Raw genomic sequence first — 72,089 nt, 5'->3', positions numbered from 1 at the left:
CATATACGTAATCATATCGAACACACTACACAATATTTTAAAACGCTAACCGTTACCGCATGTATTACGTGACTTAATGAATGCTTGTTTGTTATGTTTACACATGGAATGCTGTCTACCTGCCTTAACGACGATAGTACTATAGTTTGGACTCAGCACCCGCTTATGCGGGGGTTGTTAAGGACAATTATTCGCATGGATTACAGTGGTGATCATGTATTACGAACTGCCTCGGGCAGTCAACCCGCAGTCATTGGTATTGATAGACCCGTGTCGATAATTAACATGCTTCGTTTTCCGCTGTGTACGTGCTGGTTATGCGTAAACTATTTCGAACTCTATATGCTATTATCAAACTTGTATACTCGCCTTTACACTATGTGTATTGACTTTTATTTTAACGTATGTGACAGGTAATTAGGATGCTTATCTGCTAGGGAAGCGAGGCTAGAATAAAGCTCTAGAGTCCAACAAATAGTTGTCTGTAGTAATTAAATCAAGGGTCTCTAGAAGCAGACAAACAATTGCTCTATTTAAATCTGAGTTGTTGGAATAGAACTATTTGCCTAGATTTTGTCTTTAATAATTTGATTACTGTTTGAGACATGGTATGGGACATGTTATTATAAATTGAATAGTAATGATAATTGTTAAGGAAACTTCTGGACAATCTGTTTCGCTCAGTGCCGCGCCCCGATGATTCCGCCATCGGTTGGGGTGTGACACATTTCCACCGTAAAACAGTAGTGTTTCACCGTAACAAATTAAAGTCTACCATAACTTACGGTAGCTACCGTAAGTTACGTAGAGGTGACGAGGAAAAGACGTAACTGCTCCATTAAAACCGTTTTCAAGTATCTTTTTATATCATTCATCATTGGGACGTTTTCTTAGTAGTTGGGGAGTGATTTTGGCTGATTCTACTTGGTTCTAAACAATTCTAAACATTTGGTTTGTGTTTTCGATTCATATGAACATTAATCTTTGATGATGATGTACCAAGTCATGAGTGGCTAAACTTGTGGGGATCATCCTAGATGTAAGGTTTGCTTTTGAAACACTATGTTTGTGCTTGAATTTCTAGAATAATAACTTTGAATGTTTGTTTGAGTTATTATGGTGTTTGAATGTTTGTTTGTAAAGTGTTGATTTTTGTTTGATGTTAATCTAAACCATACGTTCTTTGTGCCGTTCGCAATCGAGATATCATGGGAGGGATTAGGGTTGGATAATTGTCAATTGATCATCGGGTAACAACCTCGCATTTTATAATCCGAGTACTTAGTTCCCTTTCATCACAAACAGATAATCAAACACGAGCTATGTTGATGAAACAATGGTTAACCGGGCAGGGTTAACTCACAGGTCTCGTCAAGAAGGGTTAATCCCTTCCTCTTGAGGATCGCTGGCTGGATCGTCCGCCGGTTGATCTCCTGCACAAGGAAACAAGCCGTGACTCGTAACAAGGAGGATGGGGTGGGGGTGCTCCTTGTTACCACTCTCCGGCGTAAGAATCAGTAGTTTGCTGAGGAAGCAAAGTGTGATAGTAGTAGTTGTGAGAGAGTTGTGAAGAGATACCTCAAACCTGGTTTGGGGTTGGTATTTATTGCCGAGGAGTGAAGGAGGAGGTGGACGGATAGACTGACGACATGCTGCACCTTTGCAGGTGTGTCAGGCTTGTCGGTTGTGGAGGTGAAGCCACGTCAGCCTGTCGCTTACGTAGACCTGACAGGCGGCTGTCATTGGTGCTACTTGCTCTGTGGTGTCAGTCCCACTTGTTGAGTGCAGAGGATGCGGTACGGGCCGCATCGCTGCTTACGGTAACTCTTGATGTTCCCGCGTCTCATGCTTTGATCAAGAAATACGCGAGATGTGGTGCCAAGCCGCATCGTCGTCTGTGGTGACTGTTGCTGTTGCCTACATCCCTTGTCGTGACAAAAATGTTCATAAGATGCGGTGCCAGCCACATCGTTATGTACATCCGTTTTCATACACCAGGTAAGGCTTCTTCTCATCCTTTGGCTGATTGGATTCGAAGGATGCGTCTGCATGGACGCAATTCATTGCTGGTAGGGGTTGTTTGATAAGGGTAATGGTCACTCGCGGTTTAGCTGGCGCGAGGTTTAGGACCATACCCCTTCAAGTCCCCCCCAGTCTGGTGTTGCTGCCTCGTGCAGGTTGCATGTGGGAGGAGCACTGGACTATGGTGTCTAGAAGGTAGTTTACAGCCTGGAGAAAATTCTAGGCCATGTAGATGGCGTTCGCTTTTCGTAAATCAAGCTGGAGATCTCGTAGAGTCATGTGACGTCTCTTCCGTACCGGTGAGCAAGTTTTGTCGGATGCGAAATTCTCAGTCGTTTGGGTAGCGGGCTACCTTTTTCTGATATCATCAGGTTGGTTGCCACCTGTTGGTGTGTCGAACCAACCTCTAAGATCGTGTCTCTATCTTCGAACCAACCTCTGAGGTGGTGAATGAAGAAGAGAGGAGGCTTCGAACCAACCTTTGAGACGGTGATCGAAGATCTCTATGCTGCAAGTGCTTTGCTCAAGCTCTATGTTCAGAAATTGGACATGTAATGATGATCCCTTTTTGTGGGGTGTTCGTGTTCATCAGTTTAGCTCTCAAGTAACCGCACGTCCTTTGCGGTTACCTCGTTGCGTCATTGTTGGCCATGTTTGGTCGAACAATGTGAATCTGTACTATGGGCCAATAAACATGGTTATGGGCAGGGTTGTGCCCACCATTGTTTATTCTATGCAGCGCATAGGCGGGCAAACAAAGTCATAAGCAGACTTGTTACCGCTGTCCGGTCGCTTGTTGTTCAACGAGATCTCTTTGGATGATTGGAAATCTCGTCCGCGTTTGTTCTGTAGCCATCTTCCTTCACGCTCCAATACCGGGGAGCTTTCCTTGAAGTAACTTCGTTCATCTGTGTGATGACTTAGTTGTGGCTTTTCCGTAGCAACCATTTGCGGAGCTATGGGTGTATCCGCAGCGACTCATGAGTGTCTGCGGTTTTGTAACCCAAGGCTCGCTTAAAAAGAGTGTGTTGCTCGGATGTGGCTCTTGAAGGATCAGGAGTCAGGGTTGCTGATGTGCGTTCGCGTACATTCCCATCCTTCCTCCCTTTGGAGAAGCTGTTTGCGCACCCTCTGTGGTTGTGAACCGGACAGGAGGGATTTGAAGCTTGAAAAGAATGAAGGCAATGCGGTTTACCTGTTCCTAAGATGCGGTTCAGTCCAAAGAACAACGCTGGTTCTGAGCATCTGACACACCTGTACGGGCTCGTGTGTGTCATCTACGCATATTCCACGTGTGCTCGTGGGTATGTGCGGATATATTTTATACCCCCTTATATTATGTAGAGATATATATTTTTTGGCTATTTTGAGGGGTATGTAAAAAAACCCGACATGCGGTATGGGTTATGGTGCGGAATACCAGAGAAACCGCATGCCGCTTGTGTTTGGATAATGTTGTCGCTTTTTGTTGCATACGTGGTTGAGCGCACGTGTGAGTTGGTGGAAGTTGGTGAGATTTCCTAGCATGTGCTGAAATGAAAGGACATTTGCACTGTCCGAGGTCATAAATGCACTGTAGTAGGAGTGTAAACGTCTCTAATGTCAGGCGCGTGTGCGGCCACACGCGCGTGGTAACCATCAGCGGAACCGTCGCTGAACATGTGGCACCGCATAATTCGTTCTTTTTGGACGTGATGATTCAGTTTCCCTTCCGCATTTATTGCGATGAGTATATAAGGGGAAACCGTTCGTTGTTTCACTTCACTTGTTCAAAATTTCAAAATTTCTCGGCGAGAGAGAAAAGATTCCTTCGTCTTCTCCGATAAGTTTTCTGAAATTCTGGTGAGATTGTTTGAGTTTTGTACTCATTTTCTTTTCTTCTACATCTCAATGGCTGAACCATCAAATCCACACAATGTGGGGGTGAAAACCCTGAACAACAGTCGCCGGTGGCGGCTGAGGAAGATGAAGATGATGGTAGTGCACCCGGTGGTGGTCTACCGGTACTGAAGTGGTCAAAGGGTCAATTTAATACCCTGATGACCAGTATACAAATGGCCCAGGAGTTTGGGGCCACCTACCCACAAGAGGGTGACACCGGTGCCGATGCTCCGGTGGGATTTATCACCTTGTGGGCTGAGTTCTTTAACGATGGCAACCTCCGACTGCCTGTGACGATGTTTGTTGCCAAGGTATTAGAATATTATCACCTTCATATTTTCCAATTGAGTCCATTTGGGATGTTTCAGATCAGGAACTTCGAGTACACTTTCCGTGCTCTTGGTTTGGACGAAACTGTTGAGAATTTCCGGCGGTTCTACCAGTTAACAGTAAACACCGGATTTTTCTCTTTTAACCAACGGTATGGGAGTCCCAAGCTGATGACCCCTCCGAAAGGTCTTACCAAGTGGAAGAAGAGGTTTTTCTACGTTAAAGCCTGTGCGGTGCATGCCAACATGACCTTTCGGAACGTGAATGTGGGCGTTACCGCTGAAGATATTGCTCTCCCCACCGCAAAGACTGTGGATTGGTTCTCTAGGCTGGAGACCTATTGAACTTAAGAAACTGGGCAACAATGAACTTTGGGTGTTGCGGATGATGCTAACCAGGCCCGATAGAAGGGCAAGGCCTGTTGTGCGGGAAAAGAGTGGAGGTAAGTATTATCACCCATGTGCGGTTTCCTTGCTTCCTTTACTTATTTTACTGACTTTGCATGTGTTTTATCAAAGGATGCTCCCCTATGGAGGATGTTTGAGCCGGATTTCGAGGGCAAGGTTGAGTTGCTTTCGTGTGGGGAACGTGAAGGTTTTAACTTGGAGATTGTTGGCAATTTCCGCGTTCCCACACGTGATATGTTGAATGCACCCCTGCCGCAAGGCAAAGGTACATTCTAAAACTTCCTTTGTTGTTTAAGGTTCATCCCTTGATTTGCTTGCTTGCTTTTGTCGAACGCAGGTAATCTTGGGGACTTGGGGAAGTTTGAAGTAAAAACTGTCCCCAAGAAACATGTGGAGAGGAAGCAGGTGGAGAAACCGGCGCGGGGTCGCGGTAAGAAGAAACCTGAGGGTTCTGTGGCCCCTCCTTTGGTGTCGCAGGTGGCAGGTATCTCTCGTTCTTGATACCGCAGATATACCGATTACGTGGTAGTATCTGACACCCTTGAAGGTTTGGGTGTTCTAGGTGGTGGTGCGGCTGCAGGTGGGACCTCTGCGGGTTCGCAACCTGCTGGTGAGAAGAAGAGAAAACCAGAGGAGAAAACTGATGGTGCTGGTGAGGTAAAGCGTCGGAAGATACAGAACAAGCGGTCTGCAGGTGCGGCGCAAAAGAAACCTGCGGCCAGTTCTGGTAAGCGATTTATAACCTTTGTAAGTGTTTGCATTTGCAACTTTTTTTATGGTTATTGCTTTTTGTTTGCAGAACCGCAACAAGAGGACTTCTCCTTCTTGTTTGATGCTCCTCCTTCTCCCCCGCGTGCCACGGCTGCGGATGCGGGGGTTAGTAAGGACTTTTCAGTTCCTTTTGTCAAGGTGGTGCCTGACTCCTCCGTGCAGGCGGAGGAGACTGTGGAGAAGGCTGCGTCCCAGATTTTTTATACTGTTGATTCCTCTAACAACCTGATCACTCCAAATAATGCTGATGATTTGGACCTGAGGTTTTCTGATGTTGGAAAACAAAAATCTGGTGCGGAACGACCCAAGTCTCCTACTGCTGAGAAGGTTTCTGGTGGTGCAGGTTATGAAGGGCCTCCGATTCAGCCTGGAGAATCTGAATTAGAGTATTATTATCGCACCTATATGGATGACCGGGCCGTGGCCTATCATCGCCCTCCTTGGAGTGCCTTGCAGGGGGATGATGTTTCAAATAATCCTTCTTTTTGCAAGGAGATTTTGGGCGGTGTAGGCACCCCTTTTGAAGTTAACCGAACTCGCGCCTTGCCGCGTGAGCTCCGGGTCAATCAACTATCTTCCATGCTTATGGGGAGTTCCATAATGGCGAATGCCATTATGAAGGACTACCAAGCATTGGGCCGCAAGGAGGAGGAGGCTGCGCGCCTGCGGGCCGAGGCAGAAGAGTTGGTGAGAGCTGCTCGTGCGGGTGCGGAGCGGCTTGAAAATGATATGGCTGCTTTTGAGAAGCATAAGCAGACCGAGGAGTGGGCTGCAACCGCTGATCTGAAACAGGTTCGTACTCTTGCCAAGTTACTTTCTGATGAACGCAAGAGTTGGAACGAAAAACTTTCTGATGAGCGCAAGAGCTGGAAAGTATCTTGGGCCAAACAGAATGAAACGTTATTTCGTGTGCGTCAGGAGTTGATTAATGTCAAGGAAGCGAATGCTGCTTTGAGCAAGGAGAAAGTTGCGGCCGAAGCGGTTGCTGGTAAGGCCCGAGAGGCAGAGGCCCGGGCTGTAAAGGCGCTTGAAGAGGCCAAAGAGGCGGGGGCCCGTGCTGCAAAGGCTCTTGAAGAGGCCAAGGAGAAGGAGGGTCGTGCCTCAAAGGCTCTTGAAGAAGCGAATGCCGATCGCACCCGTTTGAACCCGATCGTTGGGAGCCTCCAGGTATGAGTTGCCTTTTCTGTTGAACTTTTCTTTTGCTTTCTGAGTATGTTTAATGACTTTTGTACATACTGTGTTTCTTGTTTTCGAAAGGCTGAGGTGCAGACTCGCGAGGCCAAGCTTGCGGAGGTTAATGCCCGTACGACTGAAGCTGAAAGGCGGGCTAGTGAGGCTGCTGAGGCCAGAGATAGCCTTACGTCTTCATTCAATCAGCTTGAGGCTGACCGTGAGTGGATGCGGTGTCACGGCATTGCACATGTAAGTATCTGGTGCCTTTGTTTTTGTTTGGATTTGCACGTGATAATCTTATTGCTTGTGTTGCAGATTGTTAGGGCAATCCTGGATGCCCCTGAGACTGCAACTGGTATAGACCTGATTAAGCAGCGTGCCCGGGAGGCTGGCTTTAAAGCTGGTTACAACCGGTGTATCAGTCATATGAACGTTTTGGGCCAAGGCAAATACACTGATGAACGGTCTGGGTTCCATGGCGTAGACACCGAAACACGTCTTGATGCGGCCTTTGCATCATTTTATGACATGTCTATTTCTGTGCTTGAGAAGCTTGACGAATGCCTGGATGCGCCTGACTATGTAGACCATTTACGGATGTTGTATGCTGATGCCGATGAATCGGAAGAGGAAAAGGCTGCTGGTGTCGGCAAAGATGGCGCGGGTACCAGCGGTACAAAGTAGGGTTAGGTTGGCCTGCGTGCCCTTTTTTGTTTTCCTCTTTTGTAAATGTTAGAACTTTACGTAAATCCTTTATACACCGCGTGGGTGCAAGAAATTTTTGAATATAAAGTTTAAGTGTTGTTGCTCAATTTGTACAAGTGGTTTTACTTCTTGCATGTTTGAACGTATGTATGCAGTACTCTACCCGTTGTAAACGCGGTTGAGTATACTCTATATGTTTGTCCCGTTAAGGTTTAGGAATTGTGTAGGTTTGTAAAAACCGTGTGTGTATCCGGCCGGATAGACACTTAATTTTTTGCCTTTGCTGGCTTATTACAATATTTGTGTGTGGTTACCGCTTTGTGTGGGTATCGCGAATGAACATTTTGCCAATCTGTTTTTGCAGATACCGCAAAGTGGAACACGCATTTGTAATAGTAGTAATAAACGATATTGAATTGAATTGCTCGTTTATTTATTTGCCAATGGCCTGCGGCCCAGTAGGTTACATGGAAAATGTAAAAACATGGCTTACATGTAACAGCATCGAAGCTGTTGTGCATTCCATGTGCGTACGATAGGTTCGCCTTCTAACGTTTGCAATTTATACGCACCTTTGCCCAAGACCTCTTTGATGAGGTAGGGTCCTTCCCACTTGGGGGCAAGTTTTCCTGGGCGTTCATCGTTAGATGCTTCGTTATCACGAAGGACGTAGTCTCCCGGGTTAAAGGTACAAACCCGCACGCGTGAATTATAGTATTTTTCAAGCTTGGTTTTGTACTTGGCCTCGTTGATGGCAGCGTTTTCGCGCCTTTCCTCTAGGAGGTCTAAGTCAAGCCTGCGTGCTTCATTGTTGGCTATTTTGTTGATAGCCAACATTCGAGGTGAAGGAAGACCTACTTCCGCGGGGATTACCGCTTCTGAGCCATAGACCAGGCTGAAGGGTGTCTCCCGTTGCTCGTTTTTGGGCTTGTTCGGTGAGCCCAAAAGATGCTTGGGAGTTCATCGACCCAGCCACGCCTGGCTGTTCCCAACCTTGCTTTGATGCCTTCGACTAGACTTTTATTGATACTCTCAACTTGGCCATTTCCTTGCGGGTGTGCCACGGAGGAGAATATGTGTTCAATATGTAGTTCTTCTAGCCATTTTTGAAATTCGTCAGCACAAAGTTGGTGTCGTTATCGGTAACGATGCACATTGGTAGACCGAAACGGCAGATGATGTGTTCCCAAATGAATTTCCTCGTTATCATAGCAGTGGTTGAGGCGAGTGGTTTTGCCTCTACCCATTTTGTGAAGTAATCGACAGCTACTATGATAAATTTGACCACAACTGGTGCGTCTGGGAAAGGTCCGACCACGTCTTGCCCATTTCTGAAAGGGCCATGCGGTGGTGACCGGGATCAAGTTGTTCTTGGGGCGCAAAGTCTTGGGATCATGTCGCTGACAATTAATACACTTACGCAATTCTTTGACTGCATCCAGGTGCATGCCGGGCCAGTAATACCCAGCATTCATAATTTTGGCCACTACCATGCGTGGCCCTGCGTGTATGCCACACATTCCCTCGTGTATCTCTCTGATGAGGTATGTGGCATCTTGGGAGTCGACGCAACGTAGGAGTGGGCCCAGGTATGATTTACGGTATAGGATATCGTCTCCCATTTGATAATGGCACGCTTTGTATTGCAACTTACGTGCCTCTGACTTGCTTTCGGGAATGACACCTGATTGTAAGTATGCAATGATTGGCATCATCCATGATGTTGTACCGTACTGGATGACGTTGGCTTAGCGCAGGGGTACTGAGGGATTCTGCAGAATCTTAATGCGTATCTCCTTTGCCAGGTGCTGGAAGCTGGTGGATGCGAGTTTTGACAGTGCATCCGCGGCTTTGTTTTCACTTCTATTGATATGACGGATATTGAAGGAAGTGAATTTTGATTTTAGTTGCAAGGCTTGCTCGAGGTAGAGGATCATGATATCCCCTTTTGCGGCATAGTCACCGCGCACCTGCCCTGCAACTAACAAGGAGTCGACGTGTGCTTCCAGATGTTGTACACCGAGCTTGACTGCTAGACGTAGCCCTGCCAATAGAGCCTCATACTCTGCCTCGTTATTTGTGCTTTTGAAATCGAGGCGGATTGCATAGGTAAGCTCTTGGCCATCGGGGCTGATGAGTCGCAGACCTACGCCTACACCTTCTTCGTTGGATGCACCATCGGTAAAAAGTGCCCATGTTTCTGAAGAAGGTGGTGGTGATGCAGGGTTTTGTTGTTCTTCGCATTCTTGGATGCGATTTGCTTTTACCTCGGCGACGAAATCTGCCAGGACCTGGCCCTTGATTGCGGGGTGCGGCTTGTAGTTCAGCGTGAGTGCGCCCAGCTCAATTGCCTATTTCGCTAATCTCCCAGAGATGTCAGGTTTTGATAGGATCGGGCCGATCCTGTAATTGGTTAGCACTATGATGACGTGGTTCGCAAAGTAATGTCGCAACCGTCGCGATGCATGCACCAATGCTAATACCAATTTCTCCATGATGGAGTACCTCGTTTCTGGGTCGTTGAGCATTTTGCTGATATAGTAGATGGGTGTTTGAACTCCCTGTCGTTCCACTATGAGTACCGCGCCTACCGCGTTGTCTGCGGCAGATAGGTATAAGATAAGTGGCTCATCTTTGTGTGGCGCGGTCAGAGTTGGGAGTTGGATCAAACACTCTTTCATCTCCCGGAAGGCGTCTTCGGCCTCTGCGGTCCATTGGAATTGTTCCTTTTTTAAACAGTTCCGCAGTATTCTGATGAAAGGATATGACTAGGCCGCATGATTGGCTAAGAATTTGTTTAGCGCAGCTAGCCTGCCGGCTAGTCGTTGCATTTCTTTCATCGTGGAGGGCGATGGCATGCGCTCTATCGCCTGAACTTTCTCTGGGTTTACCCTGAATCCATCTTTTGTTACAATGAATCCAAGGAATTTGCCTTCCTCCATTCCAAACGAGCATTTCCCTGGATTGAGCTTCATATTGACGCTTCGCAGAGTTTGGAATGTTCTTTCGATATCGGTGAGCATGGTGTCTTCTTCCATGCTCATGACGACTAGGTCGTCCATATAGATTTCGACACTTTTGCTTATCTGGCCGCGAAAAGTGTCGTTTATCAGCTTTTGATAGGTTGCGCCTGCATTGCGCAACCCGAACGGCATCTTTGTGTAGCAGTAATTTCCGGTTGGAGTACGGAATGCCGTTTTATCTTCGTCCTTGATTGCCATTTGTACCTGATGGTAGCCTTTGTAACAATTGAGGAAACACTTCCATCGAAATGGTGCGAGGTTATCGACTTTTTCGTCGATCTCTGGAAGCGCATAACAATCCTTGGGACAGGCTTTGTTGAGGTCTTTATAATCGACGCACATGCGCCAGCCCCCGGATGGTTTTTCTACCATGACTGGATTGGACAACCAAGTCTGGTACTTGACTTCTTGCAGGATGCCTGCGGAGAGCAGTTCTTTGACTTGCTCATGCATCGCCTGATTTTTCGCGGATCCGAGGTGGCGTTGGCCTTGGATCACGGGCTTGATACCTGGCAAGGTATTCAAGAAGTGTTGCGCAACTTCGCGTGGGACCCCAGTCATGTCTGCAGGTGTCCACGCAAAAATATCTTGGTTCCTGAAGAGGAGTTGCTTCAGGTGCGCTTTGATGTTAGGGGACAAGGCGTGGCCCAACGTAACTTTTTGTTCTGGGTACCTCACGTTGAGGACCCATTTTTCTGGTTGGTTGTTGGGGGTAGGCCTTGCTATCTTCGTCGGACGCAGCTCATCCGACGCCATGACTTCCCTGCGTGCATAGATTACCGCGACCCCTGTTTCGGTTGGGAAACCGACTGCAGAATGGGGTACGGAGGTAATCATGTTGAAGTCGCCTTGGGATTCTCTCTCAAGGAGCACGTCATATTTGGAAGTATGAGGTAAAACCATGAAGTTCACCTCATCTGTTCGTGTGTGCATTCCGCTGGTGAGGCGCACAGGAAAAGTAATCTGGCCCAGGGGAAAGACAGTTTCCCCTGCGAACCCGGCCAACGGGTAGTCCACCGCTTGCAACCGATCTTTGTCCTCCTGGTCGAACTGTGGAAGCACTGCTCGTATATGATATCAGAAGTACTGCCCGGGTCGATGAATAATTGCTCGGTGCAGTAATGAGCCAGTTGGCCTGTAATAATGACGGCGCGCCTGTCGCGCAGGCCGCCTCGGACTTTTGGAAAGACGACTTGCTCATCTTTCCAGTCATTGTCTGGTCTTCTCGCCGCCTTGCGCGGCTTTCCTTTGCCTCCGTTGATCATATGGGTTGAGGCCACATACATGGTCCTCTTCCCTGAGGAGGTGCCTTCGCCGTGGGGGGTAATGCGCTTGGTGGGTTTTTGCCCACCGGGCAATAGATGTTGCAGTTTCCCCTCCTTTAAGGCTCGCTCAATCTCCAGCCGGAGACTGATGCAGTTGTTTGTTGCGTGGCCCGAGTCCTTGTGATAGTCACAATAGAGAGTGACGTCCTGGTTTTTCTTGGACTTCATCGGTTGGGCCGGTTGCAAAAAATGCGCGTCTGTAAGCAGGACGTTGGTTGGTGACTGGGTAATCTCGGTCCAGTTATGCTCCCGAGAATGTTTTTTCGACGCCCGGTTTTCGCGCTGGGCGTTGATGGTTGCCCTTGCGTCGGGCTGGCTGTTGTGTGGGACGAATGGCTTGGAGTCACTGCCGCGATTCCAAGTGTCCCGGTTGCGCTTATTATTGCGCTTAGTCTCTTGGCGGGAGGACTGGCCTTCCACCTGGGGTGGTGTCTTGCCATGTCACGGCCCCCGACCCGGTTTTACCCGTTTCCGGAGCCGCGGGACAGAAATCCTGCGGTATTTAAATTTTAGGCGACAGCGTAAGTCTTGTAAAACAGGATCTTTTCAATAATTTAAACTGCTCGCTTTATAACTTTTTGGGATAAACTCCCGAAATTTACAACAATGTGATTTCCCAGGGAAATCTTTATTTTTTTTTTTCAAAACATGTTTCTTTTATTTGTTTACACTGAGCCACTTTTCTAAGCTGGGAGTGCTTCACGGCACTTCTCTTTCTTTGCTCACAACATATCACCTGAAACATGTTTGAAAAATGGTTTTGTCAGCAGGGAAATACTGAGTGAATCATTCAGTTTACTAAAACGACTCGTTTGTTATAATTCACAGTATTAAGAGCGATTACAATGTTTCTGATATCAAACCAACTACCCACGGTACTTTATCACTCGACCCATTGGCCCACCTGTCCAATGGTGTCTGTGATTATGGTCATATCACCCATTGGCTGCCCCAATGGTGAAGATTATCAAGTAATGTATACAAAACCCCACATACCGGCTGTAACTTGGTGATTACAAAGACTTAATCCCTGTAATTATAACTTTGAAAATAACTTTGGAGTTTTGTAAAACAATTGATAAAAAGAGAATGACTCACTTTGCAGATTTTACGAGCAGAGTTTAAGCCTTACTGATTTGCCTGTGATTAACCTAATTTAATTAACAATGTACACACAAACGGGTTAGTAACTAATTCAGCAGTTACGTCAATTCACGAGATTAAACCCTCACAACAATTAATAAGTGCAATACTTAATAATTCAATGGATTCACAACGAATGACAGAGCATAGTCCGAATTCGAACAGCACTCAAACATTCAAGTCGAAATCACAATGAATAACAAAGTATCAGCTCAATTTGAGCAGCACTCAGACAATCGTTGGATAGTTATAATCGATCGGACGTTGAATCGTAATAGCGATCGAGTTATTACCCTGATTGCGGCAGCACCTCGTGATCGTGTGTGTGTTTATTGTAGTATTATAGCCTTAACTCGACGTACAGACAACAACTTTACGTCGTTTTCATTTCTCAGTTCAAGTCCCAAGGTCGGCTATTTATAGTGATTTTTGGGACATGCTTACGGACCGTAAGCCCTTTCCCTTGCGGTCCGTAAGCTAAGTAGTCTAATTCATAGGCTGCCTAGGCTCGGGTATAGGTTGGGTGATTCAAAATTTCAGCCAATCAGAACTTTGCAACGTTTAATTTAGATAATTATTAAACTAGGGTTTGCCCCCCTTGAGTTTTAGGGGTCCTGATCCTGTTTCCGATTGTTCTGAAAATTTTAGGGCCAATGCAGAATTACTTGGGTGTCTCAGTTAGGGTTTTCTTATTGACTAATTATCGTCCTAATTATTGATTTTAGTGACAGTTGTTACATCCTCCCCACCTTGAGAAAAATCTCGTCCTCGAGATTTACTGAAATAGATGAGGGTACTTTCGTTTCATTTCTGATTCCAGTTCCCAAGTGTACTCTGGTCCTCTCCTGGATTCCCATTTGACTTTCACTAGCACTAGTCGTTTGTGTTTGAGAAACTTAATCTTCCGGTCTTCTATTTATAGGGGTTTCTCTACGAATTTCAGCTTTTCATTTACCTCTATATCTTGAAGAGGTACTACCAGGGATTCGTCTGATAGACATTTCTTGAGATTGGATACATGAAACACATCATGTATTCCAGCTAATTCTTCTGGTAGTTGTAAACGATAAGCTACTGGTCCTATTCGTTGGATCACTGGGAATGGTCCAACATATCTTGGACTCAGTTTTCCTTTCTTACCAAATCGTACCACTCCTTTCCAAGGAGAAACTTTCAAGAGTACTTTGTCTCCTACCTGAAATTCTAGTGGCTTGCGGCTATTGTCTGCATAGCTCTTCTGACGATCTCTAGCAGTTTTCAGTCTTTCCTTGATTTGTGTTATTTTGTCAGTGGTTTCTTGCACAATCTCTGGGCCTGATAATTGACTTTCTCCTATTTCTTCCCAACAAACGGGAGTTCTGCACTTGCGTCTATACAGTGTTTCGAATGGAGCAGCTTCGATGCTTGAATGATAACTATTGTTATAGGAGAATTCAATTAATGGTAAATGGTTATCCCAATTACCACCAAAGTCAATTACACATGCTCGGAGCATGTCTTCCATTGTTTGTATCGTCCTTTCACTTTGTCCGTCCGTTTGAGGATGATATGCAGTACTTAAATTGAGTCGAGTTCCCATTGCCTCCTGGAAACTTGTCCAGAAACGGGAAGTGAAACGACTATCTCTATCCGATACAATGGAGAGTGGGACTCCATGTAAGGATACTACTTCATCTACATACAACTTGGCTAACCTTTCCATGCTAAAGGTTTCCTTTATTGGTAGAAAATGAGCTGATTTGGTTAATCGATCCACAATTACCCAAATAGCATCATTACCTTTTCTGGTTTTGGGTAACTTAGTAACAAAGTCCATTGTTATGAGTTCCCATTTCCATACAGGCATTTCTAACTGTTGTAGTAGTCCTGAAGGTTTCTGGTGTTCGGCCTTAACTTGCGAACAAGTAAGACACTTGGTTACATATTCAGCTATGTCCTTTTTCATTCCTATCCACCATAAATTATTTCTTAAATCTTGGTACATCTTATTGTTTCCTGGATGTACAGTATACCTAGATTTATGAGCTTCTTCTAGAATTTTATTTCTTAATTCTCCCTGCTTAGGTACCCAAATTCGTTTCTTGTGGAATCTCCAAATTCCATCCTTTCCTTGTTCTAGTTCCTTTAGGTAACCTTTCATTCCTTCGCCATCGTCCTTGATTGCCGTTCCCTGAACTTTCTTCAATTGTTCCATTAAATCTAATTGTAGATTTAACCTAAGAGCACGGACTCGTTTTTTCTTTTCATGATACTTACGACTTAAGGCATCTGCGACTACGTTTGCCCTTCCTTCGTGATATTGAATATCACAGTCGTAATCACTTAGGATTTCCATCCACCTTCTTTGCCTCATGTTTAGCTCTTTTTGCCCAAATATATATCTTAAACTTTTATGATCTGTATAGATAGTAAACTTACTTCCGTACAGATAATGTCTCCAAATCTTAAGGGCAAAAATTATGGCTCCTAACTCTAGGTCATGAGTTGTATAATTTTCCTCGTGCTTTTTCAACTGTCTAGAGGCATACGCAATTACCTTTTTGCGTTGCATCAACACACATCCATATCCTAATTTTGAAGCATCACAGTATACTTCAAAATCTTCGGTTCCTTCGGGTAAAGCTAAGATTGGAGCGTTTGTCAATTTGTGCTTTAGAATCCTAAAAGCTTCCTCTTGTCTAGGTCCCCATTCAAACTTAACTGCCTTACAGGTTAGCTTAGTCAAAGGTACAACTATCTTAGAGAAGTCTTTAATAAATCGTCTATAGTATCCAGCTAATCCTAGAAAACTTCTAACTTCGATAGCCGTTCGTGGAACCTTCCAGTTAGTAATTGCTTCTATTTTAGCAGGATCTACGTGAATTCCTTCGTGATTCACCATATGACCTAAAAATTGTACTTCCTGCAGCCAGAATTCACACTTCGAGAATTTGTCATGAAGCTTTTCTTTTCTTAACAAGGTTAAGAGTGCATGCAGGTGCTTACAATGTTCTTCCTGACTTTTGGAATAAATGAGTATATCGTCAATGAACACGATTACAAATTTATCCAAGTATGGTTTACAAATTCTATTCATCATGTCCATAAATGCGGCTGGAGCATTTGTTAATCCGAAGGGCATGACTGTAAACTCATAATGGCCATACCTAGTTCTGAAAGCAGTTTTAGGTATGTCCTCCTCTTGTACTTTCAACTGGTGGTATCCGGATCTTAAATCTATTTTAGAGAAATACCTAGCTCCTTGTAATTGATCAAAAAGATCATCAATCCTAGGTAGTGGGTATTGATTCTTGATTGTAACCTTATTCAATTCCCTATAATCGATACACATTCTCATCGACCCGTCTTTCTTTTTCACAAACAACACTGGTGCACCCCAAGGGGATGAACTAGGTTGTAGAAATCCTTTGCTTAGTAATTCATCTAACTGCTTTTTCAATTCTAGCATTTCAGTAGGTGCTAATCGATAAGGTGCCTTAGCTATTGGTGTAGTACCTGGAATTAGATGAATTCTAAACTCTACTTCCCTATCCGGTGGTAACCCAGGTAATTCTTCTGGAAAGACATCTGGGTATTCTGAAACTATAGGAATGTCCTGGAGTTCCTTACTTTTAGTGTTAATGATTACAGAAATCATATACACCATTTCTTGTTTCCTTGAATAATTAGCCAATTTCATTACTGAAATGAATTTTAATGGCTTCCGAGGTCTATCTCCTGTAATTAAGATTACTTCTCCTGTGGGGGTACGGATTTCTACGGAATTCTTATCACACAGGATTCGAGCATGGTTGGTGACTAACCAATCCATTCCTAATACTACATCGAATCCGGCTAAATTCATAGGTAACAGGTTTGCAGAAAACTTATGGCCTAACAGTTCTATCTTTCCTTCTTGCAATAATTTGTCTATGTTGACAGAATTTCCATCTGCCGTTTCGACTGTAAAAATCTGCCTAAGGGTAGTTAAAGGTAAGTTAAGAGCTTGGCAGAATGAAGTATTAATGAAACTTTGGTTTGCACCAGAGTCAAATAATACTTTTGCATAGACGTTATGTACTAAGAACGTACCCGCTATCACATCTGGAATGAGTTCGGCTTCTTGAGTGGTCAGTTGGAATGCGCGAACATTCTTCTTAGTTGCCCCTTCAGCTTGCTTGCCTTTATTATCTGCGGCTTTAACCAATTTAGGGCATTCTGTTTTGTAATGTCCGGTTTCTCCAAAGTTATAGCAGACTATGGCTTTCTTTTTGCAGTTATCTTCACTATGTCCTACTGATTTGTAAAAATTGCAGGTTATATTGCATCTTCCAAAATGCTTTCTCTTGCAATTTCTGCAGAATGGCAGGGTTGAGGATTGCCCTGTTCCTCTTCTTTTAAAGCGGTTATTATTACCCGTACGAAATCCCTGGGTAATCTTCTGAGCCAATTCCTTCTTTCGATCTTCTTCTCTTGTGCGCACCAGTTCATCGGTTAAGGTGTTGGCTAACTCTACAGCATCGTCAATAGTGCGTGGTCTTGCAGCTTTAACGATGTTACGGATTTCTCCGACTAATCCCCAAATATAACGGGAAATGAGTACCGGTTCTGGCGAAGCCAGGTTAGGTACCACTCTCGCATATTCGAAGAATGTCGAAGTATATCCTCGACAATCTACGCCTATCATACGATAACTCAGGAACTTGTTTGCCATTTGTTCCTTTTCGTATTCGGGGCAGAATTTTCTTTCGACAAGACTCTTAAATTCTTCCCAATTCATTGCATAGGCCACCCTTCTTCCTTTTGCTTGTAGCACTATATGTTCCACCATTCTAGCGCCCCTTCTTTAAACAGGTTTGATGCATACATCACTTGATCTTTTTCCGCACATTTACTTATTGCAATTACTGCTTCGGTTTTCTCTAACCAGCGCAGTGTTGCAGTTGCCCCTTCATTACCTGCAAATTCGGCTGGTTTACAGGCAAGAAATTCCTTGTAAGTGCAACCAGGTGTTGCAGCTTTCATTTTCTTAGGGAGTGGAGCCTGTTGCGGATTGTTATCATGATTATCATGATTGCCGCCTCCATTTACACTATGGCTAAAATTATCTTCCTGGGTACGTTTACTAGGAATGATTTGTTGTGATTCAACAGGTTTCCTAGCAGCAGCCATGATTTCTGGAATAGCATTTGCTATCCCTTGAGTGATGATATTTTCAATATCTTGTCTAGTCATGTATTGGTTTTCCTGATTTTGCTCAGATTGATTCTCTTCATTAACTGGTTCATTACTAGCGTTTTCCATCTGCTAATTTATATTGATAGGAATTATTAGTATCTAATTATTGGTAATAAAATCAACACAGATAAACACATAGATTATTACAACATACATATAACCAAAATTGTCGATGCCTCGACTTCTGTTTTGTTTTATATATTATATCTGTTTCAATACACAGTTTTTATCTTACATTGTTTTATTGCCCATTTTACAGAGTTAGTTTTACTGTATTAGTTATAATACAAACAAACTTTTCCAACCCTCCCCACTATTCTTGGATCAACTGACAATTCAGTAGTGACGTTCCCTTTCGTCATACTTCCAGGAAATCTGCTCCCCAATTTCCCTGATCCTATTCCCAGTGCCTATCAGTTCTTCACCAAACTGATGAAGTTCGGCCAGGTTTTCATAGCTCATTAGCGGATTGGGGACAGGTTCTGGATCAAACTGTGGGAGAAAACTATAGGGACTATTGACTATATTCTGGAATTGCCAGTCATTGGTCCACCATTCTTCCATTTGGCCTAATGGTCGTGTGTGGACTAGTGGGTCTGGAATCACGGGTTCTAGGTTTATTGGGAATTGGGCTGTGGCAGGGTAAGAGAAGAGATTATTGTTGACTGGTTCTATGACATCACAATTGGCCAGTAGACGGTCTATTTCGTCCTGGAATGTGATCTCCTCAGGCTGTTTAGAGCTTTCTCCGATCTCTATTCCCTTTTGCTTTAGGTCTATCCCTATTTCTGTCCCTACTGGTTTGGAACTTTCTCCGGTTTCTATTTCCTTTCCCTTGCTCACACTTACAGGATTTTCTATTTTAGGGAGTCTCCTAGTTGCAGGTTTCCTTCTGCGCACTTTTCTCCACCCTACATATCTTCTCCTCTTTATAGGTTTTGCTTTTTCCAGCGGTGGAGCTTGGAATTCCAGAGGTTCCTCTATGTCGGCAATGTAACCAGTGAAGTTGTGGGAGACTTCAATTGGCACAGGATAGAGGTTGAGGTTCTGAAACGCCTCGGATAGCTCACTCATGCTGTGTAGCATATATGCAAAATGCACAAAAATGCTAAGTTAAAACTTTGGAACAAGTTTAACAAATAAACATTTTTATTGCACACTAATTTGTACAACATAACAGCAAACAGAACACACTCAGATTTATTTATTTATTTACTGGGAAGTACTTATTTCTAGATTTAAAGTTTAAAGATTTGCATTTTCTGCTACGGTAGCGAGCAAATACAAATTTGCCCATTTTTCATCTAGGTTATTTTCCCCTGGTGGATTATTGCTAATTTCCTGAATCTCCGGGTTAAACCTCACTCTCTTGGTTTGGGGTTTCTTTTTCTCTTGACCCTTCCTAATAATCAAATTCCTTTTCTCCGGGGTAAGTGGGTTTTCATAATTTGCCTTACGGACAAAGATTCCTTCCTCTAACTTGGTGGGAGATTTGGAGGAAGAGGTTCCCTGTTCTTTAGGTGTATTATCTAATTTGCGGTAGATAGCAGAAATCTTTTGTTTACCCATACTGTAATTTCAACAATTAATAAGTTAATGCACATATAGTCACAGAATGACAAATAAAATTTTCCTAATTGTTTTTCAATAGGCTTAAATCATTTAGAACAGTGAGCTTAATCAGTAAGCTTAAAACAGTGGCTCTGATACCACCTTATTTCTGTCACGGCCCCCGACCCGGTTTTACCCGTTTCCGGAGCCGCGGGACAGAAATCCTGCGGTATTTAAATTTTAGGCGACAGCGGAAGTCTTGTAAAATAGGATCTTTTCAATAATTTAAACTGCTCGCTTTATAACTTTTAGGGATAAACTCCCGAAATTTACAACAATGTGATTTCCCAGGGAAATCTTTATTTTTTTTTTCAAAACATGTTTCTTTTATTTGTTTACACTGAGCCACTTTTCTAAGCTGGGAGTGCTTCACGGCACTTCTCTTTCTTTGCTCACAACATATCACCTGAAACATGTTTGAAATATGGTTTTGTCAGCGGGGAAATACTGAGTGAATCATTCAGTTTACTAAAACGACTCGTTTGTTATAATTCACAGTATTAAGAGCGATTACAATGTTTCTGATATCAAACCAACTACCCACGGTACTTTATCACTCGACCCATTGGCCCACCTGTCCAATGGTGTCTGTGATTATGGTCATATCACCCATTGGCTGCCCCAATGGTGAAGATTATCAAGTAATGTATACAAAACCCCACATACCGGCAGTAACTTGGTGATTACAAAGACTTAATCCCTGTAATTATAACTTTGAAAATAACTTTGGAGTTTTGTAAAACAATTGATAAAAAGAGAATGACTCACTTTGCAGATTTTACGAGCAGAGTTTAAGCCTTACTGATTTGCCTGTGATTAACCTAATTTAATTAACAATGTACACACAAACGGGTTAGTAACTAATTCAGCAGTTACGTCAATTCACGAGATTAAACCCTCACAACAATTAATAAGTGCAATACTTAATAATTCAATGGATTCACAACGAATGACAGAGCATAGTCCGAATTCGAACAGCACTCAAACATTCAAGTCGAAATCACAATGAATAACAAAGTATCAGCTCAATTTGAGCAGCACTCAGACAATCGTTGGATAGTTATAATCGATCGGACGTTGAATCGTAATAGCGATCGAGTTATTACCCTGATTGCGGCAGCACCTCGTGATCTTGTGTGTGTTTATTGTAGTATTATAGCCTTAACTCGACGTACAGACAGCAACTTTACGTCGTTTTCATTTCTCAGTTCAAGTCCCAAGGTCGGCTATTTATAGTGATTTTTGGGACATGCTTACGGACCGTAAGCCCTTTCCCTTGCGGTCCGTAAGCTAAGCAGTCTAATTCATAGGCTGCCTAGGCTCGGGTATAGCTTGGGTGATTCAAAATTTCAGCCAATCAGAACTTTGCAACGTTTAATTTAGATAATTATTAAACTAGGGTTTGCCCCCCTTGAGTTTTAGGGGTCCTGATCCTGTTTCCGATTGTTCTGAAAATTTTAGGGCCAATGCAGAATTACTTGGGTGTCTCAATTAGGGTTTTCTTATTGACTAATTATCGTCCTAATTATTGATTTTAGTGACAGTTGTTACATGCCAACATGCGGTTTGAGGGACCGCTGAGTTTGGGCATATGTCTTGACCTCAGTCATGACATCTTCCCATTTCTTTGGCAATCCGTCCTTGCCGGAGAGAGTCATAACCATCTGATCATCTCTAACTGCTACGATGAAGTGGTTACGTGCCATTTGGTCGGCAACATCACCTATCTCTTGCATTCTTTGTTGAACCGGACGACGAACGCTTCTATCAATTCGTCGTCCCTGCGCCAGATGTTCATGATGTCCATGGAATCACGTTAATGGCGTCGTTGCTGGCTAAAATGCGCGAGGAACTTAGCTTCTAAGTCCTTGAATGAGGCCAGTGACGTTACTGGCAAAGAATCGAACCAAGCCCTCGCCAGGCCCGTGAGGGTCTGGGGGAAAAATTGACACCAGGTGGGTTTGTCCCACTTGCCGTTACATCCCGCGCCGGTGAAGATATTTTTGTGGTCGTCCGGATCGGATGAACCATTGTACTTCCCGATGTTTAATAGGAATTTCGTGGTGCTGACATCGGCGGCGAACTTGGAGTTTTCGGCCGCAGATTTCGGCCTATAGGGCTGGCTCTCGGGGCGCTTTGCAGCCCTGAGGTATGTGTTGCAGGGGTGAGTGGGAGGAACATAGTGGCATCCTCCCGGTCTGCTGCTGGTAGCATGAGATTCCCCGCAATATGTATGGTCGTCCGGGTCGGTACGGCCATATCCTTCGTGATGGGACTGCGGTCCCAGCCGGCTCTGAATGCCGGAGCCGTGGTGGGCTGTGGATTGCCGCCTGTTATCGCCTTGAGGGCCCAGGCGGCTTTGTACTGGGCCTCTGGTACGAGACCCATATGAGGAATCGTCCTCATCGATTGTGCGGACCTTACAGTAAGAGGATCCACGGTCCTCCCGCCTGCTTTGGGAGGCTGGGCGTGAAGGAACCCTGCCGTCGTATTGTAAAATACGACCCGCAGGTGTATGTGGTGCCGGAGTAGGTCCGGCTTGTACTTGCGCTTCGGCGCAAGCTCGATTGTATGTTGCGGCCAGCAGGGCTGCCTGCTGGTCATACCAAGCATGAGGGTTCATGTCTGGAGGGTTCACAGATGCGTACTGTGAGAGATCGTGTCCAAACGTAAGGGATGCGCCCCCTTGCGTTGATGTGCCAATGTGGTCCGGATTTGGGACTGGAGGGGTGGTCCTCGCAGGCCCTGGGTTGGTGGGGTTTAGGCTATCCCCGGTGGTATTGTTCAGACGGTCGGACATGATCTTTTGAGAGGGAGAGGGATGGTTAGGGAAGTGCTAAGAGTAGCGGTGGGCGCCAATGATGAAACAATGGTTAACCGGGCAGGGTTAACTCACTGGTCTCGTCAAGAAGGGTTAATCCCTTCCTTTCGAGGATCGCTGGCTGGATCGTCCGCCGGTTGATCTCCTGCACAAGGAAACAAGCCGTGACTCGTAACAAGGAGGATGGGGTGGGGGTGCTCCTGGTTACCACTCTCCGGCGTAAGAATCAGTAGTTTGCTGGGGAAGCAAAGTGTGATAGTAGTAGTAGTGAGAGAGTTGTGAAGAGATACCTCAAACCTGGTTTGGGGTTGGTATTTATAGCCGAGGAGTGAAGGAGGAGGTGGACGGATAGACTGACGACATGCTGCACCTTTGCAGGTGTGTCAGGCTTGTCGGTTGTGGAGGTGAAGCCACGTCAGCCTGTCGCTTACGTAGACCTGACATGCGGCTGTCATTGGTGCTACTTGCTCTGTGGTGTCAGTCCCACTTGTTGAGTGCACAGGATGCGGTGCGGGCCGCATCGCTGCTTGCGGTAACTCTTGATGTTCCCGCGTCTCATGCTTTGATCAAGAAATACGCGAGATGCGGTGCCAAGCCGCATCGTCGTTTGTGGTGACAGTTGTTGTTGCCTACATCCCTTGTCGTGACGAAAATGTTCATAAGATGCGGTGCCAGCCGCATCGTTATGTACATCCATTTTCATACACCAGGTAAGGCTTCTTCTCATCCTTTGGCTGATTGGATTCGAAGGATGTGTCCGCATGGACGCAGTTCATTGCTGGTAGGGGTTGTTTGATAAGGGTAATGGTCACTCGCGGTTTAGCTGGCACGAGGTTTAGGACCATACCCCTTCACATGTCTATGTGGTTCTTTCTAGTTAAGCATAAACATTAGTGTGGATTAAAACCTGAAATCTAGGATGGTCGCTTGTTCCTAATCTGTTTACAAAACCAATCTTTGATTTGCAATTTAATTAGTTAATATTAGTTCTTAAAACCAAAACAATCAACTCTTGAATTTTAATTTCTGCAATTGTAGTTTAATTTTAGTTAAATTTGCAAAGCTACATAATTGACATACTTTCCACAAACTCCCTGTGTTTGATGCCCATTTGCCACTATCTATTAGTTGTACTTTGGATTAAATTTGCGTGTACTACGACAACACGTCAAATTTTGGCACCGTTGTCGGCGAGTAGTGCGCAACGTGTGTTAATTTAGTAGTTTTGTTTGTTATTTTCGGGTTTACGCTGGTTGTGTTTAGTGTGCAGGTACTACAGGTGTATGCATACTAGGGGCTCTCACAAGTCATCACCGCTATCGTTTGTTCCGGAAATTGAATGAACTTTGCGTCTAAAAAGAGTTTTGTTACGAGAAAACAAAATCGTTGGTTCACCCACTTCACCCATTCAGGGGCGGACATACCCTATGTCAAGGGGTAGCCCGCGTTGCCCCTTGGCTCGGGCGCGATAGTGTAAATTTTTTTTTTGCGTTTTTTGGATTTCGTTGCCGCTTAATAAATTTTATGTTACCCCTTTTGTAAGCCCAAAAATTTTTATTCTACCTAACTAATTACCCAATACTTAATAAAGCCCAATTATCATAGCCCATTTCCCAACCCCATACCCTATAATCCAATATTTTTTACAAAGAAAAAGCCCAAAAAAATGAAGAAGTAGCGTAGCAGGAGCACTGGAGCCAGAACCGAAGAAAAAAAAAGAAGCAGCGCAGGAGGCGTCTTCTGCTCTTTGCCACCGCTGTCCATTCGTCCGCCCTTGGCCACCGCCCACCGCCGTTCCATTCCGCCGTCCATTCGTCCGGTGTCTTCTGGTCCGGTGTTCTGGAAGTCGAGGAAGAGATCAGGTAATTTGAGTTTATCTGTTTTGTTAGAATGATTTGAGTGACTGTTAATTGACTAATTTTGTGATTGATTTTGATCATAATTGACTAGTTCAGACATTTGGTGAGTTGTTAGGGCTTATTGTTTAATTTTATGATTGATTTCAGTGACTGTTTTGTTAGGGCTTATTGTTTAATTGTAGGGTTTATGTGAAATTGATTTAGGGCTTATTGTTTAATTTTATTTGTCTTATAAAATTAGGGAATTTGGAAGTTGAAAGATGAAAAAACAAACTCTCATTAGTAGTCTTTTTAAACGAAAATACCAAGAAAATGATGATTTGGGTGCAACTCCTAGTTCAAATATTATTGACGATAAGCAAGAAAATGAAGATATTGGTCCAAGTTCAAAGAATGATATTGATATGCAAGAAAATGAAGATATCGGACCAACTCCAAGTCCAATTATTACTTTGGCTTCAAGTCCTTCAACACGAAACACAATCGATTTGAATGATCTTCCTTCGGATCCCTCCGATAGACCGCCTATTACTAGTTATCATCCAAATCAAATAGACGACATAAGAAGAGCGTATCTTGTTAAAAAGGCTTTTCAACCACGAGGTCATGACTTTAAATAGACAAACTATTCTAGTGGCCGAAGACGTTTTAATGTTAAATGGTTTGATAAATATCATTGGTTGGAGTACAGCACTAAACAAGAAAAAGCATATTGTTTATATTGTTACTTGTTTAATGAAAGTGTTGGTAATAAAGGTGGAAGAGAGACTTTTGTAAGTGGAGGCTTTTGTAATTGGAGTAAACCGGGTGTCTTAAAAGAACATGTTGGGTTAGTTAATAGTATACATAATAAGGCGGCACAAAAATGTGAAAATCTCTTAAACCAAAAGCGATCCTTTGATGCGAATGAAAAAAAGGCGTAACAAGGAAAGAAGGATTGGAAATCGGTATCGATTAATGGGGTCTGTTCGTAGTGCTGGATTTTGTTTAGAAAATAGTTTACCGTTTCGTGGTCATGACGAATCTGAAAAGTCTCTTTATAAAGGTATATTTCTTTCGGTTTTAAAGTTGATTAGTGTGAACAACCCGGATATTGGTAAGTACACTTTAGGGAAGGCCAAGAAGAATAATAAGTTGACAGCTCCGTCGATTCAAAAAGAGATTGTCGATTGCTATGCGAAAGAAGTAACCAAAATGATTTGTGAAGAAATTAAAGACGATGTCTTTGGGTTGTTAGTAGATGAGTCTAGCGACGTGTCTTTAAAGGAACAAATGGCCGTAGTTGTGAGATATGTCGATAAGGTCGGAGTACTTAAAGAGAATTTAACTGGAGTTGCTCATGTGAGGAATACATATTCTTTAACTCTTAAAGAAGCCATTGTGTCTTTATTAGCCGATAACCATTTAAGCATAGATCAAGTAAGTTATATGTTTCATAATTTCATTACATAAACTATAATAAAGATTATATGTCGTATCATTGTATTTTATTGTTTGTTTTTGTTTAAACAGATCAGGGGTCAAGGTGATGATGGTGCAAGCAACATGCGGGGAGAGTTTAATGGATTAAAAGCTTTAATTCTGAAAGACAATCCATCGGCACATTACATACATTGCTTTGCTCATCAACTTCAGTTAGTGATTGTGGCTGTAGCAAAAAAGCATGATGGTGTTAAAGAATTTTACGAAACTCTTGGCATGGTTGTTAATACGGTTGGTGCTTCATGCAAAAGAAAAGATATGATGTTGGAGGCAAAAAAAGAGAGTGGAAAATGAAATTCTAGCGGGTGAAATTAACACAGGAAAAGGATTAAACCAAGAGGTTTCCCTTGCCCGACCCGGAGACACACGATGGGGTTCTCATCATAGAACTATGATAAGTTTGTTGAAATTATTTCCGGAAGTTGTTGAGGTACTTACTTTTATTAAACAAGATGGAGAGACCTTTCAACAACGATCCAATGCGTCAGGTATTCTATCATATTTTGAGAGTCTTGACTTTGTGTTTTACATACACCTGTTGAACAATATCTTAGGCGTCACAAATGCTCTATCAAAATCCTTGTGTCCCCGGCAACGGCGCCAAAAACTTGATGTGCGTGAAGTGTGTTATATTTTAGATGTATATTTAAGCCCTTTTTACACTTTTAGCCAAGTTTTAAATTTATAAAACACGATATTTACTAACACTAAACACACATATGGGCAAGTGCACCCATCGTGGACGTAGTATAGTGTTGGTAAGATACCGAGGTCGTCCAAGGACACAAGAGCTTTTAGTACCGGTTTATCCTCAACGTCTAATCAAATCAAAAAGTTAGAAAAGATTTTTTAAACTAAGAAAATAAAAACTAACTAAATGTTGAAAATAAAATAAAAATAAAAACAGATAGACAAGATGAATCACTTGGATCCGACTCGTGTATTAGTATAACCTTTGATTATTTTCGCAATTTTGCACTTGTTTAAGAGATTGTCTTAGTTATTGTAGTAGGCCCCTCTTTTGAAGGCGACGTTACCCTCAACCCAGTAGTTTGAGTCAGCAAGGATACAATCCTAAAGGGTCCGATTATTGAAAGATAATGAATTAAGTTATTAATGCAAATTATGGTAGGCCCCGCTTTTGGCGGTGACGTTACCCTCGACTAAGTAGTCTAAGTCAGCAGGGATACAGTCCTAAATAGCCGGGTTATAGTATTAATAGTAGTTAACTTATGAGGGGGTCAAAGAGTTTGGATCCCCGCTATCCAATACCTATGGGCATTGAAGGAGATCCTACTAAATTTGACCCAGGTCCCTTGCAGGACCTCTAGATGCTGAACAAGGGCAAGACCCTTACCAAACCGTTCCCTTAACCCCCGACCAGGTAGCCAACATACCTCCATATAGACCGTGGAGATATGAATGGTAAAAATCTTTTATTTTATATAGACAGTAAAATAATGCCAAGACACCACGGACAAACGATAAGGAAAGATCACCTTCAACATAAGCAACTAGTTATTAAAGTCATTAATACAAAACCAAATAAAAAGTGCAAAATATTAAAAATAAAAAGTATTATACTAAACACTTGTCTTCACCAAGTGATGTAAGAGACTTAGGCAAACATGGCCTTGATTGTCAAGAACTCTTACGATCAATCTTGGATCCCGAGACGACTCACACACTCTATGATAGACAATGGATGATGGTGGTGGATGATGGTGTTGTGATGGTGGTGGGTGGTGGATGAAGTGTGAGAGAGGTGGTGTGCCAAGGGATGAGTTGCAATGAAACCAAGCACTCCTATTTATAGGCTGAACAGAAGGCTGGGCACGGCCCCGTGTCCGCTGGGCACGACCTCATGCCTGTCTGACACTCTCTCTCTTCATTAATTGTAATTCACAATTACAATTAATGCGCCTGCTGTACTTTCGCCACGCCCCCGTGTTCACTGGACACGGCCCCGTGGTGGGTGATAGAAGCTTCTATGGGTTTGTCTTTTCTGCTGCTTCTTGGGCACGGCCCCGTGCTGGCTGAGCACGGGGCGTGTTCAGTCTTCTGCCTTCTCTATTTTGCTTGGGAGGATGCTGTTGAGGGGTCGGGCAATCCACTTATGTTCCTTTTCTTGTATTTATGTTAGATTTAGCTGTCTTTTTGCTTCTTTTGTGAATTTGAGCTCATTTAATCCTGAAAATACAAAAGGAAGACAAAAACACTCTTTTTCCAACATTAGTACTTAAAAAGGGTTAGTTTTATGCCTCATCTGATGTAATTTATATGTTGCATTTTACACACATCAAATACCCCCACACTTGAATTTTTGCTTGTCCTCAAGAAAAACTCTTTAATACGTGGCTTACACTCCCAAATGGAATGGGTAGAAGAGAAGTTTTTGGCTTGTCATAGAGTGTCGGGAATCCAAGATCTTTTTGGTTTTATTTTCATTTATTTACAATCCTATTCGTTATGATATATTTAGAATGTTTCATAGGATAAATTACTTATTTGGGCATAGCATGTCTTTTTAAAATTTCATTTATATACAAGTTCACATAACTCACGGGAGAAATCACTCACACTCGGCCGAAGGTGTATTTTTAGTGAATCACTCGAGAGCGGCGTGGAACTTATTCCTACCATAGGCTTGCCAAGCAATCAATCCTCCTCCTTTTTAATTTGTTACCTTTGTAAATATCAAGAGGACTTTTTGGGTAAAGGCTTGGGTTAAAGGTGGGTAGTTGGGTTAGTGGTTAGTAGAAAAGGGCGAAAAGCATAAAAAGCGTCGGTTTTCGTAAAACATTTTGTTTTAGCGACTTTTATTCTTAATGAAGTATTTCTTCAAACAAGCTTTTTGTTTTAAGAGCTTCGTTTGTTTATTTCTTACTTCATCATTTTTTTTAGTCAAATGAAAACCGAGCTTGTTACTAAAATGAAGGGTAAAAAAAAATAAAAAGGGTTTTGGTGGGTAAAAGGGTTTTAAGGTAAAGAAATGAAAGGTTTAGGCTCAAAGGGGTTAACTAGGGGGATTTTAGGTAGGTGATAAAAAAATGAAAAATAATGGTGTAGAAAGAAAAAGGGTTAGTCCTAATGCCTCCATCATTTACTTACTTGGGTTTAAGTTGGTAAGGACCGGGAATGAATTGTCGTGGCAAGTTCTAGAGTTGTAAGAACCAAGCGGCTATTCACACAAGAAACGAAAAATGAGCATTTAGTCTTAAGATGTGTATTTGTATGCTCAATAAAGGCTCAAAACTCACTTTTTGTGGGAATGGGTTTTTCTATGCGATCAAGTATATATAATCGAATTTTAACTAAGCTTGTCATGCCGTTTCATAATTTTCTTATGTTAGTTCTTTTTATCATGACGCTATCGGTTGTAAACTTGTAAAAATATAACCCTATTAATCTTAGAATTCCCAACTTAAACTTTAGACAAGTAAAAAAAATGGAAATTTCTGAAAAAAAATTGGGGTGATTAGCGGTTCCAATAGAGTTTTGTGTAAGGCTTGTTATTAGGATTTGCAAAATTTCAAGGTTTTAGCATCCCCCCACACTTAAATTACACATTGTCCTCAATGTGTCCCAAAAATAAATTTTTAGGTTGATTGAATGTGTAACATGGTTTTTGAAAGCAAAAATTAATGTTACTGGCAGTCTGGACACGGCCCCGTGGGGACCGGACACGGCCCCGTGGTCAGGTGCCAGTAACGATAATTAAGAAAAAGAAACAGAAGCCTGGACACGGGGGCGTGTCTGGTGAACACGGCCCGTGTCCAGTTACCTGAACTGGGCATTTTTCTACAGGGGGTTCAGCACGGGGCCGTGTTGGCTGAGCACGGCCCGTGTTGAACCTACTGTATCGGAGAAATTGATGTCGGGTTGCCTTGTTCTTGTGCATGGGGCCATGTTCCTCATTTCCCTTATCATCCTTTACCACCATGAGTGTGTTTTATTTATTATGGACCATTCAAACTTTAAAACCATTATTTCATTGAAATCATAGAGAGATCTTACATAATATTCCTAAGATAAAATAAAAACTTAACTAAATAGGTCAGGAGGTACACGAGGTTATCATAAAAAGTTCTACTTTTTTTAAGAAAGTTTCGAGAATAATTTCCCGATATAGTAGGACTTCCGGCCGAAGGTTTTCTTCCCTAAATGTCGTTTAAAGCCATTCTTCTATCTCCCTTGGAAGGAAGAAGGCGGCTTCATTTTCCTCAGCAATTTGTGGCTGAGGGGGAACATTCACCGGGACTCCTTGCACCACCCTTTGCGGAGGCTCTTGGTGCATGGCGTACCACTCGGCCGGAATGATGACCTCGGGCACCACGTTCCACGCCCTTTGGGTTATTATAGGCACCAAAGGCGGGGAGGCGAGAAGGTTTAACCTCTGGTGCAAGAGGTTTACCTCTCGGAGACAACCCTCCAGCCCTACTGTTAGATGGTTGATACAGTCGACCAATGCTTCCTCCACTCCCGTCATTTCATCAATAGCCTCCCTTAGGGTGTAAACATAGTTTACAAGAGAGTCTTCTGCCGTTGATGATCTCCTCCCTTGTCGGTTATTTCTTGAAGATGTTCCGCTTGTTCTGCTTGCCATTTTCTGAGAAAGAAACCGAAGAAAGCTAAATTTTTACGAAACAGTGCCTGGGACACGGCCCCGTGCTTGCTGAGCACGGCCCCGTGTCCACTTGTCTGCAGGATTTTTAGGCTAAGGAGTCTTGGAGTTTTAAATTATTTTCATGATTTTCAGCTGGGTTTAAGCATAGATAATTTAAAACAAAGTTATACAACTAACTTTTAACCAAGAATCCTTAGCATATAATCTTACAAACTTTACATAGAAGGTTGGAATCATGGAGTTTCCAAGCTTCCATGGAGGAAATGTTGAAAAATTTGAAAGAAGAGGAAATGAATAAAAGTGGAAGGGACAAGAGGGTCCTTGGGAACCTTCTTTTAGCACTTACCTAGGATGGTATGAGTGAAGATCCCAGGAATCTCTGTCTTTTGAAGTGGTAAAAAATGAGCAGGGATCAGGCTGCATTTAAAGAAAACGACAGCGCACTGGACACGGCCCCGTGTTCGCTGGACACGGCCCCGTGTGCAGAGGAAATCCTGACACATTTTGTCCGTATTCTGACAAAATCAGCAGAGAATCTTTTAGATGAGCACGGGGGCGTGTTGACCTGGACACGGCCCCGTGTCTGGAAGCTGTCTTATGGAGTTTTGTTTCTTCTAAGGATCTTATTGCTATCGGGTGGTTCCTTACTGGTTGGAACAACCCCAAAGTGCCTAAGATACCTTAATTGTCCTAGACTAAGGCGAGAACGCAAGAGGTTGTCGGTTAGGGTAATTCCTATTTTCATTCTAGGTGGACAAGTCCAACCCTTTCCCGGGCTCTTGTTAAAGAAGGTGTATGCCGAATCGCTCAGGTCTATGTATGCACCGAACGAAGTCGATGGAGAGTCCTTCACGGCACAATCGGCACAGGGACGACTATCATCCAAGTCATCACTAGGTATGAAGGTATTTTTGGGAGCAACGAGGTTATTAGAATGTGATCCCAACATTTCTTCATGATCATCGTCTTGGGATGGATCAATAAAATCCTTCCTAAGCTCTTTTGACCAATTTAGAATTAGCTCTTCTAGTTGAAATAACTCGTCAAGGAGCATTTCTCCTAGAATATCTGGCTGGGCGCATTCGAGGGAGAGATAGTGATTATTTTTACTTTCGCCCCTCTTAAGGTTATAAGGAATCGGTGGGTCTATGTAGTGAGGCCTATAATTTAGAAAGTAACATTTTACTTCTTTATGTTCGCCTCCACATAATTGACACCACGTACCATAAGAGTGCCGAAAGTAAAAAGAATTACTATCACTCATGTTTATGTCAGAAATTACCAACCACCGGGATCTAACGGTTCTGTTTTCAGTAAGTGAATCTTTGGGCACGGGGGCGTGTTGAGTGAGCACGGCCCCGTGTTCAGCTTACTGTCCGACTTAAAACAGGATTGCCAGTTCCAATTATTGAGCACGGGGGCGTGTTCAGCGGGCACGGCCCGTGCTGAGCTCTGCAGAAGCTGAAAAACTAAGAAAATCCTAAAAAATTAAAAAGAAAAATAAAAATATGATTAGGCCGTTGATTCCTAACTTTTTTAAAATCCTTGTGTCCCCGGCAACGGCGCCAAAAACTTGATGTGCGTGAAGTGTGTTATATTTTAGATGTATATTTAAGCCCTTTTTACATTTTTAGCCAAGTTTTAAATTTATAAAACACGATATTTACTAACACTAAACACACATATGGGCAAGTGCATCCATCGTGGACGTAGTATAGTGTTGGTAAGATACCGAGGTCGTCCAAGGACACAAGAGCTTTTAGTACCAGTTTATCCTCAACGTCTAATCAAATCAAAAAGTTAGAAAAGATTTTTTAAACTAAGAAAAAATAAAAACTAACTAAATGCTGAAAATAAAATAAAAATAAAAACAGATAGACAAGATGAATCACTTGGATCCGACTCGTGTATTAGTATAACCTTTGATTATTTTCGCACTTTTGCACTTGTTTAAGAGATTATCTTAGTTATTGTAGTAGGCCCCTCTTTTGAAGGCGACGTTACCCTCAACCCAGTAGTTTGAGTCAGCAAGGATACAATCCTAAAGGGTCAGATTATTGAAAGATAATGAATTAAGTTATTAATGCAAATTATGGTAGGCCTCGCTTTTGGCGGTGACGTTACCCTCGACTAAGTAGTCTGAGTCAGCAGGGATACAGTCCTAAATAGCCGGGTTATAGTATTAATAGTAGTTAACTTATGAGGGGGTCAAAGAGTTTGGATCCCCGCCATCCAATACCTATGGGCATTGAAGGAGATCCTACTAAATTTGACCCAGGTCCCTTGCAGGACCTCTAAACGCTGAACAAGGGCAAGACCCTTACCAAACCGTTCCCTTAACCCCCCGACCAGGTAGCCAACATACCTCCATATAGACCGTGGAGATATGAATGGTGAAAATCTTTTATTTTATATAGACAGTAAAATAATGCCAAGATACCACGGACAAACGATAAGGAAAAATCACCTTCAACATAAGCAACTAGTTATTAAAGTCATTAATACAAAACCAAATAAAAAGTGCAAAAGATTAAAAATAAAAAGTATTATACTAAACACTTGTCTTCACCAAGTGATGTAAGAGACTTAGGCAAACATGGCCTTGATTGTCAAGAACTCTTACGATCAATCTTGGATCCCGAGACGACTCACACACTCTATGATGGACAATGGATGATGGTGGTGGATGATGGTGTTGTGATGGTGGTGGGTGGTGGATGAAGTGTGAGAGAGGTGGTGTGCCAAGGGATGAGTTGCAATGAAACCAAGCACTCCTATTTATAGGCTGAACAGAAGGCTGGGCACGGCCCAGTGCCTGTCTGACACTCTCTCTCTTCATTAATTGTAATTCGCAATTACAATTAATGCGCCTGCTGTACTTTCGCCACGCCCCCATGTTCACTGGACATGGCCCGTGGTGGGCGATAGAAGCTTCTATGGGTTTGTCTTTTCTGCTGCTTCTTGGGCACGGCCCCGTGCTGGCTGAGCACGGGGCGTGTTCAGTCTTCTGCCTTCTCTATTTTGCTTGGGAGGATGCTGTTGAGGGGTTGGGCAATCCACTTATGTTCCTTTTCTTGTATTTATGTTAGATTTAGCTGTCTTTTTGCTTCTTTTGTGAATTTGAGCTCATTTAATCCTGAAAATACAAAAGGAAGACAAAAACACTCTTTTTTCAACATTAGTACTTAAAAAGGGTTAGTTTTATGCCTCATTTGATGTAATTTATATGTTGCATTTTACACACATCAGATACGAAGAAGAAGGTTTTTACTATGGGGGTGATGGAGGTAATTTGGGACCTCAAGGAGGAGCGGGTCAACAAAGTCAACCATTGCAACAAATTCAAGATATGGGTAGGCCACCAACGGGGATACAACAAATTCGGCTACATGGGCCACAAATCCAAAGACCAACACCTCTACAACAAGTTCGGCCGCAATATCACCATCACCAATTCCAAAGGCCGGTGCAACAACCTCCAATGCAACAACATCAATTTCAACCACCATTTGCACCTCAAGGGCCTAGGCAAGGGCAAATGGGTCAACCAATACTACCATTGGGTGCTCCGCGTAGACATCATCGAGAGGTAGTACGGGGTATTGAAGCTCACTTTAGACCAGTTATCACTAATAATCCTTCTCCGGTAGTGATTCCTCATCACCCGGATGGGAGGACTTTTGAGGTTACAACAACCGCACTCCAAAGTTTGCCAAAGTTCAAGGGGTTAGCAACGGAAGAACCTTACTTTCATTTGGAAACATACGACTCCATTTGCAACACTATTGGAAGTCAAGGTTTTTCGTTGGACGATGTCAAGTTGGTTCTATTTCAATTCTCTTTGGAAGATAAAGCAAAGAGATGGTTTCATACTTTCCCTTCCGCGTCAATTTATACATGGGCCGACATGCAACAAATTTTCTTGGAAGAGTTCTACACTTCTCAAAAGACAAATGATGCAAGGAGAAGTTTAAGGAGCTTTCAACAACAGGGGGAGATGTTTCATGAAGCTTTTGAAAGGTTCAACATGATGTTGAAAAATTGCCCTCACCACGGTATACAACTTTGGGAGTTGTTAAACGCGTTTCACGAAGGGTTGAGTTCGGAGGATGCTCGTGACTTAATGTCAATCACTAACGGTACTTTTGGTACAAATTTTGAGCATGATGATTGGCAATTTTTGGAGCAAATGGCTGTTACTTCAAAAAGAAAGGCTCAATCTTCGAGACGGGCAAGACATGTGATAGCAAGGCCACAAGTGCATGGGGTAGAGAATGTAGGTGTGCAAGCCACGAATCAAGTGTACAATGTGTGCACTAATTGCAATGAGATAGGCCACGCGGAGGAAGTATGTTTGGTAGGAGTGGTTGAGGAGCAAGTGGAAGAGGTGAATGCTATTCAAGGGGGTGGTCGAAACTTTAACATGAATTCGAACACATACCACCCCGGGTTACGAAACCACCCGAATTTTAGATATGGGAACCCATCAAATCAACTTAACCTGAACTTTCAAGGAAACCAAGGAAATTATGCTCCTCACCAACAATTTAATAATCAAGGTTTCCAAAGGCAATTCCAACAACCAGGTAATGAACAAAGTGGGTTTTCGGGTCAAGGTTCTTCGGGTGGAAATGAGGTCATGGAGATGTTGAAAGCGATGCAAATGGAGATGCAACGAAGAAATCAGCTGGATGAGGTTCGTATGCAAAAAGATGAAATCCGTGACAAAGCTATTCAATCGTTGACCACTCAAATGGGTCAACTTGCGAGTGAAGTGGCGATACTGAAGAAAGCAAAAGGCCAGCTACCGAGTGACACGGTGACAAATCCCAAGAACATAAAAAGCGTTAATATCAATGTGGTAAGCACCGTTCCTAGTACCGAATTTAATGAAAAATTTCTAACCTCTTCGTGTCAAATAAATACAGGTATAGGGAAGGACACCGATGGTGAGAATGATAAAGAACATGGAGCACCAATCGTGCCTATCCGAGTGGGGAAACTAAAAATTCCTCATGCATTATTGGATTATGGGGCAAGCATGAGTGTGTTACCAGGTTATCTATACGACATGTATGATTTTGGTCCGCTTTAGGATGTAGACACCATGGTGAGTTTGGCGGATGAAAGTTGGAGGCGTCCACGGGGAATTGTTAAGAATGTCATGATTCGGTTGGGAGAATTCGAATACCCGGTGGATTTTCTGGTCTTAGATTATGCTACTACCGAGATGGCATCGCAACAAAGGGTGATTTTAGGTCGACCGTTTCTCTATACAGCAAATGCTCAAATTAACTGTAGAGACGAGATCATTATTATGACCGAAAAGAGCCGTAAGTTATTCTTTGATGTTCAGACGAGGATTATTAGTTATGAGTCCATTGAGGGGAAGGGTAGTGAATCTAATGGTCATATGAAAAGCATGTGTCAAAGAACGAAAACGAATAAACCACCGGGTCGTGAAGAAAAGTATGAAGGTTCAAGTAGGAGTCTACGTGATTTTCCACTGAACGAACATGAGATGGATGCATTTTGCTCAATGGCACGAGGAAATGATGGAGATGATAGAAATCGTTTCTTTGAGCCACCATAAATGGGGGGCGGCAAGGTTTGGTTTAAGACCTGAAAACTTAGCGCTGCTCGGGAGGCAACCCGGGGGTTTTACATTGATCTTGTTTGTTTTGTTATTTTTCTATGTTCAGGGCTATGGCAACGTTCAAGTGTGGGGAAGATATGCAGATCTTTGTGTGAAGATGGTGGTGGAAAGTCGAATCATCTACAATATATGGTGTGTCAAGCTTCACCAGGTTAATGTACTCTTCCCTTAATCTTGTTATGTTCTTTAGTTTTGAAATGTTTGTAGTTAGTTGGTGTGATTTTGTTGTTAAAAAAAGGTATAAAAAAGAAATTTGGGGTTTGAGATTTTAAGCTTTTGGTTGATGTTGAATGGTTTAGCGATCAATTCTTCCTAAAACCATACATTGGGGTCAATGTATCCCAAGTGTGGGGATGGGGGGGGGGGGAATTTTGAGGTTTTTTTTTAAAAAAAAAATTAAGGGTTATTGGATTTTATCATCCCAAACTATTGGCTATTGACCGCTGCCACCCTCAACTATTACTTTGACGTCTGTCACCCCCAACTTAACACTTAGTATGTTCTGTCACCAAATCGTTAACTGATCACTAACTTTAGATCCCGCTACTATACTTTTGGGGGTATCATAGGGATCTTAGGAAGGTTTTAGGGATCTTAGGACACCCCAAATGTATAGTAACAGGATCAAAAGTTAGTGATCAGTTAACGACGTGGTGACAGAACACACTAAGTGTTAAGTTTGAGGTGGCGGGCGTCAAAGTAATAATTGAGGGTGACAGTCGCCAATAGCCAATAGTTGGGGTTGATAAAATCCAGTAACCCAAAAATTAATCAAGCAAAATATTGTGAGAATTTGAACACCTTGGACTAACCCCAAATGATGCACCGACAACCCTTAACACCTTTTGTTCTTGGTGAGAGTTGAAGCCACACTTGTAAATCAATAATACTTATCTTTGATGAGAGTGGCAACGGATGGGGGTGTATTAGAACTTGTGCCTGAATACGGTTTGAGGCCTTAGTTGGACATGAATGTAGAAAGGATAAGGGCAATTAGGTAGCCTCGTCTTGGTGAGTGCGAGTGTGGGATTTGGGGGGTTGGACCTCATCAATTATATATATGAGCTTGGTAGTGAGAGGGGTGGGGGTTTGGACATTTAGTTGCCCAATTTTGTGCCTAAAGCATATCATTTGTTACCCCTTAGCTAGTTTCCTAAAATTTTACCCGACTTGACCCGGTCTTATAGTGTTAGTAGTTGTTTTAGTAGTGTGTAGATATGTTATGATGTTATGTTGAATGTTTGCTTTGTTGAAAAAAAAAGAGAAAAAAGAAAAAAAAGCAATGAAAAAGAAGAAAAAGAAGTGTGAGTTGTTTTATATATAGAAGTTATGTCTTGTTTAGTGTTTGTTCATTGTGTAATAAAAGACCGGGTAAAGTCCTTCGCTACTACATATATATTCCATTTCCTACCCGTTCGCCTAGCCACGTTACAACCTTAAAGCCTCTTTCATTTGCATTCATGTTTGGCACTTGTAGGAGAAGGACCGATTTAGGTACAAGCATATAGTTGTACAATCACCCGTTTGCCTTTTGTGTGTCTAGCTTATCTTTGCTAGTGCTTACTTGTTGCCGAGAGGAGAGATATAGCGAGGGGTGTGTTGTTTTGGTGTTAGGAAAAGGCTAATAAAAGGATGACATGTTTATGCTTGATTTATGTTAATTGCTTATGCATTTGAAAATGGTTTTTGATGGGTTGCTTGGGGCAAGAAACGGTTAAGTGTGGGGATGTGACGGGTAGTCCGTAGGACAACCTTAAGTGGTATAAACGATATTAAAATCCTACATTTAATCGGGTAATTGTCTAGAATTAAATAACTACGGTTGTTTGTGTTTCAGGTACAAATGGAGCTTAAAATGGAAGGAATACGGAGAATAAATGAAAAAAAATCAATCATTGGAATTGAAGAATTAAGATGATGACATGATAGGGGATGAAATTACGAGAATGTGGGTGAAAACGGTGAAGAAAACGGAGTTGAAACGAGAAAGTTATGAAGAAAACAAAATTTCTTGCTGAAGCCTACCATAACTTACGGTGGCTACCGTAATTTACGGTAGCCCCTGAATTTCCCCATTTCCACCGTAAAACAGTAGTGTTTCATCGTAACAACTTGAAGTCTACAGTAACTTACGGTAGCTACCGTAAGTTACGGTAGAGGTGACGAGGAAAAGACGTAATTGCTCCATTAAAACCGTTTTCAAGTGTCTTTTTATGTCATTCATCATTGGGACGTTTTCTTAGCAGTTGGGGGGCGATTTTGGCTGATTCTACTTGGTTCTAAACAATTCTAAACATTTGGTTCGTGTTTTCGATTCATATGAACATTAATCTTTGTGTGATGATGATGTACCAAGTCATGAGTGGCTAAACTTGTGGGGATCATCCTAGATGTAAGGTTTGCTTTTGAAACACTATGTTTGTGCTTGAATTTCTAGAATAATAACTTTGAATGTTTGTTTGAGTTATTATGGTGTTTGAATGTTTGTTTGTAAAGTGTTGATTTTTGTTTGATGTTAATCTAAACCATACGTTCTTGGTGCCGTTGGCAATCGAGATATCATGGGAGGGATTAGGGTTGGATAATTGTCAATTGATCATCGGGTAACAACCTCGCATTTTATAATCCGAGTACTTAGTTCCCTTTCATCACAAACAGATAATCAAACACGAGCCATGTCTATGTGGTTCTTTCTAGTTAAGCATAAACATTAGTGCGGATTAAAACCTGAAATCTAGGATGGTCGCTTGTTCCTAATCTGTTTACAAAACCAATCTTTGATTTGCAATTTAATTAGTTAATACTAGTTCTTAAAACCAAAACAATCAACTCTTGAATTTTAATTTCTGCAATTGTAGTTTAATTTTAGTTAAAGTGCAAAGCTATATAATCGACACACTTTCCACAAACTCGTCGTGTTCGATACCCATTTGCCACTATCTATTAGTTGTAATTTGGATTAAATTTGCGTGTACTACGACAGCACGTCAGGTGGTAGTAATTATTGGCGGGTGGGTCGGGCGCATGTGAATGTGAGGGAGGAGAGAGAATATGAGTTTTTAGTGGGTTTTTTTTGTTGTTGTGACTTGTGAGAGGGACAGGAGAGAGAATGTAATTATCACCCTTGTTTTTTTAGGGCCTAAGGAATTGGGCATGTTCAAATGTCTTGTATTAACATCATTATTTTAACCTAATATATTACTTTGATATGGTTTTATTTTTAGGTAGACTATAGAGAAAAAGAATTAAAACATTGCAATTAGGTTCAACATAACATAATGAGATGCTATTGATCTACAACTCAATCTTCAAACCAGATTTATGAAATATTATGAAAGTGAAATATAGAAAAAGAAGCGTAAAATGTCAAATCGTCGCTCATGTTTTGTCATATATGTTTGGATAGAACAAACAAATATGACAGGTGATGGTACCAGAACATCTGAACTCTGGGGGATCATAATAGAAAAAATTCTTATGTCTGGGAATTTGCGTCAACTGAAGTGTAACATACGAGATCTCGTCTGTAATATATATATACACACACACAAGGTCGCGTATGTATGGTGCTAAAAAATAACGTGAATTGATAAATTCTAAATAAAATAACATAATAAAGATAAAGTAAGGTTATAATGTATCAAACAATCTAAAAGTGTCGATGGCCCCGTGGCCTAATGGTATCAGTGGTTTATCCCTAATAAAGTGTTGTGGGTACAAATCTCATAATATGTGAATAAAATGATTTTAAAAGAAAATTATAGGGGTCGCTATTAAATAGAATCTAAAAGTATCATATAATAAAAAATTAAATTTCAACTAGGAGTAATATACAATTTTGTGAACTAAAAGTACATCTCAAGAGAGCAATACGAATAACAGGTCTCATTACTCACTACTTCATTTCATTGTGAATAACATTTTTAGCTTGGGCTTTTGTGTTAGAATTTGTATCCTCGTGAGTCGTGAACTATGTTTTAAAAAGTGGGCCTGGTTTATCTAAAAAGGCCCAAACCTAGAATTTAGTGGTGTAATTATTTCTTGCTCCCCTCTACTATCAAGGGTGGTGATTCATATTGGTAAACGCAAAATCTTTAAACATTTGGATTTAGAAGAGAGGGGATTTTGTTCAAGCCTCCACATATGACAAGGGTTAAAAGAAATTTACCGTTCAAAAAAAAAAAAAAAAAATCTTGTGCCCCTTTCTTCTTCCCTTCACAGTTCACAGGGAGAAAAAACTAGGGATGTTGGAGCCGTAGACTGAAGGTGCCGCAGAAAAATCTGGCCGAAGATGTATCTTCACCGTTCTCATTTCACTTTCACTTAAACATGATTAGGTCACCGGAAATTTGATTGGCCGGAGTGTCAACGGTCCCTCCTGACCCTCCCCTGCTTCCGCCCCTGAATATGACCAAACTTTAGGGATGATTTTGACATTTTACTCGAAAAAGACTGAAGAAAGTTTTGAGCTTGGTTTTTGGTCTCCTGGATATAAATAAAATAAAAATATAAATAAATTAAGAAATGGGCTTCGATTAAATCTTTGTGATTGGGCTGAACTTTCACAATTAACTATGGTGGGCTCATATTTTGGTTGAGCTGCACAACAAAATCGAGGGGTTTTGAAAATGGAATAAAAAGAAGGCAGAAATTTCTTGTTGGTCGGCTGATGCTTGTGTTGCAAAGATCAGAAGAAGAAGTGGAATTTTATTTAATTAATTTGAAATGAAGGATCTTGTAGTGATAACATTGGACTTCTTTAATTAGTTCCTTGCTAGTATATCTGGATCATGGTTTGATTTTATGTTTATCTTTCTTGCTAATGTAAACTCATGATCGCTTGTTAGACTGAACACGTTTATAATTCTTTTGGTGGTGCACGCAATGTTTTGAACGTGTTTATGTATTTACTTCTTGTGTTATCTATAAGACGATCCATGATAGTCACATAGTTGCTTCAACTCTAATAAACAACTGATTTAGGGAAAACGGACGATTGTCGGAGTAATCAACATGGGGGTCGTGTCTACAGAATTCAATACAATTATTAAATGAAGCTATGTCTATGTAGTAGATTAGCCAAGTCTGACTGCCACAAATCCGACCAGTTTTAAATATGCAATTATCAATTCCGCCTAAATATTTCCATGAACACCATAATTTGTGACCTTTAACTTATGCATGCATTATCTTGATATAAGTATACAAAATCCACTGAATTTCAAGTTAACTTATAGTTTTAAACATATTTTTTTAGGTTTTGGTTAATTATTTTCTTTTTTGAACGACAAACTAACCTACTTCTAAATATTTGAATGTACTCTGAATATGATTTGAACTCCCACCACTTAAAAGGACTACACCTTAACAAAACACTTCTTACTTAATCATTATAACATCTTTCATGTGTGTAGTGAGTACAATATACATTACAAAATATTTGGTACATTTAGAAGAAATATGACTATGTGTTGGTGCATATTCTTGTATTGGGTTTAGCATTTGTGTTTTGTTTAGAGTTTAATGGGCTTGAAGAATGGTCTAACCCAGGCCAAAGCCCAGTATGCAAACACGTAGTATATAAACATGTTTTGTATTAAGGTTTTGGTTAATCCTAAGGGTTAGACAGTTATAGTTTCAATTACACAGAGAGTGGCTGTGAGATTGAGTGAGAAATCTACATAGAGTGGCCAAGAGATTTCTTGTGTCTTGAATTGATTGTAAACATTCTTGTTGGATAATCAGTAGAAGACGGTTTGAAAGTGATTATTCGTGTTCTTCATCTTACAAACTTGTGTTCTTCATCTTACAAACTTGTTTCTACGTTTATGTGATCTATTAAGGAGATTCCGCACCCTTGATTGATTGTCAATCTCGTAACGATCCATGTGAAAGGGACCTACACTATGAGATATGCCATTAGTTACGGTGTAAACGAGCCGAGTTGTGCCGAACACAAGACTAAGCTTGCTAGGCTTGGCTTGCTTAATTCACGATGAGCTCAAGTTCAACCTCGAGCTCGGCTAGTGTGTACTTTTTCAAAGTTCAAGCTCGACTAATGTATAGTTTTTTAACCACTCTTTTATCATATATAATTAATTTATATATATTTATAATTATTTTGTATATATTTTAATTGTAAATTTTATGGATAACATAATATATATACTCTTTAGTTGTTTTTATCACAATTCTACATATAAATACAAAATTAATAACAAAATCTTTTAGGCTAGCAAGTTAGCTCAAACTCGATTAGTGAAACTCATGTTCAGACTTGTGTAGGCTCAGCTCGATTCCCGATTTAGCAAGCCTATCTCGACTAGGCTCAACTCGATTTCAAAGCTTGAACTCGACTAGTGTATAGTTTTCCAAGCTCGTTTTATCATATGTAACAAAATTATATATTTATAATTATTTTGTATATACATACTATTTAGTTATTCTTATCACAATTTTTTGTATATATATACTATTTAGTTATTTTTATCACAATTCTACGTATACATATTAAATTAATAACAAACTTTCTCAGGCTCGCAAGTCAGGTTGAGCTCAATAAATGAAACTCATGCTCGGGCTTGTTTAGACTCAACTTGGTTTCTGATTTAATAAGCCGATCTCAAGTAGCTCACAAACGGCTAGGCTCGGTTACAAGTAGAGGTATACAAATCGGTTTCAAAAAACCGTTTGCGTTTTTTTTTCGGTTTTGGTTTGAAAACCGGTTTTTTTTCGTACACCTCTCTCTACTCGTAAGCATGTAATCCAGTAAACATGCAATCTCGTTACAACCATAGTCATGATGCACACATCCTTTGAATACACACCTTTCTAACCTATCATCCCTACCAAAATGTAAGATCCAACTGATTTACAGTTGTTGTTCATCAATTTTCGAAAATTTCACAATTCAGTAATAAACAAACATCACATAAAACACACTAATACAGATTACTACCCGATGCATCACCAATGGATGCTTAAATCAATTCACGACGTAATAGACGATAAAAAAACGACTAAAACGAACTTCACCGGAAAAGAATCGGAGCATTACCGGTCAACATTATGGCCGGAAACATCCGAAGCGAGTCGAGATGCGATAGCGGAGTGATACATGACGTCATGAAAGTTAGTCTCCACCGTCTTCATCCGCAACTGTTTCGCTTTCTCCTCCGTGAATCCTCCCGGAGTAAATCGAGATCCAGATCTGGATCTGTATTCGTCACGTTTATCTAGATCTGAAGTTTCGGTTTCAGTTACAGTTACAGATCCGTCGGTTACGGTTGTTGAACTTGAATTGTGGATATAGTCCGGATCTGATGACCAGCCGAAGAGCGGCGTCCACCACTTGCCGGAGGATGACGCTGATGTGGTGAATGCTGACGTGTTGCGGTGGTTGTGGTGGTTACGGTGGCCGGAGGTGGTTGAGATGACGGTGATCGGAGTGAAAGAAGTCGCCATTGACGGTTAGGGTTTGAATGTTGTTGACGGTGTGAAGCGGTTGTGGGGATTTTATAAGAGCATTCACATCAAATCCACCATATTTTCACCCTAAATTACACTAAAAAACACTACACTTTCTCTCTCATTTTCAATTAAATAATATTTTTTTATACCTTTATCATTACATTTTCTCTCTCTTTCACTCACAACCACTTTCAAAATATATTAAAAAATTATAAGGGGTGAACAGTGTCCCCCCAAATATACAGATGAACAGTAACATTTTCTCTTTTCTCCACTCACAACCACTTTTTATACTTTTTGTATTTTAAAAACATCACACACACAATTTGATTATTTAGATGTGAATGCTCTAACTTTTATTGACGGAAAGTGTTAATTGGATAAGAATGGACGCGTGGCGTGTGGTGATAGGTGGATTTGTTTACGCTTTATGGACTTTATATTGTACTTTTTTGTCAGTTGACACATATGGACTTTGCTTGCAAGATATTTATCACCCATAGTTTGAAAACCTGGTTTCGAATTCGGACGTTATAATTTTTTTTTGAGTGAATTGCAAGTTTTGTCTTTTATCTTTAGGCCATTTTGTAAGTTTTGTTCTTTATGTTTAAATTTGACGAGTTTTGTTCTTTATGTTTAAAAATCAAGCACGTTTTACCCTTTGGGCCTTAAAAATCAAGCACGTTTTGTCCTTTATGTTTAAAAATCAAGCACGTTTTGTCCTTTATGTTTAAAAAATCAAGCACGTTTTGTCCTTAAAAATCAAGCACGTTTTACCCCAAAGGGTAAAACGTGCTTGATTTTCAAACATAAAGGACAAAACTCGTCAAATTTAAACATAAAGGACAAAACTTGCAAAATAGCCTAAAGATAAAGGACAAAACTTGCAATTCACTCTTTTTTTTTTAAGTTTCATAAATAAAATAAAGATATTATGCGGTTTTTAGTTTCAAAAGTAAATTGCCATTTTAGTCTATGAGTTTTTGTCTAAATTGCCATTTTAGTTGAAAAAGTTTTTTTTTCTCTTCTGGTTCCCTGATTTTTTTCTTGTCATTTTGATCACATTAACTAACTTAGTTTAAAAAACAGGTTATAATCTGGGATATTTTTGGCATTAAATTATTATGAGGTTTATAAATTATGTTGTAAACTACCTCTGGTTATCACTACACAACAGTTATGCCAAATTACCTCTGGTTATAACCAGATTTTTAGACTGAATTAGGCAATGTGATCAAAATAGCAAGAAATTGAAAAGTTAGGGACCCAGAGGAGAAAAAAAACTATTTGGACTAAAATGACAATTTGTACCAAACCTTAGAGACTAATGACAATTTACTCTAATTTCAATAAATAAAATAAAGATATTATGCCGTTTAAAAAAGAAAGAAAGATATTATGGTCAATATTTCGATAACGAGTTGAATCGACTTGTTTAATAACTTTGTCATTTTTAACATTTAAAAATCAATTAGTAATAAGACCATACGTAGTAGTAAGGCATGTGGTTTGGCTCTTTTTTAACATGTGGCTTACGCGTCACTATGTGAGGAAAATGGGGTAAAATGTTGTAATGGGGAGATATGTGAAATTAATGGGTTTGGAATTTAACGGGTGGAATTTTATGGATTTTTTAAAATACAAACCATTATATTGGAACTATTATTAATGGAAATACAAGGTAATATTATGAATATTGCCACCTTGGTGAACATGTTGAAGTTGACCCATATGAATCGATTGATCAAATGGCTAAAATTGAGTTTGAACAATAAGATATACTATTTTGAATGTTTTCCAGTTTTTAAAATCCACATAGATTAAGTTGATAAAACTCGTTTTTGGTAATTTTAAAACAAATATATCGGGTTGGAATTAAGCGATATGTGTTCAAATTCACTTTTGGGTGTTTAACCATTAATTATGGTTAATTGGAATTGAATTGGTCATGAAAATAGTATATTTAGTTTTTTTTTTTTTTTTTTTTTTTTTTTTTTTTTGAAAGGTGAAATAGTATATTTAGTTATGAATCCAATTATTGACGACTATTGCAAAAATAGTATACATGCTTAAATTAGGTTGACTATTTACATTTTACATATTCAACCAACCAACTGTATGAAGTGTTTAATAATAGTTACTCGTATAAATATTTCCAATAACCAATTCCACATACCAGTGGCGAAGCTTGAAAATTTCCACCAGGAGGTCGGAAGTCACCAGACCTAAAAGTATATATCTACTTTTTATAAAACCGAGGGTCGAAAATGTATATACCTAAAAAATTCTATAGAAAATGTATATACATAACACCATGAAAATTATAATAATGACTCAACACAAAAGAATAAACAATGAAACAAAAATAATGTTGAGTCTTTTATGATGGCAAGGCTATATATGACATTGGCCACTATACTAATGATAACAAATGTTATTTACCAACCATAATTCTTGAGGTCATGGTTTGTAGCTATATTATTTAATATAAAATCACTTTTTAAGCCGAGAATCACAACAACTATATAATCATTTGTACATAGTGCATTATCAAAATAAATGATATAGTTACACAATCATCTTATATATCACAATTTAACTAATATGAACAAGTATTTATATGGTTTTCGTAGTTTTCAACTTAAAGTTGATTTTGTATTAAACATCGTTGTATATTTACTTTAACAGAGGTTCTGATGGACCACCTTCAATTTCGTCAAACTCTGCTGCATCCAATTCGTACAAATGGCGAGGGAGAATCATCTTTGGTAGAATGTATTGTCTTATAACAATGAGGATGAAGAACAACAGAGGAAAGAGAACACCCGCGATTGGAATCCATGTCACCCCGAAGCACGCTAAGAAATAAACAATCTGGAAGACGGTGAATACAACGATGGTTCCATATGGCACGGTCTCGACAAAATAAGTGTGAACCTTTTCGACAAACCTGCCAATTTTCGATCATAAGATACATTGATATTGTAACACTAAATTATGGTCTAGATGGACAAACCCAGTCAGCTTCTTTTACATTTTATAAATATTATTAATATTAATTTTATGTCTACACATGTTGAAATATTATTAATTTTAAAAACTAACACACCTATGTCTTTAAAACTTTTTACATTCAAATGTATACAACTTTACATCTTTTGTGCCAAGAGATATGTTAAACATTTGTGTGCACTTTTCGGAGTTAGTACTAATAGAATAGTTAGGGGTGAACGTTAACCGAACCGGTAACCGAATTCGAACAAAAATCAACGAAATCGAATCGAAATTAACCAAAACCAAATTAACCAAAAATTGGTTATTCTTTTGTATCATTGGTTAACCGGAATTAACCGAACCGAACTGAACTATTTATATTTTCATATATTTCTAGCTTTTATACCTTCATTTTATGTTTTATACCTTCAATTCATTTATTTATATACCACTTCATGTATTTATACTACCATTACATGTATTTCTAAGTAAAAAAAATTAGCCCTTGTTTGGTTTGGTTATTAACCGAACCAAAAACCGATAAATTAACCAAATAAACTGAACCGATTAACTGATGACTTCGGTTAATGCTAAAAAAACAAACCGAACCGTGCACAACCCTGCTAATGGTTGGTTATTGCAATATTCAAAAAGATAATTAGTAGGTCAACCTAACCCGGCCCAAAGCCCATATGACATGATCCCTTACTCAACCCGTCCATTTTCCCGCCTCTAATAAAAAAAACTTGTAAAATAACTTACTTGTATCTTTGTCCATAGGGTACGAAAAGAAGTAAGACTCTTTCCCAAAATTGGTTTCCAGGAAGGCTGTCAATGGCCATATAAGCAAAATAACCCCATAAAACCGAGGTGGGTATCAATTTGATTAGGGGCATAGCACACATAGACGCGGCTAAAAGGATCGATTGTAGAAAATTGCTGACTCTTTGCTCGTTAACTCGAACGGGTAAGTAAGCATCAATGTGTTTCTCAAGAACGAACTTCTCCTTTGTGTTTTCGAACCCATCTTCTACGGTCATTATTGCGTCCTCCAAGTCTTTTAGTTCACTAACGACTCCGTTTGTCTGCACTGGAACGCGATTAGTTGAAAATACTATGAGGAAATCATAATGGGGTGTTTTAATATGTGTTTTTAAAGTGAATACGCGATAATATGTGTTTTTAAAGTGAATACGCTATACTGGGTCACCGAAAAAACATATAATTAAACGAGCAATGTTATATCTTTGTAACTCATTTTCATGACAAGGTGATAATGACACATAGAAAATAAAGACACATGTAAGGATGAATTAAGAAGATATAAAATTTAAGTAAATATAAGGAAAATACACTTATAAATATGTAAGTTTTGAAAGTTTGATATGTTAACAGAAAACTTTTGAAGTTCACTATGCATAATTTAAATATGTGACAAGTTCATTACATTTTGGTACATTTAAATCATTTTATTTTACCTTTATTCAAAAGTAAACCTTGTTGTATTAGACTCGCTATTTACCTCTAAATAATCAAATAAATGATATTGTTTATCAAATTTTAAAAACCAATTGCGCTACTTGTACGAATAATTGATGGAACATTTACCATTGGGGAGTTGTCTATATCTTCGAACACCCTTTGCATCGTGTTGTAGATCTCTGAAATGCTAGCTTTTCGTTCCACGCTTTCATTGACACTCTCCATCATCTTCTTCTTGATAAACTGGTCGAGTAATTCGATTGTTATCGATTTTGACTCAATTGGTGAAGAAGAAAAAAATGATTTTTTTTTTTAAGTTAGAAAAAAGAATTTGGACTTGCCTGTCTTTCAAGAACAGCTAGACTTTTAGTGTGCATAGGAGACTGAGGCAAAACACCATTTGCAGGGGGTAATCCAATCAATCCACAAAGCAATGTCTTGGAGAACATTTAGTAATATAGGAAAATAAGGTTAGTTATATAACAAGAAGAGTTGATTGAATAAAAAATAAAGAGGTAACCAACTTTTGTAAATATTCTATTGTAAATAAATAGTTGAATAAAGTACACAGATGGTTCTTGCGGTTTACCAAAAATTTGAATTTAGTTCTTAGCTTCTAAAACTACACAGAGGTTCCTGTGGTTTGCATTTTTGTAATGCATTTAGTCTGCATCCATCAAATCTAAAGGTTTTAGCAGATCCAAATTATTGACTAATTGCGTTACAAAGTGCAAACCTCAGGAACTATGCATATACTTTTGGAAAAAAAGCTGGGGGCTAAATGTGTTACAAAGTGCAAAACACAAGGACCATATAAACATTTGATGAAACAATGTCTAACAAGAAGTTACATACCGTAAATCCGAGTAGGAAAATGTCATAATGATAGGCAGATGGGTTCTTGAGATTGAACTCTTTTTGTTGAGCCAATTGCGAAGCAACACTGTGGTCGAAGAAATAAAGCGCGGCTATCATAACACCCGGGACGAAGGCAGCCATGATATGCACGAAAGGAACCTTACCCATGTCCTAAAACATGTCAATTATAAGAAAGTAAGTATATGTGACAATTTAGACTCCATTAATAAAAAATAAGTTGATTCAAAATATGTTCTAATGAAACAAGTAATATCAAGAAAAAAAAATTGTACTATATATGCGTCGAATGGGCCTGATTAATACATACATGGATCGCCCGAAAAATAGGAAGTTTTCAATATGGTGGCCCAAATATTAGACAACTCTAGAGGTGCACATAACCAGGTTTTTTTTGAATACCCGGGTTCAGGTATATACTCGGGTAATCCGGTATTGATTTGTCGGGTATTCGCAATCCCCGGGTTGGGTTCGGGTATTGGCCAAGAAAACCATACCTAGTGCCGGGTTCGGGTTTTCTATACCCGGGTATTAAAATACCCTATTTGCATTTACGGGTATAAAAAATTGTTTTCCGGGCCGGGTATTAGAAAACCCTATACAGGTATGCAAAAAACCCGATGTCGCAACTCTTTTTTATTTCATATTTTTGTGTTTTTATGTTTCCAACTCCATTTTTGGGTTTATAAACTTTAACATTTATAACATAAACTTCCAATATATTAGAAACTTAGAAATATTACTAAGTTTATATATCATAAAAGTGTATACATAATCGGATATCAAAAAACCCGGGTACGGGTATTAAAAAAACTTGAGTACGGGTATTAACAAAACCCGGGTATAAATCAGGTTGAAAAAAAACCTGGGTTTGGGTTTGGGTTCGGGTTCCCACAACAAATACCATATCCGGACCCTACCCCGTAGGGTAGGGTCAGGTTCAGGTTTACAATACCCGGTGTTTATAAAACCCGGGTCTGGGTTTTTTTTTTCGAGTTCGGCTTTTTGTACACCTCGACCCAACCCAAGTATCAATATGTTTTCCTTTATGCATTTGATAAACTTTCATCTAAAATTTTCTAGCAATTTTATAAAATGTGAGTAAAAGAAACTAAATCAATATTTGGGTCACCTCATAAGCGGCATATAATACTTGGGTCACATTAATGAGAAAAATTATCTTTAAAAAAATATTATATTACACCTAAATTTTTATTCAAAAATATTATTATTTTTGAAATAATGTAACTTTTATAATCATGTTGAACACAATAATTATATTACTTGTGTAACAAATATAAAGTTTTGGACAAAAAGTGTTTTGGGTCAACCCAACCCAACGATCCGTTAAACAAAAATAGAAAAGGTTACCCGTTTGACGCGTTACCTAGCCGGTCGGAATTTTGCAAAGACATACCTTGATTACAGTCCAATGGTATAATGATTCATAATCCCATAAAAGTGGGCTATAAAGTCTTCTAGGAACATCAGAGGGGACTTTGTTTGGTACACAAAATGATAGTGCAGTCCACACTACAACCATCAATGGAACCCCATAGTCTGCTATGAAACTTCTAAGCCACCCTAATTACATTTAAAATGATATAGCAAATTGTTAAAAAGCCATTATGGTTGCAATAAACTTGACATAAACGTGCGAAAATGTGGAATATTTTGTTTTTAAAATTATTCACCTGCCCCATACAACCATGATCTAGCGTTTCTGCTTTGTAACGCGGTGTATAGTAGGCCACACGAGAATATAACCGCTAGCAGTCCGTTAGTGTAAAGCCATTGAAATTGATATTGAACTGAATTCGGGTCCTCGGATTTGGGAATGCCGAACTCGCTCGCTAGTCCCTAGTTAAAAAAAATCATACTTCAATTAAACCAAATATGGTCCCTAATGGATATGAGGATTTTTTTTTAAAGGAAAATCATGAGAATAAGACATTTTGACTAAATATTCAATATAGCCATTGATATATATAACTTTTTTTTAAAAAAATCTTGTCACTTTGTCCAAATTTTTTTTACTAAATAAACTACAACTGGATGAATAACATTGGGCCCAAAACTTAAAGACAATGAAGGTTTTGCGCCAACTGCCTAATAGAAGCTTGACATGTGTACAATGACGCAAAACATACAGACTTTTGCACCATATGTTGATGTGTCATTATATGATTGGCTACAATATATCCCATTGGAACAAAAGTTGCCATAGGCTCAAACTATCTACACACCAAGTGTGTAGATAGCCAACCCAAAAAGATGTTTTTTGTCCTATGTGCATACCCTGCAGTGTCGAGCTGTGGCCAAAGCGCGGCGTTTTGGTCCGATCAACCAGACAAAGACTGATGGGTGTCTGACGGGTCTGTTGACCGGACCAAAACGCCGAGCTTTGGCCGCGTTTTGGTCCTGTCAACCAGACCGGATGTCAGTCTTTTGTCTGGTTGATAGGACCAAAACGCGGCCAAAGTTCGGTGTTTTGGTCTGGTCAACAGACCCGTCAGTTTTTGTCTGGTTGACCGGACTAAAACGTCACGCTTTGGCCACAGCTCGACACTGTAGGGTGTGCATATAAGACAAAAAACACCTTTTTGGTGTGCCAATAGGCAAATGGGTGTATAAATAGGTACACCCTTGCCATAATATGCACAAAATTTCATATTATTGAGACACTTGGCCTATTTTGATTGGATGTAATCATCTATAACGGTTACTTTTTTCCGCAAAGGTCAACGGCTATGTGGTAAACAAGTTTCGTTAAATGGTTATACTCGTGATTTTCTTACGATATGCCCAACACTTGAGTCTATTCATATAGGATGAAAAAACTCGAGTCTATTCGTTAAATTTACTCTTGGAACTTGTTTTTGCATGTGTGAATACCTTGATGGCCTCTTGAATGAAAAGAACCGAAATTAACATCCCAAAAGTTTCCCCTGCAATCCTTGTAAATCTACTGATGATATCACTAGCATTAAAAATTGCCATAAGAAACAACAGTAGAGCTGTCCAGATGCATACCCTGCAAAAGTGATGCAAAACATATTGAGAAGCTACACAATTTTTCATAGAAGAATAAAATGCCAAAATGGTCTCTAAATTTCTCTTTAGTCAAAAAAATGAAAAACTTTTTGTATCTTGGTCTCTGAAGTTACATTTTGTTGTCATTTTCATCCCATTGGCAAACTGGGTTAGAATTTCTATTAACTTCTCCCCCTTTTTTGTCATTTTCCTCATTTAAGTAAAATATATTATGGCAAAAAATGACGGTTACAAATGAGGAAAAGAACAAAAAAGGAAGAAGTTAACAGAAAATTCTAACCCAGTTTGCCAATTGGATGAAAATAGCAACAAAAATGAAACCTCAGGGACTCAGATACAAAAGTTTTCGTTCTTGAACTGAAATGGCAAAAGTAGCCTAAACTCAGGGGTCATTTTAGCATTTTACTCTTCATAGAATTAAAATGGGCAGAAAAAAAATCCAAATTCCAAGGATGATAAGTTATTAAATCACAAGCAGTTTAAACATGTAGGATGATATCATGGCAAACAACCCAAATTCTTTCTTCCAGGACAAATTGCATGTTACTATTGTATGTCTTGGACTTCAAAACATGATTTTAAATGTAACCAACTTAAAAAAAAAGTTATATTCTGATGTAATAAAGTTTTAAAACTTATATTTTGATGAAATTAACCAACGTATTAAACTTTATACACGAAAACGTATCCACCTTTTATACATGTTGCACTAAAAGCAAAGCTTAAAAGTTGGTTACATCAAATTGTAAGTTTTAAAGTCCTTTACATACAACAACAATACGTGTTAAGTTAAATACGCAATGACATGAAATAAATACTTTGTATATTATAAACATAGAACCGCGAGCATAATCCCTAATTATGTAAAGTTTGAGATTACTTATTAAATTATTAAGCTAGAACTTTCTCTATAAAGCCTAAGTTTATATACTATGTTTGTGAGTTGTGACAAAAAGAATTATAATGTGGGATTTATAGATATGTTACCATCCAGCCCAAGCCAAGTACAATTGTGGCCCCAAATCTTGTCTCCCTTTGGCAAAATTATACAAATATGTATACATTATAATTGTAGGTTCAGCAACTCCCACTATCATAAGAGGTTGTCCACCAAGAATAGAGTGTATGATGCCACATATAGCAGTAGAAGCCAATGTCTCCACAGTGCTCAATTGTCCATCTAAGAAGAAAAAAAAACTGAAAAAATAAGCTTATGCATAACGCGCTACCATAGTCTTCACGGTTAACTACATCTAAGTAGTTAATGCGGTAAAATATCAGATAACGGTAATTTTAATATCATGCTAAAATTATATATATTGCAAGTTAACACTAACAATTTAGTATACTCTCCTACCATTAACAAATTTGCAACTTGCAAAACACTAACAATTGTAGCAAGTAGGAACTGACTAAGACTTGAAACACTAACATTTAACAGTAATAACTAACAATTAATACTTAAAACACTAGTAGCAGCAATAAGAAGAAAGACGAATGATAGAAATAAGAAGAAAGGTAATGATATCGGAAAAATTAGTGATATATCGGTCAAATATTGGTCCAATATCGGTTAATATCGCCGATATCACCGTTACCGATATTCTGAATGATATTTTGCACCGATATCTCAGCAGATGACTGATAACTGATATTACTGATATATCGGGATATTAACTACATAGAACTACATCAAAATATATTGAACTTATCACCTATTCGAATCGTATGAAACAGACTTCAAATGTTCACCATCAAACATTTATAACTTGTGGATTTGATGCATTTTGGATGCATTTCGACTATTATTTTGGCTACTTCAAGTAGTCAATGATGATGTAGTCGGTAACATTAATTGGTAGAAAATGAAATCTCATCATCATCATACTCAGTAAATCCCACCAATAGCAAAGCTAAGGTAGGGTCTAAAGAGGGTAAGATGTAGACAACCTTACCTCTACCCATTAGGAATAGAGAGAGGCTGCTTTCAGTGAGACCCGACTCAATAGTAGTTTTGCATGAAATCTATCTACGTCAAATTGCAAGTTTTGAAAGTTTGATACATCAAAATGGAATACATGTGATTAAAAAGTAGTTACATCATAGGGTAAGTTAAGTTATGTTTGTCACAAGGAAAGTTTTAAAAATTGGTCTCATTAAAACGTAAATTTTAAAGTCTAATACATATTAATTACTGTAAAACTGTTTGTGTGTTTTACAAACTATAACATGGTACCTGTGTCTCTGCTAAGTTGCTCTCCGAAAGCAATGACAGGAAGTGCAGAAGCAAAGAAGATGTACGTCGTTGGAGCTAGTATCCTACAACGACATTAGAACAAGAAAGTGTAAAAACAAATAACTAACTACTGCTAAAAACATCGTTCCCTATATATATATATATATATTTGCGCAAAATAATAGGATTAGAATGAGGTTCCGAATAAACATTTAGATAAGTTCACCTGAATCCAGGCTTAATACCAGCAATCCAATCTTGTTTGTAACATGATGCCCTCCCTTTAATATCCTTTGCAATCCCTCTGAATGGAGATGTCATATTCTCAATCCCTGATGTCATATAAAACCAATCCAATCATTTTATAACTTTAGTAGTAGCTTAATTTGTAGATCATATATTTTTTTTTGCTTCCGATCATCCTTCGGTTACCATTTCTCGAAAAAAAAATTTAGGTTTAAGATCATAGTTCAAACTCGTTATTTGATCATTTGTGAGTGAAATAAACAAGTTTTGAATGGACAACTTAAATCTAAATGAACAACTTTTGAAACGAAAAATCGAATTACAAAAGCTTATATGAAATGATCTAAGGCTATAAAACCACAAATAAGAAAAAAAATAATATTGGTCCTTGTGATTTGTCAAAAGTTACGGAATAATCCCTCAACACTGTGACCTCACCACACTCCTTAGTCCTTACGCCTCACACCACATCTCCTTCCTCGTTCGCCTCTTTTTCTTGGCCCCATGACTGTCCCTCTCTCACCCTCATCGTCTTACTTCACATCGCTCTTTCTCACAAGGAACCCAAACCCAAACATCTCGATATACTTAAACCACACAACCCTAGTAAACATAGTAAATCATACCACTCTATCAATCAAGGCGCGAGCCATCATATATACCCTTAAAAGTTTGTAAGAATATATATCATACTTGCCCATCCAAAAAGTCTAGTATCAAATATACTCATCCAAAACACTTAAAATCTTGTATTTACTTATTTTCATCAAATACAATTTATAATATACATGACTAGTATGCCATCTTCCATCTATTTATTCATCAAATACAATTTATAATATACATGACTAGTATGCCATCTTCCTTCTATGTATATTTCAAACTCTCACAACCCTAGCAAACCTTGCATAAGAGAAGGGTGTTAATGTCATAATTATATGATTTATACAAATTGTCCCTATACTTTAATAATAAGCATATGTAATTCAGTAATTTAAAAACATTATAAATGGTGATTATATACTTCTGCTCATGATAGACTTAAAATATAAAAGTCGATATAATTTTTAAACATCGCATCTTTTTAAAATTTTGTGAAACTATAAGGACCATTTCTGTAATTTACTCTATTTGTAGTGAATGAAGATTTCCTATTCTCCATCTTATATCATCTAACAACAATCTTGCCAGTTTATAGCTACACTATTCTTTATCTTTTTAGCTCTTATAAAGCAAATTCATTAAGGATCCGACTAGGTTCGACCAATAACCGGAAAAAAAAAGTTTATACAACATATGTAAAGCTATTAATCGATTAAAAAACCTAGTGTATTATCATCAAACAATTCAATTCTTTAGTATTCTAGTCAATAATATATGAATTTAAACACGTAAACTGAAACCGGAATAAGAAAGAAAAACTTCATATGAAATCATATATAGTTAGAAAAAAATAGTTAACCTGTTTACCCAAACAACGGACAACAATCATAGCAATATTTATCAAGTACATAGTAACGCGCTTGCATTATGATAACAATCATAGTTGTATACTTTTAACGATATTAGCAACATTTATCAACTCATGTTGCACGCTATATATATCGATACTAGCAACATTATCAACTCATGTTGCACGTTATAAGTGTTATAAGTACGTAACAAAGATAACATAGAACTAACAAATCTTAACGATAAAACAAAACTTACAAACCTTAAGAAATTGATTCGCGTAAAGTGTGAAGTTGTTTGTTGATAGTAGTAGCTAGCTTTGAGTGAGTTTCAGGAGTCTGAAATTAATCTGCAATGCAAAAAAGAGTGGTTTTTAAAGCAACCATCTTGGGCGGGTAGGTAGGATCAATTACATAATAATTTACCAATGAGACGTTACAAGTGACCCTACACTATTCAATATTCAATTACTTTGGGACAAGAGGGTGCTTTCTTTCATCTTCAGTATTCAATATTCATTGCCTTTTAATGAAAGATGGAGATTTCAAGCCATTTGTTTATAAACTACCCTTACTTATCACTTTTGATAAATTAGAAATGAATGGTAAAATGGAATTTTCAGTTGTCTTATTAAGTATATATGTTACAAGAAGTAAATAAACCAATAAGTATTCTTAGACTAGAGTTGGAAATGAATAGAGTTTTTATCATCATATCAAGCTCAAGTTCGTTCGAGTTGAGCTTTTATCAAGGTTGAGTATAATAAAGGATGTCAAATGATGTACGGATCAAGTTTAGCTTATAAAGGCCCCACTCGAGCTCTTATAGAATATATATGTGTGTTTGTGCGCATGCGTGTGTGAGTGTGAGGGTGGGTGTATATATATTTTGTAACACCTTAAGTTATTCTTTAGTAAAGTATGAGGCTTTTGTATAAGCTTATATGTATTATATAAACTAAATGCACACTTTTGCTTGTGTCTAAGAGTGATAATATGAATGGGGTATAGAGTGTAGATTAGTTGAGTTTTGTAGATATCTTTTTGCCACTGACTTGACCTTGTATACATTGAGTCTTTGTGGTTTAACATGATCGGATATCGAGCATGGGTCATACTACTATACTAGCAAGCATAGAAGGTTTTGAAGACCTTGATCATGTTGTTTGTAGTTATTTAAACTTTAAGTATTTCAAGATGGTGTTTATAGTTAATTAGCATATATCTATGAGTTAATAGGGCCTTGATCTCGTATGGTCTTATTGAACTCACATGGAAAGGAGAAAGTATAGAAGGTATTAAAGACCTTAGACCATGTTTTTGGAACTTTTGTAATTACTTATATTTAGTTTTGGAACTTGTTTTACATAGACAAATGTTTCAAAGAGAAAAATGCCCGGATAGTCCCTGTGGTTTCGCCTTTTTTCACCTATAGTCCCCAACTTTCTAAAACTACCTGAATAGTCCCGAAGTTTTCATTTTTTGTTCCCGGATAGTCCCTGGGTCTAACTTCAGTTACTTTTCTCTGTTAAAATGATGTGAAATGACAAAAATACCCTTTTCTTAAAAGGCCAAACCACAGGGACTATCCGGGCATTTTTCTCTTTTTATTTATAAAACCCCACCACCACACTTAATCTTCAACCTCCACCCACCATCACCCTCCTCCACCCTCCACCATCACCCTCTCTCTCTCTCCCTCTCCAATTCCGGCGAAAGTCCGGCGACTCACGGTGGAACCAGGGTTTTCCGGCCGTTTTTCATAGTGGAACCAGTCTTATTTCAAGATGAAGATGTAATAATGTAAATTTTCCGGCCGTTTTTCATGGTGGAACCAGTCTCAAAGACGGCCGAGAAGTTGCATTGTAAATTTTCCTCAAATGCTCTAGTAGGATACCCTTTGAATTGGTTTGTTTCCGCCATACTAACATGTTATGACAGTATAATGGAAGGTGAAGAATCATTGAAACAATAGTCAAATAGCAACCTTAGCAATCGCATCAACATCACCAGCATGTATGTCATCGACTATATAGTCAAATAGCTCGTCTTTACCACCTCTTAGAGGATCCTGTACGGTTCGACAGAAATCCAAAAATTAAGTTAAAGTTGTCAAAAAAGATTATGTTCCAAACTTAAAATGTACACTTACTTGAACAAATAAATCTGTATGGGTTTTTCCTTTGTGTAGTATTAGATCAGCTGGCACACCAATTCTCTTGAGAGTCTCCACAAAAGTTATACTGTTAAATATTTAAAACTGATCATGTATAACATTTTAAAAAGTAATAAATGAAATACGAGTTTTGACTTTTGAGGGAGTCAAACCTTGCATGTGGTGGTATTGTGAAATCTTCAGTACCATGAAAAAGGATAATACGGGGCAAGATAGAAAAGGCGTTTTTAACTAGAAAAGGCGTTTTTAACACTGGGATCCTCAACAAACATTTCAGGGGAAAATTGTTTCAATGATTCTTCACCTTCCATTATACTGTCATAACATGTTAGTATGGCGGAAACAAACCAACTCAAAGGGTATGCTACTAGAGCATTTGAGGAAAATTTACACTGCAACTTCTCGGCCGTCTTTGAGACTGGTTCCACCATGAAAAACGGCCGGAAAATTTACATTATTACATCTTCATCTTGAAATAAGACTGGTTCCACCATGAAAAACGGCCGGAAAACCCTGGTTCCACCGTGAGTCGCCGGACTTTCGCCGGAATTGGAGAGGGAGAGAGAGAGAGGGTGATGGTGGAGGGTGGAGGAGGGTGATGGTGGGTGGATGTTGAAGATTAAGTGTGGTGGTGGGGTTTTATAAATAAAAAGAGAAAAATGCCCGGATAGTCCCTGTGGTTTGGCCTTTTAAGAAAAGGGTATTTTTGTCATTTCACATCATTTTAACAGAGAAAAGTAACTGAAGTTAGACCCAGGGACTATCCGGGAACAAAAAATGAAAACTTCGGGACTATTCAGGTAGTTTTAGAAAGTTGGGGACTATAGGTGAAAAAAGGCGAAACCACAGGGACTATCCGGGCATTTTTCTCTGTTTTAAATATGAAAGACTTCCGCTCTTAGTTTGATGTATGAAGAGTTCACTTGAGCATTCGAGTATATTTTCTAGAGGGGGCAATCTTGACCCAAAGCCTTCCAAATGGGTCGGTTTGGGTTGCTTTTAAAATTATATGGGTTGGTTTGGGTAAGATATTTTAACTAAATGGGTCACAATGGGTCATTTGAAATTACATTTTGTTATTTTCGGGTCAAAGCGGGTCGACATCATTAAAGAAATATGGGTCAATGTGGGTTAGTGTCTTAAAGAAACGTGGTAGGTTTCGGATCGGAATGGGTTTCGAGCCGGCACAAGTATCCGCACGAGACGGGTTACGGCACGAAACGGGTTTTGGATCGGAACGGGTTCAGTTCAAACTGAGTTTCGGGCCGAGACGGGTTTCGGCACGACACAGGTTTTGGATCGGAACGGGGTCGGTTCGGGTCGGGTTTCGGGTCGACACGAGTTTTTGCACGGGACGGGTTTCGGATCGCAACGGGTTTTGGGCCGAGACGAGTTTCTGGTCGGGACGAGTTTCGTACCGTTTCGACCAGTACTGTTTCTACGCGAACCGTTTCGACGCGTACCGTTTCAGCGCGAACCGTTTCGACGCGTACCGTTTCGGCGCGAACCGTTGCGACTCGTACCGTTTCAACCCGTACCGTTTCGAATCGAACCGTTTCGACGCGAACCATTTCGATCGGTACCGTTTCGACGCGAACCGTTTCGACCGGTACCGTTTCGACGCGAATCGTTTCGACGCGAACCGTTTAGACGCGAACCGTTTCGACCGGTACCGTTTCGACGCGAATCGTTTCGACGCGAACCGTTTCGACGCGAACCGTTTCGACGCTAACCGTTTCGACGCGAACCGTTTAGACGCGAACCGTTTCAACGCGTATCGTTTCGACGCGAACTGTTTCGACGCGAACCGTTTCGACCCGTACCGTTTCGATAAAAAATAACTTTATCAAAATGATAATTCTTGAAAATGACGCTGAATATAAACTTTGAGTTTGTAAACCAATTAATAAAAAAGATAGATAGATACGTACTAGTGGGACTAAATTACGTCAACTATATGAATCAATGAAACTGTTACACCTAAATACACAGAACAAAATTATTTATATAAATATTCGTATAATAGCTCAGTTGATAAGTCATCAACTCGTTATCATTTTTGTAATATAATTCGAAGATACAGCGAGTACTTATTTAGGGTAGTGTTATATGTTGGAAATCAGGCCCTTGATCAAATAAACAAACACGTAATATGAACAAACTTGTTCGACTCTTTTATTAATTTATCAATGAAAGCACACTAATTACAATGACCCTAACCATCTATTTATACTAAACTTATTCTAGTCCTAACCCGACTCAAACTCTATTAATAAAATAAACAAAACATCCTATCCTACCCATACTAGAATTAATTTACTTGCATGACATCCTAAACCTACCATAATTCAAAGCCTACAAACTAGATAAACCTATCTAATAAACCTAACAATTATCCATATAAAGACTCAATAAACAATTCAGTATAATTATCTATAGCCCGTCTTTATCTTTATCTCCTAATTCAAGATTAACTTCTTCATTCTCCCCCTTAATCTTGAATTGGACTCACTTCATATCCGCATCGTTATCGACTACTCCAATCCCTTGACCTCGCTTCTTGCTACTTGCTAATTCGTTCTTGCTTGCTTGCTTCGAATCAACTTTCTTTCTAACTTGCTATTCGAACCATGCGGTTCGGTCTTTCTCGTTCTTCTTTACGAACCACACACGTTCGCTTCTTTCTTTCTTTCGGTTATCGATTATCTTTCTTCTTTCTGATCGACTTCCGTTCTTTCTTTCTTGTGGCTTGCTACTTTCTTACTTTCTTGCAACACCATCTTTCTTTCTTTCTTCTTTGAATCGACTGACCTTTCTTTCTTTCTTTGTCGATTTCTTCTTTCTCGGTCTCTTTCTTCCTGAGTTGCACCTGCGTTTTTTTTTCTTTCTTTCTTACGGCACCTCTCTTTCTTCTTTCTTCTTTCTCACGCAGGTTGCACTATCTTTCTTCTTTCTTTGCTGATCTGAATCAGCTTCTTTCTTTCTTCTTTCTTGCGAGAATCTTACATAAACTCGCTTATGTTTCTGTTACTATCCTCCAAGGCACTGCCCAAATTTTTCTTTTGTTGTTCACCTTGCTATCAAAACAACCAACGAAAACTTTGCTCTATCTTGACAGCATCCTTGAATTAATTTTAATGAAACCATTCCACAACTTAATGATCATCAGCCCACTAAAGGTTCCATGTGAGCCCATGATGATTCTCTTGGTTCCACGCAAATATGATCAATATGAAACAAATTTCACCGACCTTTTTCTTTATGGATGCCACTTCTGAATAAACATCTTCAAGCAATCTCAAACTTGAACCTTATCTTGTTGAATAAAACAACTTTTCATTCAACAAAACTTGTTACTTTGCCGTGATCTCTAATTGCCGACCTAACTGCTTTCATTCCTATTTTTTCTCTCCAGCTTCGTCTTCAACTACTCCGCTGGTTTGCTGCCAGTGAAACCCCGCGAGGGGAGGCACCCCCTTATCGGAAAACGACTCTCAAAACCGCAGGCACCAAGCTCTGATACCAATTGTTGGAAATCAGGCCCTTGATCAAATAAACAAACACGTAATATGAACAAACTTGTTCGACTCTTTTATTAATTTATCAATGAAAGCACACTAATTACAATGACCCTAACCATCTATTTATACTAAACTTATTCTAGTCCTAACCCGACTCAAACTCTATTAATAAAATAAACAAAACATCCTATCCTACCCATACTAGAATTAATTTACTTGCATGACATCCTAAACCTACCATAATTCAAAGCCTACAAACTAGATAAACCTATCTAATAAACCTAACAATTATCCATATAAAGACTCAATAAACAATTCAGTATAATTATCTATAGCCCGTCTTTATCTTTATCTCCTAATTCAAGATTAACTTCTTCATTATAATGGGTTCTCGGTTATCGGGTCAGTACTTATACGGGCCGTATGATCACCAAAGTTATATTGCAAAAAAAAAAAAAAAAACCTGACCCGACCCGACCCGAAACCCGTTCCGACCCGGACCCGTTCCAACCCAGACCCGTTCCGACCCAGACCCGTTCTGACCCAGACCCGTTTTGACCCGAACCAAAAGAACCCTTTTTATAATTGACCCGTTTTGACCCGAACCCGTTTTAACCCGAATCCGTTTTGACCCATGACCCGACCCGACCCAACCCGTTTGCCAGGTCTAATATTTTCCTATCTAAATATCATGTGCCTTGAATTGGGTGTGATAGTTAGACAAATATTCAAACTAAGAAAATTGAACCGTAAGAAAAAAAAGTAGACACTTATGTAGACACATGTTCGAACTAAGAAAAATGGAACAGTAAGAAAGAAAGTATACACATATTTAGACAAATGTTCGAACTAGAAAAAAGAACGGTAAGAAACAAGTGCGTAGTGTTTTACAAATATGCAAGAAAGAGCCTATAAACAACGGCGGAACTAATCAAAAAATATAGGGGCATCCTAATTTTTTATTTTTTTAGACCAGGGTATCCTTTTTATAATGGAGACGAAGTTGCAGGGTATTTTTACACTACGGAAATGGACTTAAGAGGTATATTTACATTACGGAGACGAGGTTGAGGGGTAGCCCGTGCTTCCCCTACTAACATTGTAAGTCCGCCACTGCCTATAAATCTCCTATCACATTAACCTTGCATGGCGGACGTCTCTCTCTATATACACACATGTGTGTGCGTGCAACTTTACGTAAAAGTAAAAAACCACGTCACGACGGTAACGGTATATTTGAATGTCACAAAAAGTTATCGGTTCAGTCCGTGATGGTGTCGACACTCGTTATAACCATAAAAAAGAATACTTGCGACAGGTTCGAAACATGAATAAAATAACCTACTTAAGACGGTACATACGAACTAAATAAGTGAAAGGAAAAAAAAAATAAAGGTTTAGGGTCTAAATAGTAATTACAATAAATGTAAAGTGAAAACTAAAGTTAAGGGTCAAATAGTAATTGTAATAAAGTGTAAGGGTTGAAAATGAAAAACAATTACTAAGATTAAAGCCTAAACATGTTTTAACTAAAATAGAAGGGCTTTATGATTAACTTATTAAAAATTAAATAGTGAAATGAAATTTTTTTTTATTAAAATGGCATTTTGGTAATTAATCTAAAAGCAAGAAGTTTTTATTTACTATAGTGATGTTGGGTCAAAACACGATGTATTTCGTAGTAATTCATGTTAATTCTGAGTGTATTAACATGTTAATTCTTATTGGTTTGTATAATTATTGTGTGTTTGGTATTTTTGGCTTAACATGCGCTAGAAAGGGTTGTAAAGAGAAACCGAGCTGAAATCGGGTCTGACAGGTCAATACGGGAGCTGTAGCGGAAAAAGCCCACCTGGGTAGCCCATGCGACATGCGGAAGAACCTCCATACTCTCCCGTGACGCATGAGAGAGTCCAGTTACGGGAAAAAGTATAAATTGACCTAATTCGCGTTTTAGGTGATGAATTCACCTTCCAGTCGTTCCATACGAATTCAAAGGCGATTCCCAACGATTTTGACCATAACTTTCATCCGTTCAAGCTGTTTTTCATGGCTAATCCATCTACGATCGAGATTGAAGTTGTGATGACAACCATGAGCGGCTAAACGCGATATGACTTCCGCTCGGATGAACAATTGCTTGTTTTAATACGAATACTTTGTTTTTGATTCTTGTAAATTGGTAAAGCTTAACCATTTGTGTTGATTTTGTGCAACATTGATTATATTTGAATTATTTGTCATTTATTAAACGTATTGGCGATATAGTTGCATCGCTTGCGGGTTAATAAATTGGTGGGTAATTGGTATAACTAAACGGGTTATTAGGTTGTATGGTGAGTCTTAAAAACTATCCCTAATAATTAATTAAAGTCATTAATTCCAAGGCAATGTCTATGTGGTGTTTTGAATCAGTAAACAAGTGTTTGTGTTAAAAATGGGTAATTGGGATTCCAGGTGGAGGTTACTTTTTTCTCATCTTGATCACAACTTTCTTAATTAGTTTTCTTGTTTTTGAAATCATTTAATCAAACCCACAAATTAGATAAATTTAGTTTTAATAAAGTCTATACACTGACCATAAATCCCTAGTGGATACGACACCCTACTTACGTTATCTACTTAGTTTAATTAGGTTTTTGCATGACCCTTACGACAGTCATCATGTAGCTAATGACGTAAATTAATATATAACTAGAATAATTAAGAACCTGGTAGTTGATAACGATTTATGTGCCAGTTAGAGATTCTCAGTAATAACATAAACTATTTATTAAACCCATAACTAAATTCAGTGATGCCATAGCTTCCCACTGTTAACCGTCCCCCGACAACTCACACTCCCAAATAAATTCTACTTTAAACACTCTTTAGCGTTAGCTCTTCCTTCGAACAAACAATCACCCAAAGATGGCTTTTTAACATATAGTATAACGTGTTGTAGTGGGTCAGTTTAAGCGCAGATAAAAAACACGTAACAATGGTATATTTCCAGGTGATTTAAAAAATCAAACACTGTAAAAACGTCAAAACAACGGACTGGTTGAAAAATAACGTTACGTAAATGAATGTCGAAACGTAGAAAAAAATAACTCATGTGCACCGTTAATATTATTTGAACTATATATAAAAAGATGAAACATGTAGAAAAATATGACATCGTAACGGAAAATTTGTTTAAAATTTAAAGCAGTAACTTTATTAAAGTTCGGGAATTGTGGTGTAAAACGATTTAAAAAGTATAAAAATAACTTTATTAGTGTTCAAGGGATGTTCGATACTTTATTAAAATTCGGGGATAAGAATGTAAATTGGTATTAAGAAAACTAACAAAACTGAGGGGGCAAAATTGTAAGAACAAAAAATGTTTGGTCAAAAGATAAAAAATAAGGTGTATTGTGTATGCAAAGAAATACCACTAAAAATTAACTAAATTACCAAGTTGCCATAAAAGAAAAGCTAAGGGGGTAGAGGTGGTCATCACTCATCACTCACTCACAATTTCCAATCAAGTTCTGCCTTGTCATCAAGCATTATTTCATCACTAGTGATTGATTTTAGTGAAAATGTACATCATTCACCACACACTCATCTCCATCATCTAAATAATTCACAAAACAACAAAACAAGCTGAATATACAACGCGTGATAGTGGCCACGCGTTGTCAAGTTAACGCGTGATAGTGGTGACCTGCGGCGGTATATAACGCGTCATCACACGTTGTCGATGGGTGATCACGGACCGTTCCATCCGGCCTTAATTACGTGAGTGTGAATGACATTCTAATAAATAAAGTTAAAACTAAAGGGTTTTGATATACAGTAGCTAAAAGATGTTTTTGGATACGAGTGGCCTCTTGAATCCATTTCACCCAAGTTTGATTGAAAAAACTTCTATAAGAATAACGATGTATTGTTTTTATCAAACTAATTTAATATTCTTTAGGAGACGACTACCCCCAATAAATTCATTCCACCAAATTTTTATTCAAACTTTGTTTTTCCGGTACATTACGTTATAAGAAAGCATGACACAAACCGTCACGATATTCTATTGAAAGATTTATAACTTCCTTTGGTCTCAAACAACGGCCATAAAGACAAGGCCCCAAGAAGCCTAATGGTGCCACAAATCTTTTCCGCGTGAACTTTTCTTCTAACGACTACCTTCATTAGAGTCACACGGATTTTCTCGCTCGCGACATTGCGAGTTAACCCCCTTGAAACACGCGTACGAATGAGGAAAGACGAAGTGTAGCCTAGCAAACACCTAGGGTCGGCCCGATAGGCTTTCCAAATTAAGCACAGGCCTAGGACCACCAGAAATCAAGGGCCTCGAACTTTTAGTAGGTTTTATATATTGAATATGTATTAAGTATTAACCCCTGAATAAAAGCAAAACTAAACTAGTTGTTTTTATCATCGGAGCCCAAATAATAATTGTTTAGAAAACAGGCTCACCTTCAAGGCCCAGTATCAAATTAACCTACACACATAATCGCACACATACATTAATTCTTCATCAACCAGCGAACATTCGACGACCTACACACACAACTGACGCCGTAATCATCATTTCCACTTCCCAATTGCAACCTGCTTTATCATTAATCAGTCATGGCGTCAGGATTTGAGGAGAATTTATGGGCGAAATTAGGGTTGATTACTCAAGGTAGGTTAACTATGACGGTTAATATTTCTATTAATCTTTATATATTTTATATGATATTCAAGAAATTTATCTTTCTGAAATCCGAAATCGTATGTGGTACTGATAATAAAACATACAAAAAAATTAACTTCGCCAACTATAAACATTTTAGTTTATAATTGCCGGTCCCAAGCCCGGATAAAGGAGGACAATTTTGTTACTATATATGTTGAAAATGATAATTTTGCAAAAATGTCTTCACTTCGCAGTTCGTTTAGGATCTCCAAAAACGTTGGAACGGCCCTGCAAACACCGGTTATTACATCACACTTATCATGTTTTGATCCAGTTCAGTTTTGCAATTTGATTGCACTACATAATGCTTCATGAGTCATGAACACGAGATACCATCGTCCCACAGCAACATGCTCTCTTTCCTTTGCTAGAGTAAACGTCTAGAACACGAGCCATGCTTATATAAACTAAAGGTTCACCTTCTTTGAAACCCTTTCTTCTACTTTGGGGCGTGTAAAAATCATTGAAACAGGCCAAATCATCCAAGCCAAGGAAACTTGGCTGATTCAGCTCGTTTAGGCGTTGTTAGGTCTCAAGTGGCGTAGCGGAATACCGATTCACAACAAACACGTAATAATAAACGAGAAAATATAAAGCAAACACATGAACACAAGAATTTTACGTGGTTTGGTTCCGGCAGGGGAACCTACATCCACGAGTTGCAACTAGGGATATTTTATTTGGCCTTGACAAGTTTTTACAATTACATAGACAATGATATATATATATAGAGACTATCTAGGGTTTTAGGCTTGCTGAACAAGAAACACTAAAACAGATTTTCTAAACATCCAATAAAACAAGCCCAGTAGCAATAACTAGCCCAAGGACTTTACACCCACCAGGCGTTGTATGGTTCACATATGCAGTGGCGCAGGTTAGAAGGGGCCGGGAGGCGCACGGCCCCCCGATTTTTTCGCTCAGTGGTGTTATATATGTAGCTTTCGTATAGAAATTTTTGGGTATATTCGTTTTCGACCCCCGGTTCTATAGAAATTTTTGGGTACACACGTTTTCGACCCCCCGTTGGATATCTCAACCTTCGCCACTACACATACGGTTTGGAACACCGGGTTAAATGGTTCTTAAAACCAGTTGTGTAAACTGAATATGTGACCTTTTGAATGAAATATTTTCTTAATAACAAATATGTGTTCTACGTTATAGGTAAGGTAATTGACAAGAGCACTACTTTCAACCATATATGGAATTTTGATGTTTGGGCCCCAAAAAGATCTTCGATTTCCAACTATGAGAGTGATCGGATAAGTTCATAGGTTCAATTGTTGGATGTCGATATTTGGTCCCCAGCATTAGTATTTATGATGAGCTTTAAATTCCAACATTTTTTTATAACAACAAATTCACACATTTACTAAATCTATTTTAAAATTGTCACCAATATACTATTAGACTATGGGTCCACGGACTCAATTAGGTTTCACGTTATTTGGTTACAATATATAGGGATTACGAATAACGCTGGAAACCTAACTAAGCCCGTGGGCCATAGTCTAATAATTACGAGAGGCACCGCGAAGGCATCGAATACGTATTGAACAAGAGGACATTATTCATACACATCTATGGCTATTACCATCCATGTTTTTTTCGACAAGACAGCACGTTTCATATTTATGGGCAAAAATAACGCCTGACGTGCATTTGTTGTGATTATAACTACAATATCTCTTATCTGTTGCAATAAATAAAGAAGGTGAATTGTATTAGTGGTGGTAAGTTGTAAGGATAGTAGTTGATGTGCACATGGGCGGACCTAGCCTTTGTCCAGGGTGGGCGGCCGCACCCCTTGAAAAAAAAGTTAGTGTATATTTTAGGCAAAAAACCCGACCGCACCCCTTGAAAATATGGTTAAACACCTCATTCGCACCCCAGCAAAAAATTTCTGGGTCGGCCACTGGATATGCATGGGGATCATTTGTTGGTCATATTGCAAGAAGACAAAATGTAGAGTTTTCAGTTATGAGTTATTTTCTGCATTAAATGTGAAGCTACTTCTATGATCTTTGTTTTTGTTTTGTCTTGGTATTTTTGTTACATTTTAGTGATGACTTGTTGCACTGTTTGGGATATTATGTGCTCTTTTTATAGTGTTTAGGTTATCATAAGATATGTCTAGTGAATTTAGAAGAAAAATTCAGCAAAAAATAATTTTTTGGAACTAGGGGTATTTTAATATTTGTTTTGGGGTATATATCCTAATGCATAAAACAGAGAAGAACTTTTATTTTTATTTTTTTGCACTAGTTTTACAACCCGACAACAGAGTTGTGGGGTAGCGCGCAGGCTACCCCTAACCTACATTTGCCCTTGGATGTGTCACCCTATATGAAAAATTTACGGGTTTGGGGCTTACATTGCTTGCTTACATCGATAATCCTTCAAATAAGCGGAATTGGTTTTTTGAGTCTACATAATTCATCTCTCTTTTCTCTCTCTTAACAAATCATCAGTTGCAACCACTACCCAATCTAAATCCGCCACCACCCCTTCTACACCCCTCTAGACACAAGCATCAGAGGCGGTGGCGGACCTAGGTTATGGGCAACGTGATTAAGTTATCCAATTTTTTCATATGTAATATGTGTTATACTGACAGTTGAATGACCTCGTATGTGGGTTTTCAAACAATATAACCTAGAGATTCGAGCGATAGAAACAAAAGGACATTTGGATTTGATTCTATTTTTTATCGGTTTATATTTAATTTTGGTGTTAAATGATGGTTTATTTCATCGATTGTTAAGTATTAACTTGTTTGTGTTGGGATTTATATAGGAGTTTTTTAAAGTTTTGACAACGAGAACGACAAAGTATACAAGTATACAACTAACACTTTAAACATTTTTAAAACCTTCTCGCCAATTATCCATTTGTATAGAACTTAAGAAACCAAAAGGAGCAAACATGTGGTGTTTCAAAGCTACAACCTTTGTTGTATGCTTTGGAGGACTTGGTGATCGGATGACAAGGTAATGGATGCTATACTTAGGGGGTGTTTGGTGTTGCGTTTTCAAAATAGATTATGCGTTTTCAAAATAGATTTTGCGTTTCCAAAACTGTGTTTTGAAAAAGCATGTAGGTACATGCTTCTCAAAAACTGCGTTTTGGAGGCAGATAATCACTTTTTCATCCAAACACTTTTTTAGATTATTTATGTTTTACAAACGCAACAATCAAATAATCACTTCAAAACGTAATCCCAAACACCCTCTTAACACATATCCACGAGAAATTGACGATGCTAGCCTCACAACCACGGCGGAGCTATATGTATGAGTAGGCCCTCTTAAAAAATAGTAATTTGCGTGGGAAAAAATCTCATGGGTTTTTAGATTTTATGACCCCCAACTATTGTCTACTAGCCGTTTGTAACACCCACCCGTAACCCGGGTGATTATGCACAATTGATACACTTACAGCGGAAAAGAACTAAACATTCATTAAAACTTATAATAGTCTGAGTAAAACACTTTATTTATTTACAAACTTTTGGTAACTAAGAACTCCTTGATCTTCTAAAACTCCACAACTGTCAAGTAGTTCCTATAGTTTTCCTCATGACTCACCTGAGATAAGTATACTCAAAACGACGTCAGATATATACTGGTGAGCTCATACTATACAACTTATATAAAGACAGACCATAGTTTACATTATATGCATACACAATATGGGCATGTGACCACATTATAGTCAGGTTGGGCCTCATTGAACCTTATAGGTCACATTTGACTTGTCACAAACCACCGTACAAGAGACATACTGGTCCTCCATTTGTGTCCCCCTACGGCCGTCACATAGGTATGAGTGTGTGTCGCTGGACCTTATAAGCACGAAGTGCCTGTGGGTACAACACCTTATTACCCTTCACAGAGTGACACACCTCATTAAGTATAAAAGGATCCCATATACCCCTACTGACACATTCATACTACAGCATTCTCATTATTACCAGTTATGGACGAGTATACTATCACAGTTTAAAAGACAAGTATGATGACTCACTTGATTAGCAATTGCTTAACAGCCGCTAGCACGACTGGGTTATGTCTCAAGGTCCTGACACAATTACATAATCCTAGGTTTGGTAATGGTACACCTAACTAGTCATTATCATGGTTGGATATTGGTTAGTGCTGCCTTGTTTAAGCATGGTTAATCAGTCTATGCTTAACTAAGGCTAGGCTACCCAATACCCGTCCCTAACAATAACCCTAGTACCTAAAAATAATACTAACATTACTACTACTAATAATAATATTACTACTAATAATAATAATACTCCTATTAACTACTAAAATTAAATATTAAATAACTAAACATAAACGTAAACAAGAGCATACCTTAAAACTATCTACTCTACGTTGATGTACAGTTTCCCTACTCCTGCTCCTACTCGTTCTCCAAAAACGACTATTAACAACACCCAACGGGGTATTGTATACCTGGGATTCTTTATACTAGAGTGTTTCCGTTAAAGAAACTGGTACCTAGACAAACTACTGAGACTCTTATTTAAAGGAAACAAGCAGGCACCTCAAATTATTTCTGAGGCGATGTGGGATCAAGTGACGTGTCTACCTGCCTGCTTGACCTGCTAACTTGCTTGCTTATATATATTAATTCAGCTGCTTCACTCGTTTTTCTCGTATAACTTTTAAAATATGACGTTTTATAAAACGACGAATATGTCATTAGAACGAGCATATTTTTATCTACGTTTTAACCTAAGTTTCATTAAAAACGGAGTAAGGTCAAAAATAATATATTTAATTATTAATATTAAACGATCTCCTATATTAGCCCAGTCTTATCAAGATATTTCACCTTTCACACCATCATCTTACTCGTTTAAAATATATGAAATATAAATTACATATTTCATATGTTTATAACCAGTACATTAAGGATCGGGGTATTACACCGTTGCCACTCTCAACTAACACTTTGACACCCGACACCCCTAACTTAACACTAGTGTGTTCTGACACCATGTCCTTAACTTAGCACTAACTCAGTTAGGTGTGACGTGGCTGAGTGATGTAGGTTGTGGTGTTTGATGGATGGTGGTTGATGACTATGTTAGTAGAAGAAGAAAGGAGGTGGAGGTGGAGGTGGGTTTTTATAATAGTGAGGCCTACTTGAAATATAAATGATAAATAATCCACCTCATCAAGCTAAGTCATCAAGAATTGGCCACGTAGGATAAAAACCTAACTGAGTTAGTTCTAAGTTAAGACTATCTCCAACGTTGTTTGTGCCCTTAAGTATCCTTAGCTGCCACATCATCTGACACATCATATCCTTACAAATCCTTAAAAACCTTCATTTCATCTCCAAACCTACAAATATCCTTACTCTTCTAAATTTCCACCTCATCACCTACCCACTACACACAATACTTAAATAAAAGTTTTTCTTAGTCTAAGTCCACCTTATCACCAAAACCAATACAAACATGCATCCATAATTAAGGGCTCCATTGTTAAGGGCTTCAGAGGGCACCATTGCTCCAATGGTAAGGGCATGTAAGGGCTTGTAAGGACAAGGGTGTTAAGGATGCATTGGAGATAGCCTAACAACGTGGTGCCAGAACACACTAAGTGTTAAGTTGGGGGTGTCAAAGTGTTAGTTGAAGGTGGCAACGGCCAATAGCCAATAGTTGGGGGTTATAAAATCTAATAACCCAAATCTCAAACGCCCTGAGTTTCATTTAACAAAGGAAAAGAAAGGAATTGGAAGGATTTAAATAAAACTCGTGTTCCTGGGTTTTTTTTAAT

The 72,089-nt window shown here is 39.3% G+C and overlaps 4 protein-coding genes across 4 annotated transcripts; 2 read left to right on the top strand and 2 right to left on the bottom strand.

The window, feature by feature from the left end:
- The first annotated feature begins 25,245 nt into the window (after nucleotides 1-25,245).
- Nucleotides 25,246-26,064, top strand: LOC110932815 (zinc finger MYM-type protein 1-like). The gene is made up of 2 exons (XM_022176071.1): nucleotides 25,246-25,707; nucleotides 25,801-26,064. The coding sequence occupies exons 1-2, from the start codon at nucleotides 25,246-25,248 to the stop codon at nucleotides 26,062-26,064; spliced, it is 726 nt and encodes a 241-aa protein (XP_022031763.1).
- Nucleotides 26,065-33,935: 7,871 nt separating this feature from the next.
- LOC110932816 lies at nucleotides 33,936-35,492 on the top strand. The gene is made up of 2 exons (XM_022176072.1): nucleotides 33,936-34,983; nucleotides 35,053-35,492. The coding sequence occupies exons 1-2, from the start codon at nucleotides 33,936-33,938 to the stop codon at nucleotides 35,490-35,492; spliced, it is 1,488 nt and encodes a 495-aa protein (XP_022031764.1).
- Nucleotides 35,493-42,817: 7,325 nt separating this feature from the next.
- Nucleotides 42,818-43,574, bottom strand: LOC118491701. The gene has a single exon (XM_035989696.1). The coding sequence runs from the start codon at nucleotides 43,515-43,517 to the stop codon at nucleotides 43,107-43,109; it is 411 nt and encodes a 136-aa protein (XP_035845589.1). The 5' UTR covers nucleotides 43,518-43,574; the 3' UTR covers nucleotides 42,818-43,106.
- Nucleotides 43,575-46,048: 2,474 nt separating this feature from the next.
- On the bottom strand, nucleotides 46,049-56,256 carry LOC118491700 (boron transporter 4-like). The gene is made up of 12 exons (XM_035989695.1): nucleotides 56,126-56,256; nucleotides 54,392-54,497; nucleotides 54,166-54,248; nucleotides 52,917-53,109; nucleotides 51,771-51,909; nucleotides 50,570-50,735; nucleotides 50,293-50,459; nucleotides 48,855-49,028; nucleotides 48,341-48,436; nucleotides 48,126-48,242; nucleotides 47,280-47,602; nucleotides 46,049-46,473 (listed from the first exon to the last, which is right to left on the bottom strand). The coding sequence occupies exons 2-12, from the start codon at nucleotides 54,484-54,486 to the stop codon at nucleotides 46,200-46,202; spliced, it is 1,827 nt and encodes a 608-aa protein (XP_035845588.1). The 5' UTR covers nucleotides 54,487-54,497; nucleotides 56,126-56,256; the 3' UTR covers nucleotides 46,049-46,199.
- Between the last annotated feature and the right edge of the window lie 15,833 nt (nucleotides 56,257-72,089).

Source organism: Helianthus annuus, chromosome 4, assembly GCF_002127325.2.
Source record: "Helianthus annuus cultivar XRQ/B chromosome 4, HanXRQr2.0-SUNRISE, whole genome shotgun sequence".
Lineage (NCBI taxonomy): Eukaryota > Viridiplantae > Streptophyta > Magnoliopsida > Asterales > Asteraceae > Helianthus > Helianthus annuus.
Note: the sequence above shows the minus strand (reverse complement) of the source record. Positions and strands in the feature narration are given on the sequence as shown.

Excerpts from the sequence above, each read along its gene's own strand:
- LOC110932815 (XM_022176071.1), top strand. The coding sequence starts at position 25,246 with ATGGGGTCTGTTCGTAGTGCTGGATTTTGTTTAGAAAATAGTTTACCG. Across the intron at positions 25,708-25,800 it reads ACCATTTAAGCATAGATCAA|ATCAGGGGTCAAGGTGATGA; the intron begins GTAAGTTATATG and ends TTGTTTAAACAG.
- LOC110932816 (XM_022176072.1), top strand. The coding sequence starts at position 33,936 with ATGGGTCAACCAATACTACCATTGGGTGCTCCGCGTAGACATCATCGA. Across the intron at positions 34,984-35,052 it reads AAGGCAATTCCAACAACCAG|CGATGCAAATGGAGATGCAA; the intron begins GTAATGAACAAA and ends AGATGTTGAAAG.
- LOC118491701 (XM_035989696.1), bottom strand. The coding sequence starts at position 43,517 with ATGGCGACTTCTTTCACTCCGATCACCGTCATCTCAACCACCTCCGGC.
- LOC118491700 (XM_035989695.1), bottom strand. The coding sequence starts at position 54,486 with ATGACATCTCCATTCAGAGGGATTGCAAAGGATATTAAAGGGAGGGCA. Across the intron at positions 50,736-51,770 it reads TCATTCAAGAGGCCATCAAG|GGACTAGCGAGCGAGTTCGG; the intron begins GTATTCACACAT and ends TTTTTTAACTAG. Across the intron at positions 48,243-48,340 it reads TAGCTGTTCTTGAAAGACAG|TTTATCAAGAAGAAGATGAT; the intron begins GCAAGTCCAAAT and ends TTACTCGACCAG.